Source organism: Coccomyxa subellipsoidea, assembly GCF_000258705.1.
Source record: "Coccomyxa subellipsoidea C-169, whole genome shotgun sequence".
NCBI classification, from domain to species: domain Eukaryota; kingdom Viridiplantae; phylum Chlorophyta; class Trebouxiophyceae; family Coccomyxaceae; genus Coccomyxa; species Coccomyxa subellipsoidea.
The window spans coordinates 617604-685910 of record NW_005178019.1 but is presented as its reverse complement, the minus strand read 5'-3'; the positions used below and the strand labels follow the sequence as shown (position 1 = coordinate 685910).

At 51.6% G+C, this 68307-nt stretch overlaps 11 protein-coding genes across 11 annotated transcripts in view; 6 read left to right on the top strand and 5 right to left on the bottom strand.

Moving 5' to 3' along the window:
• Positions 1-6334, top strand: part of COCSUDRAFT_68330 (hypothetical protein) — a 6557-nt gene extending 223 nt beyond the window's left edge. Inside the window, exons 2-10 of the mRNA XM_005642899.1 lie at positions 59-137; positions 336-399; positions 1046-1184; positions 1759-1916; positions 2449-2529; positions 2956-3075; positions 3689-3832; positions 4548-4761; positions 5197-6334. Coding sequence (XP_005642956.1) covers positions 59-137; positions 336-399; positions 1046-1184; positions 1759-1916; positions 2449-2529; positions 2956-3075; positions 3689-3832; positions 4548-4761; positions 5197-5738 — 1541 coding nt within the window. The 3' untranslated portion in view covers positions 5739-6334. The remainder of the gene's footprint in view (positions 1-58; positions 138-335; positions 400-1045; positions 1185-1758; positions 1917-2448; positions 2530-2955; positions 3076-3688; positions 3833-4547; positions 4762-5196) is intronic.
• A 759-nt stretch (positions 6335-7093) lies between these two features.
• On the top strand, positions 7094-7802 carry COCSUDRAFT_34563 (hypothetical protein). The gene has a single exon (XM_005642898.1). The coding sequence runs from the start codon at positions 7453-7455 to the stop codon at positions 7636-7638; it is 186 nt and encodes a 61-aa protein (XP_005642955.1). The 5' UTR covers positions 7094-7452; the 3' UTR covers positions 7639-7802.
• Positions 7803-8020: 218 nt separating this feature from the next.
• Positions 8021-9204, top strand: COCSUDRAFT_60374 (hypothetical protein; the record flags this gene model as incomplete). Its single annotated transcript, XM_005642897.1, has 4 exons — positions 8021-8058; positions 8536-8621; positions 8771-9002; positions 9138-9204. 4 exons carry the CDS (start codon positions 8021-8023, stop codon positions 9202-9204), a joined length of 423 nt encoding a protein of 140 aa, XP_005642954.1.
• Positions 9205-12691: 3487 nt separating this feature from the next.
• Positions 12692-18080, bottom strand: COCSUDRAFT_60373 (hypothetical protein; the record flags this gene model as incomplete). The annotated part of the gene is made up of 11 exons (XM_005642896.1): positions 12692-12853; positions 13275-13456; positions 13806-14249; positions 14440-14635; positions 14978-15100; positions 15449-15553; positions 16217-16396; positions 16842-16979; positions 17264-17554; positions 17863-17908; positions 17992-18080. The coding sequence occupies 11 exons, from the start codon at positions 18078-18080 to the stop codon at positions 12692-12694; spliced, it is 1956 nt and encodes a 651-aa protein (XP_005642953.1).
• Positions 18081-19202: 1122 nt separating this feature from the next.
• COCSUDRAFT_68329 (hypothetical protein) lies at positions 19203-26284 on the top strand (the record flags this gene model as incomplete). The annotated part of the gene is made up of 13 exons (XM_005642895.1): positions 19203-19223; positions 19401-19598; positions 19940-20053; positions 20442-20528; positions 21000-21158; positions 21680-21862; positions 22568-22742; positions 23451-23611; positions 23773-23904; positions 24358-24503; positions 24898-24988; positions 25489-25548; positions 25829-26284. The coding sequence occupies 13 exons, from the start codon at positions 19203-19205 to the stop codon at positions 25922-25924; spliced, it is 1623 nt and encodes a 540-aa protein (XP_005642952.1). The 3' UTR covers positions 25925-26284.
• Positions 26285-26842: 558 nt separating this feature from the next.
• On the bottom strand, positions 26843-29506 carry COCSUDRAFT_60371 (hypothetical protein; the record flags this gene model as incomplete). The annotated part of the gene is made up of 6 exons (XM_005642894.1): positions 26843-27016; positions 27367-27570; positions 27695-28153; positions 28560-28775; positions 29157-29243; positions 29435-29506. 6 exons carry the CDS (start codon positions 29504-29506, stop codon positions 26843-26845), a joined length of 1212 nt encoding a protein of 403 aa, XP_005642951.1.
• A 4108-nt stretch (positions 29507-33614) lies between these two features.
• COCSUDRAFT_60370 (hypothetical protein) lies at positions 33615-35091 on the top strand (the record flags this gene model as incomplete). The annotated part of the gene is made up of 5 exons (XM_005642893.1): positions 33615-33629; positions 33888-34020; positions 34342-34419; positions 34758-34888; positions 34999-35091. 5 exons carry the CDS (start codon positions 33615-33617, stop codon positions 35089-35091), a joined length of 450 nt encoding a protein of 149 aa, XP_005642950.1.
• Positions 35092-35540: 449 nt separating this feature from the next.
• COCSUDRAFT_34561 (hypothetical protein) lies at positions 35541-37526 on the bottom strand. Its single transcript, XM_005642892.1, has 4 exons — positions 37497-37526; positions 37079-37243; positions 36269-36423; positions 35541-35967 (listed from the first exon to the last, which is right to left on the bottom strand). Exons 1-4 carry the CDS (start codon positions 37512-37514, stop codon positions 35964-35966), a joined length of 342 nt encoding a protein of 113 aa, XP_005642949.1. The 5' UTR covers positions 37515-37526; the 3' UTR covers positions 35541-35963.
• A 3966-nt stretch (positions 37527-41492) lies between these two features.
• COCSUDRAFT_60368 (hypothetical protein) lies at positions 41493-51599 on the top strand (the record flags this gene model as incomplete). The annotated part of the gene is made up of 7 exons (XM_005642891.1): positions 41493-41529; positions 41986-42627; positions 49592-49713; positions 49824-49970; positions 50270-50314; positions 50631-50735; positions 51537-51599. The coding sequence occupies 7 exons, from the start codon at positions 41493-41495 to the stop codon at positions 51597-51599; spliced, it is 1161 nt and encodes a 386-aa protein (XP_005642948.1).
• A 1305-nt stretch (positions 51600-52904) lies between these two features.
• On the bottom strand, positions 52905-63938 carry COCSUDRAFT_20699 (beta and beta-prime subunits of DNA dependent RNA-polymerase; the record flags this gene model as incomplete). The annotated part of the gene is made up of 17 exons (XM_005642890.1): positions 52905-53036; positions 53265-53388; positions 54256-54407; positions 54893-54999; positions 55178-55262; positions 55962-56085; positions 56331-56438; positions 56948-57012; positions 57146-57198; positions 57700-57837; positions 59422-59544; positions 60263-60407; positions 62132-62240; positions 62320-62501; positions 62855-62956; positions 63292-63511; positions 63823-63938. Coding segments are annotated over 17 exons (2085 nt in total), but the record flags the coding sequence as incomplete, so codon positions are not given.
• Positions 63939-65335: 1397 nt separating this feature from the next.
• COCSUDRAFT_6632 (beta and beta-prime subunits of DNA dependent RNA-polymerase) lies at positions 65336-67973 on the bottom strand (the record flags this gene model as incomplete). Its single annotated transcript, XM_005642889.1, has 4 exons — positions 65336-65524; positions 65857-66011; positions 66707-66897; positions 67831-67973. Coding segments are annotated over 4 exons (678 nt in total), but the record flags the coding sequence as incomplete, so codon positions are not given.
• Positions 67974-68307: the final 334 nt, after the last annotated feature.

Here is a 68307-nt window from a genome sequence, read left to right as displayed (position 1 = left end):
GACCTGCCCTGCCGGCTCTTAGCCTGATCCGAATCCTGTGCCCGTGCGCCTGACTCAGGTTTGCTTGAGAGCCAGCTTACGGAGTACTTTGGACAGTTTGGCAATATTCTGGACATCTACCTGCCGCGCGATAGACAGTACGCCTTCCGACTTGCTGGGCTGCAAACTGTGCATCACCCAATTTTATCATTGATTTTCCTGTCAGAAAACTTTGCTTCTAGCGAAACTCCGGGCGTCTTGCATTGACTCATTTGTCTAACGGCCATCAAGGCATCCCCGTGCTTGCGAATGTCTATAAGGGACTCAATTGTTTCTGTGTCATGCGGTGCGTGCAGCAACGGTGCTCGGAAGAATTTTGGCTTTGCAACGTTTGAGAATGAGGAAGGACTGCAACGCACAGTATGGCTCACGCCCATTCCCGCTGCTTTGCTTGCTCTATCTTGACACCTGCAGTGATCCTCACTGGGCTTTAGAAGCAGCCTTCAGGCTCATGCTTGCCCCAAGCCTGGTCCAGAAGGCTGTCTCTGGCGTCATCCATGCATGTCTTTCGGTCCTACCTAGCTAGACTTCAGGCTAGCCTTCAGACTTTAGCCTTGGGAGCCTCTAGTTGGGCCTCCCCTTGGTGCACATTTTTGGTGATGATCCTTCCTGGAGGCGTCAGTTTTTGACGCATGCTTCGCCTGCGCTTCGACTGCAGTGTGGCTTGCGTTGAAGATGTCCTCCGATTCGCCCACCCATCTGGGTGAACCTAGGCTCTGGTCAGGCTCCGATCAGTTTGCACAACACCTCTCTGACGCGCAACTGAGGCTGGCTGGCGCAACACTCGACCGCAGCGCTCTACTACCAACTGCCACCTCAGTATGTGTCTCACTCAGCCTCCGATCAGTCTGTTTACATAGGTTCTCTATTCTAGGCTGTCTGCACACGGCTTCATGCTCCTGGGCATCAGTAGGCTGCCTTTCAAACCAAAAGGCAGCCTACGCGCTGCAGGGGAGACAAGGTAAGATTGCGCACTCAGGGGGTTGGGTGTGGGGTGTTTGCGCAGCTGGCGGCAGGCACGGAGCATATAATTGCAGGCAAGACGGTGCGAGTGAATGTTGCCGGCCCCCGCCCGGAGCTACCCCTGCTATACTTGCAGCAAGGCCGCGTGCAGCAGGCTCCCATGGGGCCGCCTTCCGCAGGTGGTGAGAGTCACCCTTTGTAATCCTTCAGTCATTCTCATGCAGTAATTCTAAGCTCTGTGCATGCTTGACGTCATAGTGTACCGCGCAGCGCTGTCCAGGATTCACGCGGCAGGACCAACAGCATGCATCCTGGATTGCCAGGGGAGCAAGTGTTGCATGCATGGTGGTGTCATCTGCAGCTCGCCCACAGCAGGATCCATCTTTAGTCCTACATGGGACATGCAGGCCTTGAATGCTTTGAGCATGTGGGAGCTCTAGAGAGGCTGCATGCAACCGCCACTTGCGTCTCATGCAGGGCTCTTGATGTACTACATTTGCATCTGCTGCCCGGACCTAGTGGCCTGACAGTTTCCACTAAGCATGAGCTCATTCAAGAGTCCCAGCAGGATCTCTCATGACAATGCCTGAGCCAGGCATGTGATTGAGTTGCACAAAGGGGTGACAGGCTGGCTAGAGCAAGTGCAGCAAAGCAAAATGAGCACGAATCTATCGTCAGCGCCAGATGGGGTCAGGCAGACATCCATGCATGCGAAAACAACGATGACAAATAAGTTGTTGCCTGTTGCTTGCGCAGGCATGGCAGGGGCAGAAGGGGGCATTGGGGGACCGGCGGTAGGGGGGGATCCCACCGCAGCCGCCAACCGGGGAAGCGGCCCTCGCATCTATGTGGGGGGCATCCCCACAGCCGTCTCAGAGACCATGGTCCGCAACCACTTCACGCAGTGGGGGCAGGTGCGCGGCAGCTGCCACATGTGTGTGCCTGCATGCATCTGCATTGTTGTGCTGGTATACAAGGCAGGGTCTTTGCTTAGCAAATGAGAGCTGCAGATGAGTAATATGCTGTAAGCGGCCATTGCGCCAGCATGCATGTCATGTGCCGATGCATAAGATGCGGGGATATCTGGCTTTCACTGTGCTGTGATGCTTTTTATGTGCTGTTGAGGGACCCGACCCCATTTACATTTGGACCGCAATTCAGCTTTCCTAGCCTATTTCCGAGATAGCAAACGTTGTGCATTTGTGCCCTTTGCATTATATGTCACCTACTTTTGGGTCATTTTTTGGGCCTGACCCTGATGCAATGTGCGCAGTGTGGTGTTCTAACCTCTGTGATAATGCTACATCTCCTCTTGCTCGAGACAGGCTTGCCTTTTGCGAGGCTTCCTGTCAGGTGCCTCGGGTCATGTTTAGCAGATCAGGCTGGCACCTGAGGGTCCTGGCAATAGAAAGACGGCCATGGTAAGAGTGGTTTGCATGCTGGCAGGTTGTTGACGTGTACTTCCCAAAGGACAAGTACCTGAACCGCCGCAAGAACTTCTGCTTTGTGACGTTCGCAACGCAGCAGGTGTGACTTTCTCCCCAATTCCTCCCCCCCATCTCAAACCCTCAATGCCTGGCTGCCTCAAGCCGCATCTTCGTGTAAGCAAGGCTTGCTATGGCTGATTGTGCTTATTCGTAGTTTCTCATGCAGCTTGCATGTATGCCTCAATGTGCCACTGGTTGAACATTTTTTGCAGCGCTGTCGGAAGGCTGTCCCGCTTGCAGACAGCTGAGAAGGCAAAATTGCTGTGTGGCTGTGGATTGTTTTTGGCAGTGATCAATGTCAAAATGTCTGTGACCCTTGAATCTGGATTCAATGTTGCAGCCAGTTGTCGACAAGATGGCAATCTACTTGTTTTTGGGTCATCAGCTGGCAGGGAACACTGTTGAACAGTTTGCTGCAGTATCAGCTTGACCTTACTTGGTTTCAAATTGAATGCAAATATCGCAGGCAGCGGAGAAGGCGGCGGCGCAGAGCGACCGGGAGATAAATGGGTACCGGATAGAATCCATCTCGATCACCCACGACCGCCAGGAGCACTACCAGCGCCAGTCCATCATGACCTCGCAGGTGCGGCCACATGCTCGCTCGTTGTGGGTGGGTGAAATGAAGCATGCACGGCCTTTTGTTAGAGGGTTTGCAAGCCTATCACAGCCTCGGGGGCACATGCGAGGGGTTTGGGGATTTCCTGGCTGGGAGGCATGGCTGGATTTAGTTGCTGGTGCTAGCCAGTCCATCATGAGGTCGCAGGAGCGCATGTGTGCAAGGTTTTAGGGGGCGTGATTAGCCTGCAGGGGCAATAAAGGGCTTGGCGGCCCATCGTGGGGGCTTGCATTCAGTTGTTGGGGAATTAGTGGGGCTTGTGGCTGGGGTTTGTAGCTGGGGCGTCACAATCAGCCTTGTCGGGGTGTTTTTTATGCATGGTTTGATCAATGCATTCCTCTTGTGTAGTTCTCTGGCCTTTAGTAACGAGATGACTCTTGGTGGGGTTACCTAACCCAGCATTTTACAATGCATGGAACCTGGTTGTGCATGGGTGCACCCAATTCCCTGTTTTGGACCGGTGGAGCACGTCAGGATCTGCTGGATAATCTCAATTGCATGGCTTAATACAGTTTCCCGTCACACTTCTTCTTGCTAGAGGTGTCCATGGTCTGCTGACACGCTGGGCTTGGCATTGCAGGTGGGTCCCTCAGGAATTGGAGGCAGGGGGCATGGGCCGGCTGAGAGGGGAGGAATGCGATGGATGGGCACTGCCAGAGGTGGATATGGCGGCGGAGGCGGCAGCCCGAACGCCGGCGGCATGGCCGCCCTCAGCGTGCCCATGGTGCGCCTTCCCTCTCTTATGTTCCTTGCATCTTCTTGGAGGCAATTTTGATCCTCTATTTGAGCCCCCCACAGGCACCTTGGTTGTGTGTGGTCAGCATGTTCACTGCAAAAGAGTTCTCAAAGACAGTCTTCTGCTCTGCCAGCATGTGGTGCTGATGGCATGGTCCTTCCGCCCCATCCATTTTCTCAAGACTTTCTGCATTAATTTTCTGCAACTGATGAGCCCTTCACAGGCACCTTGTATTCCTCTGGTCTTTAGGAGCCACACGCTGTTTTGGTGGGGCAACCTCTCACATTATGCATAGCAGGGCTGTGCATCTGACAGGCGTGGCTCGGTCAAATGAGCACCTTGATTGTGTTTGGTGAGTGTTTTAAATGTTGTACGAAGCAAGGCATTGTCAGCGTAGGCTGCTGATGGCATAGAGTGGATGTGATAGGTGCTTAACGAGCCTGACAGCATCGGCAGATCCGTTTCCGTCAGGTCACTTCATTCAGAACTCAGAGTGCCTGCATGCACTCTTGTCTCTCTTATGTGCACGTGTGCTGCAGCATTGATCTCTGCTGCATTGCACAGATCAACGTTGCCAGTCTTATATAATGTGCTGTCTTGCACCTTTGCACTGCTCAAGCCTTCTCGGACGGCTGCGTTGGATGGTTTGCGGCCATCCACATAAGGAACTCCACACGTCTAATACGTCTCTCGGCGCATGCAGGCGGCGATGAACATCGGGGGTCAGGTGGGCGGCGGCGGGAATGCGCGATGGGCTGCGGCGGCTGGCGCGGGGGGGAATCCGTATCTTTACGGGGTGATGGGCGGCGCCGTAACGGGCGGCTACGGGGAGATGCAGCAGCAGTACATGCTGCCCGGGGGCGTTGCCTATAGCTCCATGGATGCCATGTTTGGCGTCGGCGGACAGATGGCACAAGGTGAGCACACAGATTCGAATCTTGAATGATGCATGTCATCTGCACACTTGGTGCCATGTCTGTCTCGCAGGTTCCAGTGGGCTTGTGTTCTGCAGATCATACTCTGCACATGACCTAGGCAGGCTACAACTTGTTCAAAGTTAGCATCTGGGAAGCTCAGCTCACCTTGATATAAGCCTTCTTATGCGCTCATAGCTATCATATATCAGTCTGTGGAGCAGGTCTTGACTCTAGTAGGATCCTTGTGAGCACTACTGTACTCATACTGTCACTGTTAGACAATGTATCAAGATGAATGGTCAGCTCAAAAGGGAATATTGTTTCGTTGCTGCTGACGTCCACTTGCGAGGCAGCCCTTCCTTTCATCTCCTGGTGCTCGCATTGCTTCGATATCTGCAAGTCTTTCCCTTTGAACGTCATTCTGATTGGGTGCAGGTCAGCTGGGAGCCAGGGAGCACCTGGGGCTGGACACGGAGACACTGCGTTACATGGACCCCCAGGGGGCGCTAAGCTACGAGCAGCTAGGGTATTCTATGATGCACGGCAGCGGCAGCACCATCGGACAGGACGGCTCAATCCCCACTAGCCTGGTGGCGGCCGGCGGCGGCGTTCCCTATGGCGGAGCCTATCTTGGCGCCAGCCCGGCCGGCAGCAGGTGGCAGCCGCCGGCGCCGGGGCAGGAGCCGGCCCTGGCCGCGCCAACGGCGCTAACTCACCTGCCGCAGCAGCACAGCCTCAGCTCCCTCGGCAGTAGCGGCAGCGCTAGCGCGGCCGCCGCGCTGGCCGACGCGCACAGCGGCCAGCTGGATGCAGACGCCGCGGCGGCGGCCGCGGCCGCCGCGCAGATGCTGGCGGCCAGCCGGGCCGGAAGCTTCCCGCAGCCGCAGCAGCCGCAGGGGGCCCCCGGGGGGCCTGCTCAGCGGGCAGGCTTCCCGGGCAGCCGCCAGCAGCAGCCGCGCGGCGGCCAGTACCGGTGACTGCTTGATCACCGCCGCGCCCTCCACGCTGCTTCCATTTGCTTGAGCTGCAGCAGTGAGGGGCCCTCGTCTGCACATGCAGTGCAAAAGAGATGATGCGAAATCAGCTGCGGCTCAGGCATGTCACGATGAAACAGCATCTGCAGCCAGCCTGGATGACAAGAGGAGTGTCTGCCGCAGTCTGTGATACATGATCTTTGGAAGCAGTGATGCGCTCAGACCAGGAAAGTTAGAGATCAGCTATTCTGCAAGGATCAATGATTGAGAACGGAGTAAATATGCAGACGCTTTCATGCAAAGGGTGTCTGCACTATCGTCCGGGCTGTGCTCGGTCCACAGATTCGGGCTGTGACAGGTGCACTACACCCGATCTCTGATGCTGCTTTTTGTAGCGGCTTCAGAGGTCTCAGGGGTTATGAATAGGTTGCTACAGGCCTCCTGATAGCTTCTGTTGTGAGGGTGTGTCTCTGGGGGACTTCCTAGAGCTGTCTGATCGTAAGAGGATTTGCAGGATTCCTATCGGCCTGCCAGGGGATATAGAACTCAGTGCTCTTGCTAGTCATTTTCTAGAGCACCCGGAAAAGAACTACGTTGTGTGCCTGTTATCCGGAGTTGAACCCTGCCTGCAGTTTCAGGACTCCAAAAGTACCATCTGCAGATCGGAACGGGACGGGCCCAAGTGAGATTTTCCGTGCACTCCCTCAGCAATTTGCAATTGCATTCACCCTTTATTCCAGCCTGATCCTTTATCGGCAGCTATTTATGCAACAGATTGTCGTGCCTGGGTGCTACTTGTTCTTGCATGTGATGGAATTTTACCTCGAGGCTTTCTGGGCGGAGCTAAAGGCGGGCAGTTTTTTGCGCACACAGCTTGGATAGAACAAAACTTGCAATAGCTTGTCTGTGGGGCATATATAAGGCGCATCAAAGCAAAATACCACTGCTACAGCTTGTTAAAGTAAGTCCAGTAAAAGGAATATTTGAGAGACAGTGCCTATGGCGGCTCATGATGCTAGATGATGCATAAGTGTGCTTGTGGGAGGGACTCAAAGAGGTTAGCTGTCAGATCAGGCACTAGTGGCCCAGCAAGCGGGCTTATCCGCAGGTCGGGCCACTCTTTAGCATTCATGCAATCTGATTGTGATTTATTTCATGAGGAGGCCTGATCTGGCGGGCAGGAGACACAGCGGGGTGGTGACACAGATGTCAAATACACAATGCGAATGCTCAGATGGGGCAAGCGCAGTATACAGAGTTATCTGGCCCCTGCTGGGGCTGCGATTTATTTGGGGTTGGATTTGAATATATAAGCGCAGAAAAGGAGTTTGCTCCCAGCTCATGCGCAGTGGGAGCTGCGAGGCAAATATATTCTATAAAGGGCTGGGAACATTCACATGGTATGGAACCATCTCAGTGTTCTCCACTGTGATGGCGCAGAGCAACACCGAATTCGAATTCAAGTTCAAATTTTCCTGTCGGCTGGTGCAAATGATAGCCATTCCCTGAGATGGGACATGGTGAAAATGCCTCTCTGTCTGAGTGGGGCTTTCCTATAAACACCCGTGTCTGCTTTTGGCTTGCATGCTCCAGTTCAGGGTCTGTGGACGTGCCAAGAATAAATCTCAGAGCATTGTTTATGCCTGCTCATGTCTGCGATGTCAGTAGCTAGTGCCTGGTCTGTGGATCACCCTGTCAGTGGGTGAAGCTGCATGCCATGGCAGCTAGCTTAATGGGGGAACAGAGATGCAAGCTGAAGATTCAGCTGTCCGGGAAATTGGAGTTTGTCCAGATGAACTGCTCATGGAAGCAGGTCTACCATAGACCTGCTTCCTGTGACATATTCAGTGGTGTCAGACTTCCAATTGGATGGTTGGGTCTTTCTTTATATTTATTCATTTGATATGTCAGCGCTAGCCGAGTGATGAGAATTGTTCTGATCAGAGTGGTGCGCTGTCGACCTGATGGCATGCAATCAGGCGTTCCAGTTGGATGTTCCCCATTGGAATGTAATAAGGCCGGCCTTGAGGACAACTTGGCACCTCAATGCTCTGGCACTTCACATGATCATGAGCAACAGACCCCATGTGCAGTGACTGCGCAACCCCGCCAGCCGGGGCCAATACACCGTGACGTGACTTCATTACCTGCTGGAATTGTGCATGTGCCCACTTGACATGCATGCACGTCTTCCTAGTTCCAAGATCTTCCTCTCAATGTGATTGGGACAAACATTCCTCGGACCGAGGCATCTCTTCAGCGCTCATCTCGCAGCAGGAGCCACGATGCTGATGGCCTTGCCCACCAGCGGGCAGCCTGGCGGGTACACACTTCGCAACTTCGTGATCAACTTCACGGATCTTCGGTCACTCACCTATCTCCTGGACACTGGCAAAGGACACGATGACCAAACATAAATCAGACAGCATATTCATTTGGTCTGTCGCGAAGAGAGCTAGGATCGGGTATTGGGCCTTGCGTTGTCGCATCAGGAGGACTAGAATCGAAATTTATCGCGGTTGCTAGGCCCGAAGACTTGGATGCGCTGCTCTGAGCGGATGGAAAGGTTCTCGGGGTTCTTGATTCCGGAGATCGGTCTTCGGATAAGTGCAGATCCAAGCTTCTTCTGTCCACTGTCGAAGAGGTTTGTGCTCATCACCGACTCAATTCGCCCGCAGTCAAAACCCCGGACAGAAGCTTCCATGGAAGTCATGACCCGCATTGCACACAATGGAGATGTACGTGTTGATAGTTATTTGATTTGAGTCCTTACCCTTAATTGTCTTTGAACATTTCGCAGCCTTCTTCTCGCGCCTGTGGACTTGATCTTTGGGGACAACAAACTCACGGTGGACCGCGCCAGTCTCGAAACCTGGTTCAAAACAGGTGAGCACGCATATCGACCGAATTTTGCACACATTTCACCAGACAATCTATGATAGAACACTAGCTATGCCTGCTCCAGCATGAGGGGACACGGTGAATGGCAGGGTTGTTTGACTCAAGACCTTGAACTTTAGTGTGCTTCTGCGCAGTCGGCAAAGATGTGTGCCCTTTGTCTGGAGCGTTGATAAGGGATTGGATCATTGTGAAGCCCAACAATTCCCTGAAAGATCGCATCAAGGAGTGGGCTCGACGGCAGATGCTCGATTTGGATGCCATCGAAGTGGCTGCGCTGAAGCTTCGAAGACAATCGGTTCTTGGGCAGCAATGGGAGCTGGGTGGGCGAAGAGACACCTTTAAAGAGCAGCACGGCGGAGCTCGGACGTGAGTGCACATTCCTTCGCTGGGTGAAAGGCTGCTGTTTTGGAAGCTCGGTTGCTCCTCTTTACGTTGAGCACTGGTGTGCATGGAAACATGATATATGTGACATCATTGCTGATCGACATGATGCAATTGCAGGGACAGGGAAATGAGGCTCTCACAGAGCTGCGAGGTGGACTGGCTCCTGAGCGACCCCATCTCTTGAGTCCACGACTCTGGACCCCAGCATTTCTGAGAATGCTCGAGACGAGCTTTCTTCAGCTTCAAAAGGTGCCAGCATGCCAGCGCAAACCGCATCCACATGACTGCAGACCTCGCTGCTGGCCGTGCCTCTTCCTGCATTGCACCCAGCAGCCCACTGGCTGAGGCTCTACCTGACATCAGATGCAGCAGTGGTGGAGCCTCATCCATGCATGGCATCGCTGCAGACTGGAATCTGTGTGTTTGAAGAAGCAGCACTGGTCTCAGTCAGACCAGTGCATGGCAGATGTTGGCTGCACAGCGCCAGGGGCACAGAAATAAAGTTGAAGGTCTCTCTGTTCTTTTTTGCACCCCAATAAGATGTGAGCCAGTGTCACAATCGGAGAGACATCCGCTCGCAGGGCTTGCATGCCTTTGCTGAGACTTCCTAGTTGACCGTGCATATGGAATATGCTTGTGTCCCGGCAGCTGCTTACAAGACAGCCCGGCGATGTACTTTATTCCCTTTGTTATCTTCAGGTCAGACACAGTGGCAATATTGTGGGGCACTGCAAACTTGGCCACTTTGATATTCTGCGCGCGCGGTCGGTTGATTTCACGGCAGAGGAATTACTTCGGCTTTTCCCGGGTCTTTCTGAAGGAGTCACCTGTGTGACGTTTGAGTTTGAGTGGGGGCAATTATATTTGGGATGAAAAATGCAAGGACTTGAAATGCTGACATACACGTTCAGATCAGCGTATTGCCCATTAATTTGCTGGAAGGATGAATGTGAGTGTCAGTGGCTCTGGAAACTATCAGGGGAGTTATCAGGCTGTCGAACTTGAATACAGCTGTGTCATCATGATACTTATTTGCTTGGATCTGAATCCTTTTGCTGGTGTCCGCAATTGATTTGAAGGAGCTGTACCTGCTCAGCTGTTTTCATTTTTGGACATTCTGCCCGTTTTTTTGAATTTTTCCTCCATGTGCTCAGAGGCTGCTGGGGAACGAATGTATAGTAAACCCCCCTGCAGGGGTCAGGCAAAGGTCTGTGTGCTGGAAACTCTCCGTTTGATATCTTCTTATCCACGCACTGTTGTGCCAATCCTGTGACTTTTTGCTGCGAGATTGTGGAATGGATCAAGTGGTCACGGCTTGCTTGTACATCTTTTGACAGCCTGTCAGTGACATCATGATGAGCAAATACAATGAGAGCAAATTACTTTTTGATTGCCATTCTTGATTGCCAATTTTGTATCTTAAAGCCTGCCATGATGTCGGCAGACCTCTTTCTCTAATAAAGCTGGTTGAGTGACTCAACTTGAGTCTCAAGTTAGATGCCCCTTCAAACGCTGGAAAGTCAATGTAAGAGTTGCAACAGTTGCTGATCAGCTATCCATGCCTTGTGTGAGCATGGATGTTGCTTCACAGACGAAACTTCATCGGTTTGCTTTCCTATTGAGTAGCCCATGCATTGAGCAGCGGAGGCCAAAGCATGCTCAACAGCCCAAACATGCTCTAGATGTGCACAGTCCTTTTTACCATGCACTGAATCTGAGCGTGATTCCAGGTGAGGAAACCTGGCATGTGCATGTCTGGCGCACGTTAGATTTCTAGAGATCAGCTAAAATAGACCAGTCTGGTCATGTGCCATTTTTTCCGCACTTGCGAGACATTGCAACTGCACCTCAAGCCATTGTTGGAGCAGGAGTAGAAGCTTTTTGTTAACATTTCACAGCGCAAAAAAAGAAACTTGCATGCTTGCATTGCCTACCACGAGTCAGCAACTGGACTGATTACAACCGGCAGCCATCAGTGATGAAAGAACCGACAGATGTCTAGATAGACATGCAGTACAGTATTGATATGAACCACCCAGAAAGCAATGCTGAGAACCTAGAGCTCCTGTACAAGCAGATCATTTAGGGTGATTTTGTGGTGTGCAGGCTCAATGCCATATTCACACGTCACACATAGTACGGTGTTAACGGCCTCAATACCATAATCATCCAGTTCAGATGACTCTTCTGGAATCAATTATCCTTATACCTGCTTTTTAGACTGCAGCGTTGTGTTGTGTCCCAGCGTTGTGTTGTGTCCCCGGACAGCTGTCACAAAATTTGATTGCAAGCCGGGAAATCACAAGCGGTCTGGAGCCAAAAGCACACAGAATGCTATAGAAATTGCCTCTGCCGCCTTGTGCAGAGAGATAGGGCAGCACACAGAGTCTTAAAGCGTTTTGTCACTTCCTGATTGTCTCTGCACTGCATTTGTGTCTCAGTCTACAGAACGCCTTATATTTTCAAGTCTGCTGCATCCGCGCTAGGCCCATTCACGAGGTCCTTCTTCTACGGGCCACAGAATTCATGGCGCCATTCTATGGCTCCATGGCGTTATTGATACCATCAATCCCTTGTCTCTTTATAGCACTTTTTTCCTCATTTCCCAGGGCGAAATCTGCCCCCAACTGCTGCATAAAGCTTGTTATCGTAGCCGGGCTTTTCACACTGCTAAGGACCCACAGCCAAAGTTGTTATCAGGCATGCTTCAACAGCGGAGGCATTCTCTTCTGAGGCCTTCCTTCTTGCATGCACTTGAAACCCTGGTTAGGGTAGAGTGCGCGGCCCCTTGCAACCGCAGTGCCTGGGGGGCCTCACAGCGATGCCAGCTGGCAGGGACTGACTGGACCCCGCTGACTCAGCGGTCCCGTCAGCTGCCGCCAAACATGCATGCGCATCGACAGTAGAGAAATATCCTATCAGGGAGCACACAACTTTGCATCCCCTTCCATCTTTACTTGAGTGTGCAGTCTCTTTGTGCACAGTGAGTGCTCAAAGAGACACACAGTCCTTCTGTCTGTCTTGCACAACTGAGAGAGCTTGGCAATCTGTCTTGTGTTGTGCAGCAAATCGATACCGTTTCAGAACCGTCTGCTAATGGGATCACGGTCTGGACAATGTATGTCACCTATGGGCATCCTTGCAATATGGAGCCGCCAAAAATGAGCTGTGCGCGCAGCCCTTGCCATGCAAGCAGCTGCGTGCAAGCTCTCTTGGTCTTTTGAACCTCTTGCGCAACTTCCTGAGCGTAAAGTATGTGGCCAAGCAGAACTCTTGGTGCTTCTATGGTCCCTCCAGGACAGAGTGCAGTTGTTGCAAAACATAGGTGCATTCGGCAGAGTACATCTGAACTGAGGCCGCATGCGCGATCATCATACTTTGTGTCACAACGCCGTCTGACTTTTAGGTCTCTTAAAGGCTGTTAAGTCTTCAAAGGTTGCTGCTTCTGGATCTTTGTGGGTTTTTCATATCTATCGTCCTTGCAGCTGTGACGCCTCATTCATTCGTGGAACTCGCCTGCAGTCTGCATGCAGCTCCCTTTGATGGGACCACACAAGGGGGGCCTCCCTTGGTCGAGTCATCCAAGGTCCTCTCGTGGTTGAGTCATCCAAGGGTCGCTCCCGGTTGAGTCATCCAAGGGTCGCTCCCGGTTGAGTCATCCAAGGGGTGAATCATCCAAGGGAGGGCCACTCCTGGTAGGCGGCATTCCCTGCGCTGACCGAGTAGTAACTCTGGGAGAGCGCGTCGAGCGGCGTTGCCTCTGCCGCGCCTGAATTGGCGCTGTCCATGGAGGAGGGCACGCCGCCCAACACATGCTCCTGGAACGCCAGCGCCTGTAAGCGCCAGGTCACCACATTACTTTCCATCTCTGATCCTTCCTGTCATGGCTTTCATCTTAGAAGGTTTGCATTACATTAAAAATGCTCTGCCTTCATTGCCAAAATCCCCGGACCCCTTCCCAGATATTGAGTTGGACAATGCTAATACTGCTAAGGGCCCGAAACAATGCAAAATGTGTTGCTTTAAAATCAATGCCCGATGCAGCAGGTACACCGTGTACCTGCTGAGTCACCTGCAGTCACCTGAGTTGACCTGCAGAGTCACTCTGTACCTGTCCAGAGGGACTCTGGACCCTGGGGACCTTCGGGTGATGTAAGAGTAATGAGCAGTGTGCCCAGGGTGGCATTGCTTGAATGTGCCACCTTCTCTATCTTACAGCATCAATAATGAGATAAATTACTAAGGATCAGGCACCTGGACGTGCTTGGGGTTGACGGGGACGCCTGATTTGGCAGCGATGCGGCCGATCTGCGCGCGAAGCTGCGCCAGCTCATAGCTGTCCACGTCAGTTCGGCGATTTGCAAGGCCCATGAAATTCTCGCCTGCCGCTGCTGCGGAGCCGCCCAGGTCGTCCAGACCGCTGAAGGGCGCCGAACCTGCGCCGGCAGGGAACGCCCTGTGAGGACTATGCAGTGATAGTGGCATGCTGTTTAGTAACTCTTTGTTCCTGACACTCGGGAAGGCTGGTTGTACCCGACGTGGCGCCATGACAGGTCATAACCTGGCATCTGAGGTGTTGCAATGTGCCAGACTGATAGCACGAGCTGATGCGCAAGCATTCGGATTTATGACTGTCCGAGCGGCAGAGGCGAGGTAGGCTCAGCTCTGCAAGACTAGCACCAGCAGATTCACGGTCTGCCCACGAAGCCTCACCTAGAGGTCACCAGGCTTCTGAAGAACACTATTGGGGAGCACAAGGCAGGATGTCTGCCTGAAGAGCCTTACCTGAAGCTGTAGATAGTGGCGCGAGCAGCAGGGAGTCCAGCGCAGTCTGGGGCCGGGCATCCAGGCCCAGGTTGGCGTTCATGAGGTAGCTGCTCGCGTAGCTGAGCGCGGTACCAAGGCCGGCGCTGCCGGGCATGGGGTGACTCATCGGGTTAATTGCCGCCTCGGCCGCGCCGCCGGCCGGCGCCGGGAGCGCGGCAGGCGCGCCGGGGTCCTCCCGGTCTGGGACCCCCCGGAGGCCCGCCTCCGGCGCAAGGAGGTTATATGGTGGCCGGTGCGGCTGCAGCGGCAGGCGCGCGTCAGGGCGGTTAGTCATTGGCGCGCCGAAGATGTCGGCCCCCGGCAACGGCCGCTGCGGCGGGGGCGGTGGCGGCGGCGGGACCCGGCCCGGCCAGCCCGACGCCGGGGTGTTACGCATGTGCGGCGGCCGATGGCTTACCGGATCTGCAGGAACAGATGTGCATAAATGCATCACGCAATGTGCAGACTGGAAACCTCCCAAGAGCAGAGGGATTTCATGATGCACCACATGGCAGAGGCACTTCTTGTGACATCTGGCGACATATAAGCCATTGCCTTGCCTAAGATGTGGGACGAACGAAAGAGTCTAATTGGCGCAGAAAGTACGCAATACCTGGCGGGCGCTGTTGCTGGTGAGTGTAGCCGTGGCTGCCGTGGGGTCCGTAGCCTGAGCGCTGGTAGCCGGGCGGCCCGTAGTAATCCTGTACGGGGTTACGGGGCGGCCGGCGCGTGTGTGGGGCCCCCGGCCTGCCACCCAGAGCGGGGGGCCCCTGGTGCAGCGTTGTGGGGCCCCGCGGACGCGCATGCACCTATTGTATGGTACGGGAAGTTGTTACAGTCTCTGCGCGAGGACCTCAAAAGAAATTGAGCAACCTACACATTCACAGGCCGCAATGTACAATTGCTGTGTTCACCCGTGTGCTGATGCTGCAATTCTTTAGCCCACTTTGCTAAAGACAGCAAGCACCGGAGGGGCTCTGGCACTCCATATGGTGACTAAACCCATTTGAAAATTTCTGCGGGTCTTCCTTTTGCCACTGAGAGGTTCTTTTCAGACAGCAGCACAAGCCTCACTCGAAGTTTTGCGCCAAGGTGTCTTTACTAACCTTATTACGTCATTGCCCCAGGGCAGTTTGAGATGGATTCATTACCTGGGGTTCCTTGGGCTCGGGCTTGTGCTGCTTGCCGATGATGTCATGCACGCCCACAGCTTCCACCAGCTTCTCCAGCACTGCGGCCGCCGCCAGCTGGCGCGCCATCTTCTTCGCGTGCCCCTGCGCATCCATTCATCTCCCTTAAATAGCCAAAAACAGTTTCACGGAAAACAGTATGGTGGAAATGGCTGAGCCTACTCTGTGACACATAGCCAGATCATAGGACCAAGTCAGCATTACAGCACAGGCTCTGAGTCATGAAGGCATCTGCAATGTTCATCGTACACTGCATCTTGCCCAAGAGAGGCAGAATGCTTCACTGGAAGGTCCGCGCATTTCCTGCCCCTTTGTTGGACTCACCGTACGGTATGTACCAAAGCAGTCTAATGCGGGGCAGGATTCTTCGTCGTCATATTGCCCCTTGCCAGCCAGGGTCCCAATAATGGTTTTGAGACATAAGGCTCCCACCTTGCCGATGCCGGGCTCGAAGACATCTTCGTCATCGATGGACCGCACATGCGCCTCCACTGTGAAGGGCCCCGCGGTGCTCTCCGCCGCCTCCGAGAATGTCAGCTGCGCAGCGCAGCAACAAACAGCCTCAGCCCACACCACAAGCAGCATTATGTTCATGAAATGCATGTTCAGCAATCAAAAAAGTTTTGAGACGCTAGGCAGTTTTCCAGCAGCAGCAGCCTCCGAGAATGTTAAACTGCGCAGCGCAGCAACAAAATACCTCAGCTCACATTGCCTCAGCCTACACCGCAGGCAGCATCATGCTCATGAGATGCATGTTTAGCACCTCAAAAAGCCGTCATGCATCAGGCAATGTTGCAGCAGCAATTACTCAGCTCACACCGCATGCAGCCTTATGTTCAGGAAATGCATGCTGCACCCCAGAAAGCCTGGGATCATCTTGACATGCACCAGACAGATGTGCAGCCGCCTCTGCTTACAGAGGACGCAAAATGTTGTGTCAACCACGGAGCCAGGGTTGTTATCTGCAGCTCTGTTTTCATTGCGTGCTACAGGGCATTGGCCTCATCTGGAATCCAGGGTGAACAGGCAACAGCGAGCATGAACAACCAAGCCTGGAGTTCTCTTTCTGTTCATTATCTTGCATTAGGAGGGAGCAAGCCTCCGATGAGAGAGCAGACAACAGGGGAATCCTGTCTGCCTTGTCAATTTCCATGCCATTCGACGCACAAGAGACTGAGGTCAGCTGAGGTGAGCCCTCACCTCCAGGTTGAGCCGTGTGGCGTGCTCATGTAAGATTGACAGCGGTGTTTTATTGGGGATCTTAAGCGCAGTCCGGTACAGGGAGATGAGATGCTTGCAGCGCGGGAACGGATTCAGCGCCTGAGCGAGCTCCTCTCGAAGAGCGCGCGCCGCCTTTGACGCCGCATCGTCTGCCGGGTCCTGCACAGTGCGGTTCAAATCCTCAGGTGCTTGTGTTTTTTTCCTTTTACTGTTTGGCAGTCCGTTTTGGTGGTGCCGTGGGTACCCAATACAAAACACCCTGATTGCAGGTCGATAATGGCTGGCTTGATTGCGGCGTTCGCCTTAAAAGGGAGTAAAATCCAGCACAGTTGTCATGCCAAATGAGGACTCTAGCGCTGTAATAAGCTGCCTCAAGTGCTGCGCAGGATGGAGGGCAAATGCCCAACATGGCTCCTGCTGGAAATCAGGCTAAGCATAAGTATCTACAGATAGACAGCTGCAGCGCTGCAGCCTGTGATTGTCATGATGGATAAACTGACGCCGCTTACTGTGTAGACCGAAGGATGCTGCGTGATCAACGCGCATGCGTATGAGAGCATGCAGGGACTGAGAAATGAAGCCAGCAGGGGGCAGAATGACTCACCAGGTGGTCATCTGTGGCAGAGTGGGGCGCGGTGCCGGCCTTGCCATTGAGCATTCCCAGGTCTGTGAGCAGCTTGCACATGCCTGTCTCCATGCTGGACCGGCCTGCTGCTTCGGGCTCAGCAGGCTCGGCTGGAGCCTGCACATGCACAAGATTTCCCGACTGTAAGTGGTGACATCAGCGATGCTGGACAGTTTCAGTCTCAGTTTTGGCCTGAGCATGCACTTGCGGATCACACCATGGGTCTTGCTGCCACCAAGCCAACCCCATTTAAAGCAAGGTGATGTAGCAGCAAGGATGATATTGCAGCAACTGCACATACGCATGCAGGCGCAAGCTAGTGTATGTGCTACTCTTGTATCAAGCAAGAATGCATGGTCTGCTGTGAGTTTTGGAAAGCAGATGTCTGCAGGAAGGCTTACCTGTCTTCGTGGAACTGACAGCACAGCATTCAGGGCAGCTGCCACAGCGGCACGTTTGTCCTCATGATTGGTCAGAAGGTACATCAGCGCGCTCAGGCTTGCTTGGAAGCCTTCTTCCGCGCTGTCAGAGGACATCTGGCGCTCCAATTGAGGCTGCTGCTGCTGCTGCTGCTGCTGCTGCTGCTGCTTCTGCGATAGAATCTCCTGGTCTTGCAAAGGCAATGCCTGCAGCTGCTGAGGATCGTCTGCCTCCTCCTTTCTGGCTTCCATTTGCTTGTCTTCAGACGTTTCCTGCAGACCGTACGCAAGAAATCAGCAGAGAAGTGGCATTTTTCAGATGTCCTAATATATTTTCTATTCATTTGAGCGTGCAGGGGTACTCAGGATTTTTCCGAAGATACACCAGCACGAATCCTTGCTGTTCTTCTTTTGAATCATGTCAGCAAGCAGGTTGAATGTTGGTGGAGGAGCAAAGTAATACTTTTGGAGTCTCTGCACTGTTTAAAGTGAATGACAGTGGAAGAATACAGCAGGTTAAGCAAAATGCTGATTACTTCTGCTGCATTGTCCAAAACAGCTCTTCTGTGTTACTTTCGCACCTCCTCAAAATCCGCCTCCACCTTCAGCATGCAGGCCGTTGCATCCCTGTATGGCATATCTTTGATGTGAGATCCGCATCGATATTCCTGGGACAATGCTAAAAATCGGAAAAGTTGCGTTTCCCGTACTTTTCTGGGACTTCGAAGCCTGGCGGAGGAGGTCGCATGCTGATCGTCGCCTTGCACTCCACCCGCAACGGAACGCTCTCCTCGCTCATGGGTGCCAAAACCTCTTGAATAGCAGAGGTATTGAGGAGGAATCTGTTTGGTTGTTTTTGAAAGTGAATCCTGTGGACTGCGCCTAAATAGGCAACGCCAGCCCCTGCAGCGAATGCAACCTTGGATGAGATGAGACCACGCTGTTGATTTAAAAGTAAAAGTGATTTATTTTTGGTAGTGACTCGGCGGAGAAAACTTAGAGCGCGTCTTTTGGGCTTGAAGCTTGCTGCACGTGTTGACTAGGTGCAGGAGGATTGTGAAATTACTAGTGTCTTCAACCCTGAAGACATAACAGGATGTGTATCACCGTTTTCTGCTTTATACTTCAATCTTACAAGTGGTTATGTTGCCAAGAATTCAATCGTGCGTAAGGCCAGAGAAGGACTGACACGCCAGCACATTGCAACACGAGGGATATTGTGGGGTGGAGGGATCAACATCCCGACGTGTGGGACTTTCTGGATGAGGGTAAAGGCATGGAGGCAGCAACTGCCCAGCGCACTCCGCTCTGGTGTGGCTCTTGTCCGTAACACAGTGCTGGCACTGCTAGTGTGTTTCCCTCATCCTGAGACACAATGCAACAGGCCAGCGACGCAGAAGGCTGGAAAGACTGCAGCCTAGGAGTAACATATACTATGCTTGCCCATCGACGCCATGCAGTGCAGGAGTGTTGTTGGTGAGGGATGGCCTGCCATCTTCCTGTGCAGGCAACGTGTTGGTGGTCGCTGGAAAGTCAGCTTGCATGGCCGCACTGTACACTGCAGCACCGGGACCCTGGCCAGCGCTGCAGATCCTGTCCCTACTTCCTCTGTTGCCTGAGAGCCGCAGACGCAGGGTAAACTGTCACAAGCCCCTTTCCAGGATGTCCAGTATGTGTTCAGAGCGTTTATGGTGTCTCTCATGGCCTCCTTCTGTGTACTAGCATCCTTCTGGTTGGCAAATGTCCAAGCAGGACATCCCAGCCTTTTAACTCTTAGGCAGTAGAGGAAGATTTCTTCTGCCTCAATCCTTTCCCAGCTGAAACGCATGTCGGGTGCAAGTTTCGGTGCAGAGCATCACAGCTTGCCTCCTCTTGCACATACAGGTTTAAGACCTACCTTTGCACTTTGTCCTAGCTGGCGATGGCCTACAAGTATCTTGATGTATGTGCACCGTGCCAAGACATGACTGTGTCTCGCTTGAATGTTGCAACTTTGTGTATTGGCCTGTGGAGTCGCCGCAGCCTTTACCTGCAGCTCGCCTGCAGTTGCACCTTGTCTCTTTGCAAGAAATGTCTGCAGTTCAAAACTGCACAACTAACTCGGCCATGCTGTCGGCAGGTGCCTGGAGCGCTCGGGGCGGCAGGGGAGAAATATGGGGGGGTAATTCTGGGGGTCACCGTGCTCAAAACCCTGATAGCCTGGCTGGCGCCTGATCTGGCGCGCACCGTGCGCATGTGGCGCCAATTCCTGCCCATCTACCTGCGCTGCCGCTGGACCAAGTGGCGCTACCAGGAGGCCCGGGGCTATACTGCGCGGGTGAGTCACCCTTCAGTATTGAGGACTTCCTTACACACCTCTTATTGTTCTTCAGTAGCTGTAGCTGAGCCTTCTGTAGCTGAAACCAACTAAGCTTTTGAATTTGGGCCTTCAAAAGGCTCATTCAGCTGGACTTTTGACTCATATACTTGCACAAACATAGAAGGATGCTACAGGGACCAGTATGCTGCATGAGAAATCGCAGCGTTTGCCCTGTCATACTTCCAAGGGAAGGATGCCTGCAATTTCAGGGAGCATGAATGCCAGTTTAAGAACAGTTTCACTGCAGCTCGGAGCGTTGTTGCTTGAATTGCAATTCAAAGCTGCATGCATGGCTGCAGGAAGTGGAGAGGAAGTGGGCTGTTAGGCATGAGGCGGAGGGAACAGCGGTATACGAAATGCTGCTGGACCTCTCTGGCATGTATGTCAAGAGCGCGCAGATTCTGGCTTCCAAGGTGCGGGCATTCAGACCCTTTATTCTGGTCATTCTGCCATTTGGATCATTGTCGGATGCTGTCGATACGTACAGCATCATCAGCTCGTGATCTGTGAATATCTCGGCAACCAAGGTGTGGGCCTACAGACCATGCAGCATTTCACGTGGCAAATGGATATTCTCGACTTAGCTTATATTTGTCATGGGTTGCTGTGATCTCTTGGATGCTGTTCACACATATGCTCATCCTCCTTTCAAGCCACCTGATAGTTCATCTGGCAGGTGGGTATTTTCTCTCTTGCTCATATTGTCATGGACCGCGTGATTGCTTGGTTGCTGTGAGCACAGCTGATCGATGGTACTCTATTATAATCTTACATATCTTAGTAATATTACTGTTGTGCCAGGGCGACTTCATGCCGGCTCCCTGGGTGAGGAAGCTGTCTGCCATGTTCGATTCGATGCCCCCCAAGCCCTGGCACGCCGTTCAACGGGTGCGCATGCCTACTTCAGGGATTTGACCAGTTTTTTTTCTTGTCATTAAACGAGTGTTAAGATGCCTATAACATGTGCAGTAAGGGTGGATCAGCAGTGAAGCTACCGTCAGCAGCACTGAAATCTTCCATGCATACATGCAAGCAAACAAAGGAATTGGCATACAAATGACCTGTATGTCATCTGAAGCGCAAATATCATCACGTTCTCTGGCAATGACACTTGCGACAGGCTCATACTTGGGTCCAGTCAACCAGAGCTGCCTTGTGACAAAGGCCATGTGTTACTCAAGATCCTTTCGGGCAACAGACGCAATCCGCGAAGGTCAAACAATGCCGTTTGCAAGCAGAAATAGGCTGTCCCCGTGGGGAATGCAGACAATATGTTCGTGAATGGCTTTTGAAAACTGGAAAAGATGGAGGCATCTGTGTCATAACTTGTCACAAAGTAGTTCTGTGACTGTCAAACAGGCGCTGCTGAGGGATCTGCAGGAGAGCCCGGCCGGGCAGCTGAGGGCGCTCCACGGGCAGCCCGCACTGATGGAAGCTTTCCTAGAGACAGTGGAACCTGCACCCATGGCTTCTGCTTCCATCGCACAGGCGCGGAACCCCATGCAGCATACTTGGATGGTTCTCAGAATTTTGCTCACGAGAAGACTTGAGATGCTTTCCTGGACAGTGTCAAATCCCCGCCCATGGCTTCTTGCACGGGTGCTCAACCCAATGCAGCGCATGAAGGAATCTGAATGCTGTATCAATTTTGAGAATGTTTTGGGCTTTGCTCAATGAAACGCAGACCGCCCAGAAAATTGCCCCCTCTTTTGTCTGTGCATGAATGCACGCCTATTTGCTTGCGGTTTATCTCAAGATTGCGCTCAACCCACTCTTAAGTGCTGCGACCTCTGGGTAGCTGGGTTAACAACTGAAAAATTTGTAGCTGCCATCATGTGCATTGGTCAGGGAGTGCGCCTACAAAGTATGATATATATATATTTTTGAGGTTGCAAGAGTTGCTGTTGCAGGAGCATACCGCGGTGCTTACCGGACGGGGGGCCCCTTGCTGCTTTCCCCTTTGCAGCAGCATCCAAACCCCTTTCATTTCAGGCAATGAAGTATAATTTTTCTTAGCGGGAAATCCTTGTTGCCTGCAGGTGCACGGCGCGGTGCTGAGCAAGGGGTTGATATCAGAATTGAATTGGCGCTGGCGGCACGGTCCGAGCGTGGTGCTGAAAGTGCAGCACCCCGACATGAAGGGCCTGATGGACAGCGACGTGCGCAACCTCGGCCGGCTCGCCGATTTTGTGCGGGGAACCCTGCCGTTCGATATCTTCCCCGTGCGTATCTCCCTTTTCCCTCTCTAGACGGTTAGGGTTGTACAAATTGAGGAACTTGGTGGCGGGGGTGAAGTGGAGAAATGTGGCTGCTTGGCGGATTTTGGGCAGGGAACCCTGCCGTTATATATATTCCCCGTGTATCTCCCTTCTCCCTCTCTAGACGGCTTTAGGGTTTGACTGTTACACTGGAAATATATGTACAGTGACGTGCGCAACCTCGGCCGCCTCGCGGATTTAGCGCGGGGGACGCTGCCGTTCGACGTATCTCCCGTGCGTATACTCCCATGTTCCGTATCTAGACGGTGTTAGGGTTAGTCTGGACACTAAAGCCTTACAGACATCAATCACATGATGTGCGCACCTCGGCCGCCTTGCTCATTTTGAGCGGGGCACGCTGCCCTTTGATGTGTTCCCTGTGCCTCCTTGCCTTCTAAAATTTGTGTTCTCGAGTCCCTTCCTTGTCTATGCGGCGGTGGAATGTCCAGCTACTGCATGGAAAGGCCCTGGTAGTGGGGTAAGAATTTGCCAGAAACTACTGCCAAACGCTTCTCAACGGCCTGGTGTTACATTTCGCAGCATGCTGCTTATCGATGTATCTCCCGTGTGTATTTCCCTTGTTTCTCTAGATTGTCGTAGAGTATTCAGTGCACAGCTGGCGCCTTGTGGGGCTCAAACGCAGGTTATAAATCCCTCGTTCCCCCGCAGGTCCTGGGGGAGATGCGCGAAACGGTGCCCAAGGAATTTGATTTTCTGCGCGAGGCCCGGCTGATGCGAGTCATCGCTGCTCGGCTCAAGGCCGCGGGCATTGAAGGCGTCATCGTTCCAGAGCCCCTTATGGCTCTGTCTTCTCAGCAGCTGCTCGTGATGCAACGCATGCCCGGTGAGTGCACTACAAGATCATTGCATTTTTTGAGAGGTAAATAGGATGTAAAAAGAATCAATGAATTCACAATATGGGTACACACCAGTGGCAGAAGTGTGATCGATCCAGAGCCTCTGATGGTACTGTTTCTCAGCAGCTGCTCGTCATGCAACTCAAACCTGGTGCGTGCATTTAGAATCATCATTTCTTTTGATGGCAGGGCAGGGAATATAGATCAGATTTTGAAGCATACACTGGCATTGAGGGAGTGATCCTGCCAGAGCCGCTCATGGCTCTATCTTCTCAGAAGCTGCTCGTCATACAACGCATGCCAGGTGCGCAAGGGTTTAAAAGCCTGTCACTTGCGGCAAGTAGAAAGGATGAAAGAAAGGAACTAATGAAAGGCTGCCACAAGCAGATGTTTTGCTGGAGCCGCTCAAGGCCTACTGGTCAGCATGTGGTTGTGAGGCACTGAGAAAGGGCTCATGTCTGAGGTTCGGCAGCCTCTCAAAGAAAAGTAATTGCTCTACACAAAAGAATACAGGCTGATGACAACAACAACAACAACAACAACAACAACAACAACAACAACAACAACAACAACAACAACAACAACAACAACAACAACAACAACAACAACAACAACAACAACAACAACAACAACAACAACAACAACAACAACAACAACAAAAAATAAATTTGCTGAGCGTATCTGCGCATGCGCAGGCATTCCCTTTTCGCGCATCCTGGAGGCGGCCGTGCTGGCGCCAGCTGTGCGCCAGCGTGCGCAGCGTGCGGTGACTAACCTGCTGCATGCGTTCGGCTGCACCATGCTGCAGCAGGGGCTCTTCCAAGCCGACCCCCACGCCGGCAACCTGCTCCTGCAGGTAAGAGTCTATGAATAAACTGCCGTTTTTGCACTTCTTCCGTTCCTGCACTGTTCCTGCCAACAGGGCAGAGTTCAGGAATTGCACAATGCGTGTGAATCTGCAATGCAGAGGTGTTTTTTTCCCCATTCACTCCTGGACCCTAAAAATAATAAATGCAGGAGGATGGAACGCTGGTGCTGCTGGACTTTGGGCAGTGCAAGGCGCTCACGGCGCATCGGCAGCGAGCCCTCGCGCGGCTAATTATTGCCCTCGACAAGGGCTGGCCGTCAGGGGTCGTTGCAGCGTTGAAGGTGGGCTCCATTCCTTGCATAGAATGGACCACCAGCCTGAAATATGTGCACCGATTGTGACTAGCAAGAATATGCTGCTCAAATGATGCTGCCAGGCAGACTCGCAAGCAGGCATGCAAATGGCAAAGGAATGATCTGGCGTGTTCCCTGTGACATCTTTCCCTCTGTGTGCCCCTCATCTCCAGTGAGACTGCCCAGACACTGGCAAGTCCTCTGTGACCTGCAGACTTAGCTGTGCTCGTGCAATAGAAGAGCAAACAAGCATCCTCAAGACTTTTGCCAGCATTCATCTCGACAATCCCTGCATGCTGCGACACATTCTCCGCAAATCACACGCGCGGTTTCCAGACAGGAACCACTGTTCACCAGTGCTGGAATGGTGAGATCCTCTCGCGGGTGCCAGGCAGGAATACGCTTGCTCATCATTGCCTAAGAATCTTTGCATGCATGCAGGGCATGGGCATGGAGTTCAAGGGGCTGGACGGCAAAGCAGCCGACCCCCTGCTCGTGACAATCGTCGCCAACATAATCTTTGATGTCAGGCAAGTACTTTTCTTTTCCGTCTTTTGGAGCACACCAGCTCTAGGCAGCTCAAGTAGGTGCAGTAGAGTCTGGCATGCTTGCGCTATCCATCTGCTGAAAGGACATCCAAAAGCCTTGGGCACCTCGTTTGCAGTGCAAACTTTGCACATGTCTGTTTCTCTGCAGAATCTCGCAATAGACCTGCTCTTAGAAGGTCAATTAGCCTTGGAAGAGTCTCTCAGGGCAAGGAAGCCTGTGCAGCTGCCAAAGCGCCCTTGAGAAACGGCGTCCAACAGCTGTGGGCGCCTTGTATTCAAGTTGCAGAAAGAGGTATGCAGACATCACGGCAGAGGGACCGCCAGAAGACAGGAGAAAGCGCTGCCTCGCAAGTGCACGGCATGTAACACCAATGTGAAAGATGACATACAAGTTTGTTTGTTAAATCTGAATGTGAATTTTAAATTTGCGCAGGCCGATGCCGGAGGCGCTGGTGTGCCCACTGTCGGCGGAGGCGACCATAAAGAAGATTCCACTCGCGCATTTCCCCCAGGACCTATTCCAGGTTCACCCCTTTTCTTCCATAGGTCAACAACGCACTGCACGCCAACAGCTTCACTCTGCATGGCAGTGTTCTCTGGATTACAAAGTTGCTTGAAACCTTTGCACCAACTCAGATTTTGGGCCTGCACTGTTCGCTGGGAGCACGGGGACAAAGAGGCCGATACCTTGGTTCTTAGTTTAAGCAAGTGTGACTGGCAACCTTCTAGTGCAGCTTCTGTGCGTATCTTGCATACAGTCGACAACTTACTGTGCGCTTTCCAGTATGAAGTGCGCATAGGAAGCAGCGTTGGCTGGGCTGCGCATTCTTTAAGCTTCCCTTGCATCCATGCAGCAGAAAAGGGCTCTTTGCCAGTATATGGCCTACATTGGCTTGCAGGACCCCGCAGCGTTGGGCTCACACCTAGCGTTCAGGCTATCACAGCATTGTGGAATCATCCTCAGGGGTTCAGAAGCATGGTGGAATCTGAAGGGATCTGTCACACCGTTGTGTGTGGTATGCAGGTCGGCCGCTCCGTCATGATCTTGCGAGGCCTCACGCATGCTCTGGGCATGGATGTCCGGGTGCGATCCATCATTCTCAATGATTGATCAACCATTGATTACGAACATATTAGGTGGCGCTTCTATCGTGTTTATTGCATGCTGTTCCTGCCAAGAGGCAGGGTGCATTTGCGGACAAACTGCAGGTGCAGGCTTCTGCCAATCCCACCCATTGATGGACACGCCAGACCCAAGCAGCCGTTGGCACGGTGCTCAAAATTACACGCACCCCGCCAGAGGGACAGGTGGATCTTAGGGAAGGGAATTAGTGCAAGCGGGTGATGACAGCTGGCATGCGCAGGCGGCACAGATTTGGCGCAAGTATGCAGAGGCCGCACTGGCCGACCCCGAACTGGACAAGCGGGCCGAGCAGAACCTCCGCTACGATGACGGCTGAAGCGGTGATTGATGTCAGGATTTCTACTGATCACCCCTGACGGCGGCTGAAGGATAATTGATGATAGGGTTCTTTTAATCACCCCTGATGAAGGCTGAGGGGCCCGCTGCTGCCTGATTTGGCGCGCCTGGGGATCTTAGGAAAAATGGCGTTGTACACGAAACACATTCTACCATTCTTGCTCAGGGATACTGGCATAACAGCCTTGCTACAGCGAGCAACTCAAAAACAAAACGGAAGATCCCAGACGCAACAACTCGTTAGGTTTGCAGCACGTGGCACGCTCAGCTGATATACTCTTTGCAAGGGCACAAGGAATTCCACATGCAGTAATGATGCAGTAATGACACGTGTGCACACAAAAGAATGCGCAGCGATACACCAGACAGAACTACATACAACAATAGGCTCTTCAGACACCAGTGTGTGAGCATTGGAAATTTGCACCTCGCTTACAAATTCTTGCAGCACAAGTTCCTGCCATTCGGTAAAGGGATGCTGTTGCCCTCTCAGCACAACGAGTCGTAACACACTTATGCAGAAGACTTGAGCGTCTTCCATCACCTTGACATCTTGTATGCTGACAACTATCCCGCTAACCCAACTATCGATGCTGCACCCATGCTGCAGCAAGTGCCACCGTTGAAACACATTACCTGCTCCTCAAGACAAAGTCACCAACTGCAGGCAGGCAAGGCAGGCTCCACATGAGCACTGCCAGCCCCAAGAGGAGGAGTCTACCACGAACCTATCATGCTCTTCCCACGGCCCCAGTCCTGTGACACCTCGATCTTGCTCAAAGTCTTCCTAATGCCGGACATGACGCCCACCACCTCAAATTTGTCAAAATCGGCCACGCAGTGACATCAACTCACAGCATCATGACGTCATTTGACATGACATCCGACTTGCATCCGATCAGAGGGATACCAAAATGACCAAGTTTGTCAATGCTGCCACCTGGCGCAACAGCTCAGCATTTTGACGCGTCAGCTCCCGGATCTGTGCCTCTGCCACCCCGAGCAATCCGCGTAGCTGCTCGTCAGCTTCCCCAAGCCGCGCTTCAGCTGCCGCCGCGCAGGCGCTCTGCGCCTGCAGCCGCCATTGAGCCAGATCAGACCCTTGCAATCTATTGCTCGTCATGATAGTGTTACGTTATGCCTTTCAAGGAAGGCTTGGCTGTATTGACTGCTACCGCATGCCGCTTTGCTTTGTAGCCATTCAAGCCTTCACCACGCCCACGATTGAAACAAATGACGTGGTGAGCACTTCAGAGAGCCAGGGAAATGCGGTGCCTGAAAATGCTGGATCAGAACCCATCCGCGCTGGAATCTGAGTGGGAAGTCATGATTCCCTACACATCAAGAGACTTTGTACCTGAAGAAGTTGGATGTAGCGCCATAACTGTGGGCACTTTATGAATATTTCCATATCCTTCAAACCCCGGAAAACAAATGATAGCTGCAGCTGCGTGCCTTGCTGTTGGCTCTGGCGCAAGTGCGCTCCCAATGCGCGGCCGTGAGGCGGGCCTGTAATGGACACAGCTGCCGCTCCGCCTTGGGCCTCACGTCTTTGACCACAGCTAGCCTTCCGCGCGCCGCCTCGGCTCTCCGGCTCAAATGCGGTGCCGTCAAGTGTATGTCAATCTGCGAACGCACATGGCGCCATCTCAAGTGGCCTTTGCATAGAGTTCTGTATGGTGAGGGCACGGCATGCGATATAAAGAGTTCACAGTAAATCCAAGTGCAGGTGAAATTGACAGGACCGCACCCTTGGCTCATATAATTTCTCTTCCCCAGCTGTCCAGCAGCGGCCGCGCTTCAGCAAGCCGTCAGCATGCGCCGCAGTTACTTCATCTGCCTCGGCCATCTGGAAAGCACAGCTGGGTGCGCCGACCTGGGCGGCTGCGCAGGCATTTGCAGAAGAGCCGCCAGAGTCGGCGGCAACCTTGCAGCTGTCTGCAGTGCGAACCGGCTCCAACATTGCTGCGTGCCCGGGCGGCTGAATAGGCTCCATGATCGTGGCCTGCAGAGCATTCTGACCTGGCTGCGTGTCCGTCACCTGCCAGGGATCCTGATCTGGAGCGTGCTGCTGCTGCTGCGGGAGCCAAGAGGGGAAGCTGGTGAAAGCTGGACTGTTGGCGAGCGCGATGCTACCGGCTGCCGAGGCGCCACCGCATGTCAACAGTGCTGCTGCAGAATCTGCGATTGGGGGCATGCCTGTTTCCTCCTGCGGCAGCAACCCGCCGTTTCATCAGCACAAATGATGTCATTCCAGACTGGATATCCGAGGTGCAAATTTGCAGGTCCCCTCCCAGCCATGACCCTCTATTCTTTGTCCTTCTCTAAAGTAATTGCATCAGAGATGCGTGAACAGCTCTGCAGAATGGTACATCCCTGCACCCCCTAAGAGTGACAAGGTGCCTTCTTGTCTGATCCATGTTGTACAGAAGATGTGGCTTTGGGTATGGTAATCATTGCGGGGCACCAGCGGGTAGTACTTGTTTGAAATTCTGTGAGTACACGTCTCAGATCTACAGTGACTAATGCTGCCGGACCATTACCGCAAATAAGTGTACTGTATATCATCAATGTTGTCAACCTAGAAAGTAATAGAATAGGCAGTCGATGCACACCTGTCCCCCAAATTCATCCCACAGGCAGCTCATGGCCGAGCCGCTGTCTTCATGGATCTTGTGCTCGCAAAAGCCGTCGGCAAGTGCTGGTGCATGTTCAACCAGGATTGCCGCCGAACGACCTCCCCCAGCAGAGCACAATTGAACAGGCAAATTCTCTTCAAAAGCTGCACTGGCCGCCACCTCTGCGCATGCTGCCACCATGCTCGCTGTCTCCTGCATGCCGCACCAGCGCCAACTTTAGCAGTGTTCTGCGGAGCACAGATGTTACATTGATGCACTCTACTGCTTTTGTGATAGCAGAATTCTCAACTTCATTGCTCTGTACTTCTATGTGACTAGCACTTATTACTAGGTTGTACATTTCCCCGCAGAGTTCTCTATAGATGCATAGATGCACGATCTTGATACGAGAAGCGTGTTTGCACTGGCTGCCAGATGTCGATGCTGCTGCAGACGTTTTCGTCCTGCTAGGGAAGGGATCTGGCCGAACAGTCAGCACAGCATACTCCTAGGTGCTGCAGCATGATGCTTTGTGATCTCATCGGGAACTCTACTTTGGCATTTGTTGGCAGTTTTGACAAGGTGGCAGGGCACCTCTGGAAAGAGGCCGTAGCTGCTGTGCTGAGCAGCTTCATTCCCGCATGTTGCATTCCGGGTGTCGATGGAGATCAGCTCACAGCCCTGTAAAATAGCAGCCGTTCCTGTTTGCCGCTAAAACAGACGTGTACGTCCAAAGTTCCAGCTGCTGTCTGCATTTAGGCAAGCAAATTTTCGGAATATTCGGCTGTGGCCCCGCTCATCGTCGTCTTCACTCATATGCACATGGCAAATTCCCTGGACACATCTTGCTATCTGTAGATGCCCGGTTCCACCTCCTGAATGGCTTTGTCGGCGCGCCGTCTCCTTCTCTTCCTCTGAGCAGCACGCCTCTCTTGTAGGCACATCCGATGATGATTCCGTAGATCGGATGGCATGAAGATGCAATCGATTGCGTGTTCAGAGAGCACGGTTTTGTCGTTTGCTGTCATCCTCGTCCGGCAAGATTTGCACTCTGCTGCAGGATTCGTGCCTTGGGTCACTCGCTCAAATCCTTCCCATTCCTTACAGCGCAATCTCCCCATTTTCAGACACGGTGGCCAGCCTGTTACTGATACATTTTCCTTGCTGCTTTAGGTGAAAAGCGCTCACAAGCTACCTAGACTTCTAAAAGACGCCACCTTGCCTTTCATGCCTAAATTGAGTTCACGCAAAGCGGATTATCTCTGGCGAGACTCTGCCTCAATGGACAAACAGCACAGAGTTTGCGCGGCAAGAGACAAGTAGACGGCAACTGCTGGCCCGGGGCCCCAGGTTCTCACTCCCCTGACTAAGAGCAGGCAGGGTTTCATATATGCTGACGTCAAGCCGCGTGCACCGTCTATTCAATGAATTTCTAGACGCACAAGTACTCCATCAGGAAACAAATCTTCCAGGAGTATGAGCTTTCCATGCTGCAGGGGTTTTCTAGAGAGTTGTCTAGTGCCCAACGGCGAGATCAGGAGACATACGGATAGGGAGCGCTTTCGTGCCTTCTTAATCTAGGGATACCTTCACTGGATCGCACATTATGCCAATCTACCAATTTCAAGCGGTGTAAAATTGGCAGATCCATTCAAAAGCACACAAAATTGACGGTGGCGAGGCAACCAGTACCGAACTGCAGTGCCTCGCGCTTGCACCGCCGATGGCCCTGGTTCTGGCGGGTACCACCTGAGGTTGGTATTCAGGGCTTTCACCTCAAGCATTTATTACTACATGGAAGGCAAGCTGCAGACCCTTCACCTGACCTTTCCACGCAGACTGTCATCAACAAACAGTCTGCCTATAGTGCAGTGCTTGACAAGGCCCCTTTATGCTCTCATTTTCCTGACAACTCCAGCCTGTGACTTGCAATATATGCTTACACACTCACATTGGACATTATGCTCTCCTGCAGAGGTAGAGCCCACTGCATGGGATACTTTGTTAAAATTCCCAAGCAGCCTGGCAGGGCAGCAAGCCGTGCCAATTCAAAGTGTCAGATATGTGTCCAGGGTCACGATGTTCCTTGTCTCATGCATTGCTGATAGCATGCAGTGGTGTTCACCAATCATTGATGCCAGTGGCATCACGCCACCAATGGTGACACAACATGGCAAATTTTACTGCCATAGCCAGACGTAGAAGGAGGCCCCGGCCTTTTTAATATCCAAATACCAAACACACCATGCCCTTTAACCAAAAGTAATAATTGAACGTCAGGGCATTATGTCAATGATAAAATGTCCTCATCATGCTAGCCTAGTGGGCAGAACCTGAAAAACATGGCCATGTACGTGAATGTAGTACATTCAAGGTGCTCAAGTTTTTTGTTGCATAGTATACTGCATTTTAACTGTGCCTTTTTTCTGTTTTTCCCTCTCGTAGTGGGAGTGCTTGAAGTCTCAACACATGGTTGTGCATCAAATTCTTGCCACACCCAGTTGTATTTGTCACAAAAATCGTCACGCAGGCGACATTAGTGCAGGAGCCTTTGCTCAGCGAATATGTCGAGGTCTAAAGTAGCGTGTATTTCGGAGAACGCTTTCATTTCATTTAATGAACCCTCAAGTTTGAGATCTGCTAGTACCATGACAAAAGGTAAGTCACTCTCCTGCTATGCCCCATTTGCTTGGCGTCACAAACTGAACTAGGCTGAGCCTAACCAAGCTGCCAAGCAACGTCAATCGCTTCTTTACGTGCTGTAGTGCCACGCTCCTCCGGTGGTGGCCCGGGCGAGCCAAATCAGGTTGAGCAATCTTCATCAGCCGCTCCCTGAATTGGCTAATCCGCAGGCAGCGCAGAGGGGGCCATTGCAGTACTCCGGACCATATGGACAGAAGCTGCAGCGCAAAAGAAAGTTTATGAATAGATATCGTGCTTGTCCGAGTGGAGTTTTGGTCTTAACCTAAAACTTTGTTGGTATATGGAAAGGCTCTCTTGGAATCTCGGTTAAACCGAGTCGGTTTTTTGTATTGGCAGGTAACTTTCACTACCCTAAAGCATCTTATCAATTAGTAATCTTCAATTTAAGCATCATTTTGAAAGTAAGGTTGACGAACTTAGTCACCTGCAGGCAATCTCGCATGACAGGTCCCCTTGGCAATCATTGCAATCAGTGCTGCATTTGCCAGCGAGGAAAAAGGGGCAGGCCTGCCCGCAAAGGTCACAGTAGCTCCTCGGGCAGGGGATGTCTGGGTCCTTATTGTTTGAGGACAGGAAGTCATAGGCGATGGGCTCTGTGAATTCTGGGCCGGTAGCGGTATTGCTGCATGTGTCGCTGACTGTCGGGGGGCCGCAGTACTTCGTGCACAGAGGGCACAGCCTGCGCATGTAATCTCATCGTCAAGGTGTCCTGCTACGATATTGGAGGATTGTGTAATGTCCATGGTTACCCCCATAACAGGGTAACCTTACCTACCTAGGGAGCATAAGAGAATGCCGGAATGATCATTGCTGTTTCAACATCTAGATACATCAACATCCGAATACAGCAGACTCTCAAAGACCACGCATACATGCAGACATAACACCTTGCACAGAAGAAATTTGACGACTCCACAGCGCGAACAACTCCAAACACTGGCAGAGCAGGCAATTAGGAGAGGAGTTGTCATGTGAGAGAGGTGCTTACTTGCGGAGCTCGATGCAGTCCACATCATTGGAGGCGCAGCCGCACCCAGGCACAGTACAATCGCTTGTGCAGTAGTAGTTGTGTAGCGGCAAGCCTTGTTAAGGAGGTCACAGGGAACTTCGCAGGGGCATTTGCCATTCTTGTCACCATGGCACTGGCCAATGACATAGTCTGCCGTCTCCTTTTGTGCATCCTTGTATGCCAAGAAGCCTAAGTACCTGCATCACAGATGACATTTCAACTGTCGACAATTTTGATATAGCATTGCAGGGGAGAAGGCGGCTTGCATGATAGGGCAACCACATGAGACTGCAACCTTTTGACTCATGCACCTGAAACCAGACCCCTACAAACATTTGGGCGGTTTGTTGCATGCAGGGCAGAAATTCCCAGGACTTCCCATATCAAATGACCAGTTAAGAGGTCATTGTCTTGTGAGGGTTCAGGAATGACAATTTTTATCCGTGCTTCACATTATCAAAGGTATTGCAGTACCTAGGATACCTTGATCCTTGGACTCCTCCCTCAAAAGCTGATATTTCGGGGCACGAACCTCTCGAATACCTTCTTAATTGCGATTTGCCAAGAAATCTTCACCTTTGAACCAGAGTGTCAAATCAGATCACTGACGCATGAACACCTATGAGCCGTCCATGGACCGTCGAACATATTATTTTATTATATTATAATTGTATATATTATTATATTATATATATTATATATTATATTATATTGACGTACTCCAAGAAAAGATCCCGCTCAATAAGCTGCTCCAAAACAAGGTGCTAAAACTTACTTGCAAAGCTTATCGGACACAATCTTCAATAATCAGACTCTACAACCGGCACCACACTTCGCCGCGTCGTCCGTAGCGGTGCGGTTTTTGGAGTGCCCCCCTAAGTTGGCAAGTTGTCATCAAAGGCAGCTATCAAACTGAAAATTGACAGACCGAGAGAAAGTATGGTTTTCTCTTGTTTATTCAATGCCGATTTCAGTCTTTGCTAGACCAAATTGACTTCCTTAGACCCTCAAAAAGGGCGACTTTGTCGGGAATCGTGCAGACATGCATTTGTGACAGACTATGTCTTGGCAGGTTGTCGAAGCTCGCGAACAAAGTGAAAAGTGTTTTAAAGCCTGTGAAACTGACTCGGTGGATCATCAATTCAGTTTTACATGAAACATATGTGCGTCGTCCTCAGCCTGACTCAGAGGGTCCACGCCCTGATGTTTGGGACCTATTTGAGCGGAGCTCTAAGTGTTGTGTTCGCATGACAGGTGCCATGGGACCAGTTACAGTCGACCTGCGCATGAATTGGACGATTATTGCCGTCGTAGTGGTCACTGCCGCTTTTGCGTCACCTATGGTTACCGGACAGGTAGGGTGGCAGTGTCTTCTAGCACTCTCAGAGTGCTATTAAGCTGCCAGAAAGGTTTTGCCCATCATTCAATGCGAGTGCCCAGGACCCAGATACCATGTTGTGTCTTGAGTCAAGAGGTCCGCCGAGTAGACGACAATTTTTCAAATCGTAGGAGATGCCAGCTGTTGCGGACCGAGCAGCGTAACCTTCATTAAATGTCTAGATTCAGATAGCATTACCTAGCATTTCTAATTTCTTTTTTGTTTTTGCACGCAGTCCGTCACCTTGAACCTCGTTGGCAACGGCCAAACGGTGGACATCGGCGAAGCCCTGCTTAACACCGGCACCATAAATACCCAGCTCTGTGCTGGCGTCAGCTACTCGCTGCAAGGAGACTATTCCCTTAATGGTGCCTGCAGCCAGCCTCCCGCATTCACGGTTGGCTTGAGCATCGACGGGACCTCCATATACAGCCATACCGGCCTGAGCGACACCAATGTCAATGTGCCACTGCCAACCTTTACCGCAGGCGAGAACGTCCAAACACATTCTCTCATACATGACATTTGGCTTCGCCAGCTTCGTACTTTGCCATGCTTCGCGCAGGGTTGCACAGGTCTTTTGATAGGCGCTTGAGAGCTGATGGCGCAGGGCCACGTTCCGCGCTGTCCTGCAATTAAAAACCCTTGAAAGCATAAGTGAGCCCTGACATGCCAAGCTTTGCCCGCAGGTACCAAGGTATTCACGATCACATTTGCCGGCGGCACAGACATTGCCACAGGCGCCTACCCCTCATGCGCAGGCAAGAGTGTATCCCCTAACACTTGCTTTCCTTTCCACAATCCTCCAGACTCAAGGTGAAAATCGGTGTTGTGTAAGCTCCTCAGGTTGCCTTTGGCCTGTAGGCTCGCGGCAGCTGCCACCGTTGCATCCGGTGTCTTGAGCTCGTTCTGATGAGTCTGTAGACTCACAATACTGTGGTCCCTCAGACTATCAAACAACGGCATGTACTGTTGCCGGACCATTGATGTCTAGTAGAACCCGATGCTGGTCAAAACCAATACGCCCGAACCATACACAAAACTTCCAAATATGTCAACCTGAAAATGCCCATACACTACTCTAAAAGAAAATGTTGCTGCGCAGCTCTCATTCAGGGCGAGCTCATCGGCAGCCAGCCCCCAAATAACCTGAGTGTGGAGGTCATTGACTGCAGCAGTACTCCCCCTGTCACTGGTGCCCCCACTCCCCCAGCCACCCCTCCACCCGCCAAACAGGTAAGCACTCAGGGATGTTATAATTATTTGTTGAAAAGGTACTTCAACAATAAATTTGCAGCCAATATTCATTGCAAACAGCATGAAAGTAAGCCCTACCCTATCCGCAGGACCTGCTTTCTATCCTGGCTGCGGCAAAGAAGCGCATTGACAAGGCTGTGCACGATGCCATTGTCAGCCAGCTTCGAAGTGTTGTTGGCTGATCGCTTCCGCTTGCTAAATCTAAGCAGCAGGTAATGCCCCAGAGCAGCTGCTCTCGTTAGTCCCGCACATACACTTGCCCGACATGCTCGGGGTTGTCTGAATTGAAACTTTCGAGCTTCAGCCTGGAACGTGCCAAGACACAAAAAGACAAATCTAAAGTCCACTGAGCATGACCTTGCGTTGCCGGATGACACTCTTATTAATGATGACTACTCCTACCCATTGTGATTATGACTGATTCTACCCTGCTCATACGTAAACCTATTATTTGAACTTGACAAGAGCGGCTTGATGTGAGCTCATGTTTTTTCGCCATCTGACAGTATCTTTGCTTGTGTCAACTAAGATTTGCAAGTGTTAATCAATGATTTTAGTGAGTGGTGACCGGCTTTTCCTGTGCGCAAAAAGTGGGGATACAAAGCAAAATGGGATATTATGTGTTTGTCTTGTAAGCATCTGCGGTGTTACAATGTTGACAGCAGATAGCAGCACAGACTATTTCAAATTGACACCAAAATGCTGAAGTGAGTCAGTACTGAAGCATGCATCACTAATAAGTTACTAAGCCTGCCCAAGACTCTCCCTCCAACTCTTCTCCACCCAAAACTGCTCCTTGGCTCTCCACACTACAGTGTCATTGCATCACGGTCATGCAACAAGGCTACGGAGGCATTGCAAGTAATGTTGCCCGATTCCACGGCGCCTGGCGGCACTTGCATGGTTGCCAGCAAGGCAGTCCTGCCAAGGCAGAGATTCCTAAAGAGCACTCCATGGCGAGGCGCATCGCTCATCTGCACGACTCTGGTTGGTCCTGGGGGTCAAAGTAGTAATACACTAGCGCCGCTGACGCCGCCACCCTGATCAGCCCCGCCTACCTGCATGACACACCCTTGCACCCCTCACACCCAATCTCATGCAAATTGTTCATCTGCAAGACAGTTCTCCTTTCAATGTATTCACATCCACTGCCCAAACCCTCTCTCTTTTCTGTGGCGCTTTACCTGACCAACAGAGGCATAAACCTGCCTCTAAGGTGCCGATGCCACCGACTAAATCTCATGGGTGATCAGGCCAATCAGCTTTGTGCCCGCGCATGCTGTCGTTTCTCCTGTTCACCGCAGAGGTGCTCACAGGTCTGAAGGGGAAATGCAGTCTGCAGGAAGCGGGGCGCCGCACCAGGTGATGATCATCCCATTGAGGGTCGGGGGCTCCTCTTCGTGCGAGAACCAGTTGTGCAGCATGGACAAAAGGAACAGGAAGGCTGCGCGGCCCAGCATGGCGAGCGGCAGCAGCACGCTGAAGAGCCACACCGTCTCTCCAAAGAGTGTGTTCTGCGCCCCATCACACATGCATCTCAGGGCATCAATATAGGATTTGTGCCGTGAATATCTGGACTCTCGGAGATGTCTGTGCCTTGCTCCACAGCTATTGATTGGAAGGAGGCAGGAGCCCTCGGCACCTGCTCTTGCAATTATCTTTAAAAGGCCAGTCTTGTCACTTCAGGCAATTGACAGACTCACAGAGTGCTGCATGCAAGTTGAAGTTAGTATTGCAAAGGACAATCACACATAGCAGCAAGCGTGGCAACATATTGCATGCCGACACCCATGTCAGAAGCACTTGTAACGTCACAGCCCAGCAGCATCGCCACAATCAGAGAGTATCAAAAATCTGCACTGGGACTGCCCAGGTTGGACTTTTGCACAAGGCCCATGGCGTCGGCAGGCAGAAATGTCACACTCAAGGTAGCATGTGTGCTCTCCTGAAGAGCAGTGGACCTTACAGAAGAGGGGGAGTTGTTGCTGCTGCATGCAACCGCGATTCGTACAAAAATGGCCACAGGCGCCACAGGAATACAAAGAGAATGCTGGGTCCCAATTGCCTTATCTGCATCCGAGGGCGCTGGTGGAGAGCCTGCATTGTTTGCAATGCGAGGACAGAATTTGAGGACTTGAAAATGAGGTGATGAGCCGGGAGAAGAAGCACCTGTGCCGCCGGTTGTGCTGACGTCAGCGGGGAGGCAGAGGGGGATGAAACAGGGGATGCGGCGTGCGGCGCGTCCCGGTGAGCGCTCTGGAACGCCCCAGCACAGGTGCCGTTGCCCCCTCCGCCGCTCAGCATCACCCGCGCCTTCTCCACGACAGATCGTAACTGAGCAGCAAGGTAATTTCTTAGATCTTGATGTTTCTTGAATGCAGTTGACGAATGCACCGCAGAGCCTGGGGAGAAACCATACAGGGTAAGAATGCACAACGTGTAGTAGCAATAGCAAGTGTCCACATTTGCTGTGCCCTGCAGTGATCTTGAAGTCTGCCTGGCAGCTTGCATGTATGTTCTTAGAGCCGCAAATTTGCCCAGGATAACAGTTGAAAAGGAGCAAAGGGTGAGTTGCAAAGTGATTCACCTGGACGATGCCATCCATGGTCAATGCTGGCCAAGTTGCAGAGCAGCCTGGTGAGGAGCGCCAGCCGCTGGCTTTCACCTGGCAGGTCAGCCAGAACAGGCTATCAGTGTTACACACCCAAGCATGCACATCCGCTCATGAGCTGCCTCAATCCTAAATCTCAACAGCAACAAAAAATAGGGTCTGTGCTAGCACCAAGAGCACCTGGAAAAGAGTGAGAGCATGAAAGCTATATGTCGCATACATGTCCTTGCGACACGCAGTGGGGCATAGGGTCATCTATGTACTGGTGTGCAGCAAAAGTGGTTTCAATATGGTGCAGCTTGAAGTTGTGCTTATCCCCTGTCTTCCAGGACTCAAGTCACTGTGGACTCCAGAGACCATACGTGCCCGGCTTACATGTCAGCTGAGACACAAGCGCCCCAGTTGGAGGTCTCTGAGGCCTCAGGGTCCAGATGTTTTTGAGAGGGAAGGCTGATGCACCCTCGTCGGAGCAGTCATCGCAATGGCTGCCCTCGGCACCACACCGGTCGCGCTGACTGTGCGCCCCTCCGCCTGCGCTGTCATCACCGCAGCCGCCACCTGTGCCAGGACTTTGTTACTTAATTAGCCATTGCAATCAGTCCTTCTGATACATATCAATGTGGCCTGCTAGGACGCTGTGAGGAGGCCTGGAGGCTTGGAGATTAAGAATTTGCATGCTCGTGTATGACTGCTGCCTTTCTACACCCGATAAGTGAATCTCGCGTCCTATGCTTTCAGTGGGAGGCAATCCCAACAGGTGAGGAACTTGCATAAGAAGCAACAGTTTCACAAGCCTGACATTGCCTGGAGTGTTGCACGCCACAGTAGCTTCCAACTGACGAGATGGGCTCACAGATTTCATAACAAGCACGCATGACTAACCTGCTTGGCAACCTGGGCCGTGTCTGCGTACAGCGTCAGCAGCCCAAAGTCCTCCGCCACCAGCGAGTCAGCATTTGTAAGCGGCACGACTCGCCCGAGTCACCACTGCCGCCGCACCAGCCCTCAGCCCCAGCGCCTTCCTGCGCATCCCATATGAAATATCTATTTAGACAAATTTTGTGCTTTTTTATGTTTCGGCTCTAATGGCTCAAGTGAAATCAAGTACTAGCTTGAGCCCTCTAAAATAAAGAACGCATATTGCAACACTCATTTTAGATGCACGCATGCATGTGCCAGCAGCATTCTGGAAGTCAACATGATGCTAGCAACAGAGGCATTCTGATGACAACATTGAGAATTTCTCCCAAGGAAGGAAATACGGCATGAGTTGATGAGCGGGTACTTAGCGGAGCTGCAAGCCTCCGCCAGCCTGGCGGCGGCTGCTTCGCTGGCGGTCAGGTCAGCTTCTAGCGCCTTCTCGTTCAGGCCTGCCTCCTTTGCCAGCGCCACAACCTCCTCCACACTCCCCACCCCTGCCCATGCAAATCCATCCTTCAGCTTGAAAGCTTGAGATATTACACCTCACACCTTATGCTCCGACACTTCTTGCTCGCTGTGAATCTCTGGGTATCATCCAATGGCACATTCTCAGGGAAAAAAAAGAGACATGCAATTGGGGCATGAACATGCCTGATAGGGGTGTGCACATCAGGCATGTGAAATCAGCAAATGCTGAGGTATATTTGGAGGGAGATTGTGACACTCTGCATTGATGGCAGGCTCGAGAGGTATCTAAGCACCTGCGTGGGACTCCAGAAAGCTTTTCAAGAAGGGGAGAATCTTGAGCCGCCGGCTCTGCAGCTGGGAAGCAGCCATCACAGCGCGAGCGAGCACGCTGGTGTCAGCGATTTGAAGAGGCCGAAAAGGCCTGCTGCCCTAGTTCTGAGAGCACTCCACAGCACCCTTTTGCCAACATGGTGAATCTCTCCCATCATACTGCAATGCGCGGAGGAGTCACAACGTAGACCTGCTTGATCAAACTAAAATACATAATAAGCACCATCGAACACTGACACTTCTCCTCAAGGTTCCACCATCGCTCGTGACCAAAAGCCTGAGAGTTCATATAAATATATCAAGTGTTTGCATGATGCACAGCGTGCTGACCCACATCTCCACGTCTGACATGACGAAAATCAAATACTGTATCAAAAGGAGCCCGTATCAGAAGGAGTCCCATCTGGTGCAGATCCCTGTGAGAGAGACCTTTGCAATTAATATGCCACACTGACTCACTCAAATCGGATTTGCCTCGATGTATATCTAAAGCAGTGCATGTCAACGTTGACTTTAATTAGGACATCCTGGCTTGCTGGTCTGCTAGCACAAAACAACAATTTACAAGTCCAGGAAATGGCCAGGTGGTGCAGATCAAGCGGTCCTGATCATCTACGTCAACAAAAACGTGCGCCTTGGTGAATGCCAATGGAATAACATTCATTCCCGCTCGGCTTTTCCACATTGGGGCACACCGCGTCTTGACTAAATCTCTCATGTCATGTTGACCCCTTGGAGGTGTCCCGTGGGGTCAGAATTACTCAGCGGATCGAAGAAGCTCGGAAGCTCTGTAATCAGAAGGCTCCGTTCCGGCATTCAGTAATTCTTGGGCGTAGGGAACAGCTGACGTCCTGGGATGTGAACTTATTTCATGTGGCCGGGTCAGCCACCCCGCCTGGACCACACAGCCGATGAGACTTTTCACGCTAGTTGGGTGCTTGCTGATCTCAGCCCTCCACATACAGGCACGCCTTGATCTTGGGTTCCATTGATGTGACGAGAGGTTAGCAAATGGTTGAAATGTGATTAAAGTAGTTTGGTGCTCAGGTTTGGGTTCGAGGGGAGGAAGGCTCTGACGGAAGGGAACACTGGGATCGGGAGTATACCATCGGACACGTTCCGCCACACAGAAGAGCGTACATTCTCCGAGCGTTCAGGTATCACGAATCAAGCAAGTGCTTCCAATCTTTCTTGGGCTGGGATGCAATCCTGCCAATCAGTTTGCTTCGATTGCTAAGGGAGCTTAGCGTTCGTTCCATGCGCAGGGATGCCCCAGAGGACAAACTCGTCTTGTTTGCTGAAGTGCGAGAAGAAATTGCTGCACAACTGACAGAATGCGTGGTCCAAACGTTCGAGGAGAGCAGCTTCTCGGTTTCGGCAGCAGTCACTCGCCTTCCTTCCAGGTTAGTACTGCTTGCATTTTTTCCTTATTCTGCAAAGGGTCTGTTCCACTTCAGCAAGGTATCTGCAGCACTTCAGTAACACACAAACTTCACTGTGTCGTCTTTTCCACAGTGATCCACGCTGTAAAACTGTCAGAAAGTTCCTGTTAGTCATGCCGGGCATTGACTCTGAGGCACCGGGTCAGCCTTGAAACAGCTGGAAGCGAAGTAGATCTGGCCATTGCTTATTCCAAGAAACTGTTCTGACAGCTCTTTCCTGCGTGCAGCCACGGAGAGACCACGAGAAAATTTGGGGATCGCTCTTTTGCCCTGGAAGAGTATGTGCCAATCCGCGTGGAGTGTCCCCTTCAGCAGAAGCACTTCAGGTGTGCAATTTCTTTAGATCACTTTTGAAGTCACCATCCTGCTCTGATTGGTGCAGTTGACTAGGTCATGCAGCAGGTCATAACAGGACAGGACAGAGTCCAAGTGCACCTTTGTCAGTATTGTATGTCTCGCCATGGATTGGTTCTGCAGTCCTCTGATCTGCGTTCGGTGAAGAAAGAGCTTTCAGGTTGAGCACTATAGCAAAGCCTGGCTCCTTTTGTAAAGTTTGGATGCACCGAGGGCATCCAGTCAGCATGGGCAGCTGAAGATGAGTGTCCAAGGCTCTCCTCCACAATGCAAGGTTAAAACCACGCCTCAATCCTGCAGGTTCGCGGCAGCTTCCCTGAAGGCAGGCGAGGATCACCTGGTCGGGGTGAGCGAAATAATCGATGTTCCAACAGAGCGAGTTGGGACATTAGCTGCATGCGTGGGGCCTTTGGTTTCAGGGGCGCTCTCAGCACCCTGGTTGAAACACCATGAGCAGATGGGAGTTGAGAAGTTCTTCAGCTTCGTGCCTTCAGGTGAGACTTGATTCCAAGGTGTGGGTGAACACAGCTGTGCTATTTCTGAGTGCCCCGCTGTGGGGTCCATTAGGGACGCCCATCCTGCTTAGTGCCTTCTGGTGCAGACTTTGCATTGTCCTCACTAGTGCACTGTGCTTGCTACACGATGCTTGCTTGAGGCAGCCCTCTTGCCTCTCATGCTTGCTCTGCCTTGTGTCTACATCTTGTCTTCCAAACCCAGACCATGCAGCACTGCTGCAGTTCATAGTACAGTTGGGCCTTGTCAGTTCTTCACATCTTTCGCCCCGAATTGTGTTGTACAATAGCATGCTGTCAGCCCACCCAATGAGCCCTGATGGGCGTTGCCACCATAGAAGCCACTTTTTGCATGGTCGGCTTTCTTTGCTTCCATGCTCTTAGTCTCTCAATTCTCCCCAGCTGGTATCTGAACTGCTTCCTCTACTTTTTTTGCAGGCAAGGAGTACACGGATGGGAAGTACAACATAGGAGATGACATTCCCAACACCATCCTCGAGTACCTTCATTGGTCTGGCAAATTCCGTCCCGAGGCATTAACGCTAGTGCCGCACGCAAACGTGCAGTATTTGATATATGCGCCGCCGGCGACCTCGTTCTATTTTGGGCAGTTTGCAATGATGCATGCATGCTGGTATGAACAGCGGTACGCATATGACTTCATTCTAGATGCAGACACAGACGAATATGTGTGGCTCAATTCCACGCTGGCAAATCAGCCACAGCCGCTGCATGTACTGCTGGAATCAGTTCCCGCCAATGCAGCAACGGTGACTCTGCGGCGGTACACTTTCCCGCCGCAGTGTCAGCCGGGGGGAAACATCAATGAGTCACCATCAGTCACGCGGGCAGTCGTGCGAACGGCACACCCGGATTTTCAGCCCAAGATGATCCTGCGTCCAAAGGGGTTACTAGTGGCGACTAACCACATCCCCGTGGATGTGAGGGAGGGAATGGATTGGAGTTATAATCCGGGGGAGCGGGTTTACATAAAGCACATACGGCCCAAGGGGAGGCATATTTACGGGCTGGGCGACGGCTGTGGGGATTTAGTCAGAGATGGGACAGAGCTCGCTCCTTGTGAGCTCGCGGGGTGCGCAGGATTACATGACATATGAGTCATAATACATGCGAGTCATACGCTATGACTCATGTTTTGTCAGCACAGGACGCGAGACACAAAGGCATTTCTGATGGATTGCCTCGCATTGCAACTGCCAGAGTAGGAGAGTATTATGGGGTAATGACATTGTCAGACTTCAGGTGGGATTTTGACTTCATTTGTTTGCACACTGTGGATGTCAGAAGTGACTTTGTTTTTCACTAGCCAGTGACAATATCGAGTAGTCACTATAGTGACAGTATCCAGTGATCCAGAGTCAAGACAAGTTTTTTCTTCCATGGTCCTTCTGGAACTGAGCTCCAGGCAACATGCCGATCTGTGCATTGTCAGACACGCTGGACTGACAATGCAATCGTCTGCTCAGGTTGCATGCATCGGAATGTTACAGTGCAGCTGAGGCGTAGTACCAGTATAAGATCATGTCATGTGGGTGTACAGTGGGAATGTCTGGTATGTCTGCATGCAGGAACTATTATTATTGTTATTATTACACGCCTTTCCACTCCATGAGGATCAGGTGCGTCGCAGCAGCGTTTCTATGACAGCCTTTCAACCTCCTCTATCTTGGGCTTTCCTCCACCAGGTCAGAGATAAACCAAGAGAAGCCATGAATACTCTTGAGTAATAGGACTTTCTTCTAAGTTACTCCCCCTGGCTTCATTCAAATATGAACTTCCACTTCATGGACCCCTGCTGAGTCATGCTTCTCACAGACAGGCACGTCGGCAGGATGCATGCCTACAATTTTCAAGTCGAATCCGCACTGGCCAAACATGTCTGCAATTTTTCCCGCCAGAATCTTTGGAAACTTCCTCGCGAGCAGAGGGCATCCGGATGACAGCGCTGTTCCGTTGTAGCCTTCCCCAGTGCATCCAGCGTTCGAATTTGCAGCCTCCACTGAGCGGACATCCACAAACGCGTCCCGGCTTGAACTGCGCACATCGGCATGAACCCCTTTCAGTCTTGAGCATCGTGACAGAACGATGATAGCCATAAAACCTGCAGCTGTGCTTTGTCTTCCAAGCAAAGACCTGATCTGACTGCAGAGGTCGCAATCCCATAGGACAGTGCACTGCATCTGCATGAATTAGAAACGCGGGACATATTAGGCTTGACTATTATGACCTTTCTCACTAGCGCACATGGTAACAATGAGGGCAAAAGTTCAGACTTGAAATCGGACCTGATGGCTGCCTCTGGGTCGCAGGGCGTCTCCTCCCAGTATCTCAGGTAATGGAACCTGCGATTCAAACTTGAATGTTAAATTTTGCACAGTATATCTGACATAACCTTGCATCACTCATTTCCTCTGCAACAAGACCACCACAGATTTCAAAGGTTGGCAAAGCAGTACTCGCATGCAGCGCAACCGGCATCACAAGAGAGTGCCACGTGAAGGGAGCATTGCAGGCACAGATTTGTGGCATTAAGATGCAATCAATAGCAAGCCACTCAAATTAGAGGCATCAATACTGTGAAATTGGGGCTCACAGGTCGGGAGTGAGTTCCCAGTCTTCATACTCCCTCGGGTGGGCTCCATTTGCCCTCCACCAGTCCACATTAGTCAACCTGTGCAGTGGCACATGCACACAACATGCCTTCAATCTGTGGTCCGGACAGCCTGTCTATGTTGATCCATTGAGCGTTTGTGCTTCCAGGGCCGACTGGCAGATCCGTTGCGCAGTCAAGGAATGGTGACTACTGCGAATTACTGCACTGGATTGTCCTTGATAATGAATCGCAAATCCTAGTTTCTGTGCTATGATGATACAGTCAACGCAAATTTTGCTGTCTGGATTGCCAAGGATGACACATCAATTATGTTAGAGGTCACATTTGTAAAGCACATGTTGAGCTGGCAATGGATTACCTTCCTATGCAGTCTGTCTCGTCTGCCAAATCCTCAAGGGCGATCACCGTGTGCATGAAGTGCTCGTCTGGGAAGCAGTCTGTCAACCTGCAATCACATCGTACCTCGTTCATATCGATCACTTTCCAATCATGCACAACTGTAGCAAGCCAGCGAGGCAGTTTAGACATCCCTCAAAGCCCATTTGAGCGTGCCAGTCGGTTCTAAGGGGATGTCCAATCGATACATCTTTGAAGGTGGGCAGCAGACAGCCGATTGGCTTGCAAGCTGGTGCTTTACGGTCCAGGGACATAGCAGTGTTTAGGACTTCTCTGCCCTTGCAATCTCAAGGAGAAAAAGGCAAAGAAGTACTCTCCATACAGTATTTGTCAAGGAGAAACATGCAGAGGACTACTCTCCGTACAGCATTTGTGCCACCGCTGCCCTTAAACTCTCGAGGAGAAACATGCAAAGAAGTGCTCTCCATACAGTATTTGTGCCACCGCTGCCCTTAAAATCTCGAGGAGAAACATGCAAAGAAGTGCTCTCCATACAGTAAACAACTCAAAGAGTACCATACCTGTGCATGCCACTCGGCACATCGCAGGTGCAGTGTTTGTGGAACGTGTGCATCAGATTGTGGTGTTGCACCAGCTCTGCATGCTTGCGAATCAGCGCAAACCACTGGCTGCCTTTCCTCCAAGCCTTCCTCAGCTGGTGCCCCGTCCTCAACCCAGCCGTCCAGGGAAATCTCTGCATGGGCACAAGGGTGATTAACAGTCTATCTGGCAGGGAACGCCCAATCACTAGTATGTCTTTTACGCATCCCTGCTATGCATGCTGTGATAGAGTGCCCCATCTAGAGGTCATCTGATTACTAATGACCAGAAAAATGCATAGTACCTCATGGTATCCCCAATGGTGTATTCCCCTGCCTGGCAGAGGAATTGTCCAACCTGCCTGGCAGGGGAATTGTCCAACAGCAGACTGTCAGTGCCATGTCTTCATGAGACCCTTGCGGCTGCAAACTCCAGCTTTTGTGTTGAACAGCTCGAGCGTTTTTTGATCTGTTCAGTCCCCAGCTTTCACTGGGGCAGACACCTTGGCTATAGACCTTGATGCCACAGCAATTAAGGGGGCTATCATCATGTCCTCTGCACCTGAATTTGCTACACGCTTTTCTAACCAGAGCCAAGGTGCGTCTGCAGACAAGGAGCAAGTAAAAGCTGCAAATTCCATTATGGGCTCGCCAGATCCAAGCAAGACCCAATCGACCGTGGGCATGCTGCTCAGTTTTCCTAATGGGATTGTGTGATTGTTCAATTGTCTGCAGCGCTCATCTTTAATACCGGCCCCCGCCAGCCGTGGCCGCCCATAACCTCAAGACAAGCTGAGAAGTACTCACATGGCAGAGAATGCTCTTCCATGCACATTGTAACATGGCGGATGGGAGTAGGTTACCTCACGGGGACAGGATTCAAGTCTGGACTTTTGTTCGCTCATGAGCTGCATGTACAAAGTATGGGGCGGATACAGCGGCAGGCAGCTCTCTGACAAAAGAATGAAGCGCTGATTTGCAGCGTCCCTAAGGGCCTCTGTCAGCAGGTTCCTCTCAGCTAGCACTATGTCCTGCGTGCACCTTCTGGCCTGCCAAAATACAAACGAAAACAAATTCAGATTCATGCGCATGCCTCCCAGGAATTCACATGCCATACTTGATGCACCAGCTCTTTCAGGTGCCAACACACAATCATCTCAAGCCCGAGTAAGGCTTTCCAATGTGTCGACACGCAATTAGACTGATTGCAAGATATGTAGAGAGATTGATGTCGCGCTCCATTTGAGGGGCTTTTTATTCGCATTTGAGTTCAGGAGGCAGCTTCACCTTAATGCGTTCTTTGATCACCCGTCCGCGAAAGATGCTGTCTGCTGGAAAGTCATCAAACTCTGGCGCTGCATGCACATAGACGCTGAAAAAAATTTGACTCTGGAGCACCCCAGCATCTGGTTGGGCAAAGCAGTGCTCCCGTGCCGCTTGCAACCTTTGAGCATCGCACTGCTCCGTTTGATCTGTTCATGCACAATCCCACGGCATCCTCAGTCACTCCATGGTACGATGACATCAAAGCAGCCAGAAATCGCAGCACTTTTACACAGCAGCATTCTCGTGTGAAATTGGGGATGCCTTTGCACTGGCATCAAATAGCTCAAAATGAATCCTCGTGTGCTGGTGTGTGCTTGTCAAACAGCACGGGAGAGAGCGCGGTAGTAATTGTTCACCTGGGTGTGGTATTAGGGCAGAGGCAGGTACCAGGCCCGCGGCCTCTTGGAACCAGAGCTTCCAGGTGGGTTCATGGGCTATCTCGGCAACAGTCAAGAAGAGCATCGCAACCTGCGGCAGAGCGGACAGTGAGTGACACATCATCAGGAGATTTTCTGACTTATTTTGTCAGTGATACCCAAGACCGGCAGTCAAGGTGAGATCATCCGGCAGAACTCCCATTTTTTGACTGTTTGGTTACGGCGCAGAGCGTTAGGGTGTGTGCTATTTTTCAAGCTTGCATGCTAAAAACGGCCGATCACAGCTCAGTCCTTGGTCCTTCGTCAGTGCTGCAAGCCAGCGATAGATCAATTTGACATCTGCAGGTGGTAATTGAGATGATCCAAGGTCAAGGTCACCTTGGGTGTATTGAGGGCAGCACATCCGTTTTGGGATTCTCCTGAGCTACCTCTTGCCTCAGGCTGTGCTTCAAGCAGCTTGCTATGTCTTGCGGTCTGCATCAAAACACGTCCGATCAAGCCAGACCTTGATTGAATAACTGATAAACATGATTGGTTGCTCCCTCGTCGCTATGCAGGATACATTGAAATACCAGGGTGATAGGCAGCGCACCCTCTGTGCAGATGCAGGAGCTCTGAAACATGCTGAGAGAAGTAGGTAGAGTAATCCCAGGGCATGCTTTCCCGTTCGTTTCATTCTGGGCCCATTTCGTGCCATACACTAACACAGCCCTCTGACCCTCACAAAATCTCAAGGGACATAGTGGCGAAGAGTTTGGAGCATGAGCATGAAAGTTTTCCTTTCAGGCGATCTCCACGCCACGACATCGAATTACTAAACTTCACAGAATTTTCATTCTCAACGTTTTATCCCCTAGACAGCAGCAAAATAATGTTATTGTACTATATTACGTACTGTGTGTTGCAACCTGGCGAGTACAAGCCACAACGTGCTCTGCAGTACTGATGGACCCCAGAGCCAGATGGGGCGAATCACAACCGAAGCCTATGAGTCTGGCGCGGAACAGTCCAAGCCAGCCAATGTTTTAAATGCTGCAAATCAAAGTAAAATAAAGCGGTGCACAATCGCTGCGATCAGACATCTCGGAGTTCCGTGCCCGAGCCTTGAGTGACTCAAGTTGAGTCGCAGTACTTTAGGAGTATTAGTAAGTACGTGAGTAACCGCGATCACAGGCACATGCCTGGGCCCCAAGGAAACCGACCCTAAAGGGCATGCTGCAAACGATCCATTCGACCTGAATCGTGAGTTTCACGACCGATAGAATGTAGCTGGATGAGGCACATGAATTGTCGTTAATGGCGCAGCAGAGCCGATCAAAGCCGCAGATCGCTCTGGCTGCCAGGAGTCACGCAGTCCAGGATTATGCCATCAAGCTACCAACTTGAAGTTGAAGATGGGACATGCGATGTCGAGATTTGTGCGCACACCTGACCAGTGCAACAAGTACAATACATCATGCTGGACGAGAGCAAATTGCATTCTGCATGATGCCACATCAGTGCCGCATTGCGCAGTAATTTCATGACCTGCATGCATGTGTGCCCGGGCTGTTCGCCATAAAATGCATGGCTTAGCTCTGCCATTCTGCTGAGCTGACCGCATATGGTGCGCAGGAGTTTCCAAAATTGATCGTTGCATGCTTGGCACATAGAAGGATGTGTCAGGCAGCGGCGTGCACACCCTGTCTACAGGGTTGGTCATTGGTGTGGCAAATGCAAGTGGATTGTACTGTGCATATGCACAGGAATGTGGTGATCTGCAAAATGACAAAATGACAGGATGCTGTACAGTAATAGAGGAAATAGCTATGATGGTGGTGGTCAACACATTTCAAAAAATATTACACGAACCGGGTGTGATGCTCTCAGAGCAGGCTGGTAGGTGCTCTGCAGCCCAGGCAGGCTGACAAAGCTCGAAGCTGCAATGCAGCTGGGCTGAGGGCTGATCTGGTGATGTACAATGTGATAGGCAGGTATGGCTACACGTGTAGGTATAAAAAGGCGCACTTCAGCACCCACCTGCAGACTCTGCGTTCAGCAGAAGATGCACAAGTCAGGCGTGTAGTGTGGATGCAGCTGAGCTGTGATAGTGTAAGCTGTCGCTATAAGGCTGTCACACGATTTCGAGTCTGTTAGTCACAAAGCTTGAGATGCATGCTTGGCAGACGGGAGGGAACTCCGGTTCCCTCCAGACCTGATGTCAACAGACGCTCAACTTCCTCAGTATTGGAGCCAAAGTAGGTGGACTCTTCAGAAAGAGGTCCTTTTCTCCAAGGGTGATCCTCTTACGTGAACTCGAATATAACTTGACAGCCAAGATGGCTATGTCTAAAACCCAACATTGAACCAGGCGCCCTTTTCGTCTCACCTGCGACCACCGGCATCTACGTCCACCTTCAAAACACCAGCTCGACCATCGATAAGAAACATGTGAGCTTCGGAGTCCGCACAAGTTGATTTCAGATTGTTGTTGCTTAGCAATGAGGTGTACCTCACCAAACTGAAGCTCGCACATGCAACGTCACACTGCAAGAGATACACATTGAACAGGTTCTTGGCATGCCACACTGAAAATACTGCAAGACGCAGGGGGTCTCCTGCTTTTGCACCGGCGACTCCTTCCATCCTCCGCGGAGCAAGTGCGCGCTAGTCCTAAATAGCACGAGCCGCCGGCTTCAAATTGCCTGGCCGTGTGGCTCCCTGCACTGGTTTGTACTACACAAGATGCCGTTCTGAAGCAGATCGCTATATATGGTCTTAACGATGCGCAGGGAAGGAAGAGCTTGTGTACAAGCTCCTGCTGGTGAAGAAGGCATCGGGCAAGACCTTCACTCAGATCGCCAAGGAAGTCGGTCTCACCAACCTCTACACAGCCCAGCTCTTCCACAACCAGGTGAGCAAGGCCGATGCGTAATTCTTGGGCAACTCTACCCATTGCTGTGCCACTTTAATTCTTTCGTATCCCTTCAAATTTACTTACGGACATCTCGTTTCATTTGTCAGACGGAGTTGAAGCCGGACACGGCACCAGCCCTGCAATCTGCTGTCCCCGGCCTCACGGATGAGCTCATCGAGGAGATGAAAGTGTCGCCCCTGCGCCAGTTCGACCCCACCATCATCCAGGACCCCACAGTCTACCGCCTGTATGAGGTGAGCTTGCAGGAAACCCCCAGTGAAACCTCGCTGGTGCTTATTGCACGTTTCACCACGGCCAATCCAGCAGTCTGCAGATGTCTCGCCTGATCCTCTATTTTCTGAATACCGTTGAGTGTGCATCCTCCAAAAATGATGAGCTGCCGTCACAGCATTGGCCCAGTGTTGGTTCCAGTAGTGTCCAGCAACCCTCTCTTACTGCTGGCCAATGCAGCAACCTAGGGCTCAATATTCACTTTTGGAATTTGAACTCAAACTTATTGCTGTCCATCTGAGACACATTGGTGGCACTGCAGGCAATCATGCTGTACGGCGAGTCCATCAAGGCAATCGCAAATGAGGTGATTTCTTCTTGCAGATAACTTGAAACACTTGGAAATGTCATCAAGGAGATCATGGAAATGACATCAAACCTATTCTTTATCATCGTGGTCAAGGAGCAGTGGATCTCCTTTGGAGACTCTCCGATGGCCCAGCAATCTGTGAAAGTCTGCTCACCATGGATCTCAGAACCTTGTTGACCAGGGGAAGCACAGTTGCTCGGCAGTGTTTGTTGCTTGTTCACGCAATATCTCTGCATAGCAGCCAATATTTTCAGCAGCTGTCTTGCCGGGGAGTGGACAGCTGTTTGAACAGTTGAATATGGAATCTGCGCAGGAGTTTGGCGACGGCATAATGAGCGCCATTGACATGTTTGCCTCGGCTGATGACATTGTGGGGGCATTTGGCGAGAGGCGCATGGTCATCACCCTCAATGGGAAGGTGGGCACCGCTCTAATTCCATTTTAGAGTAGTACTCACACGGGGTAGGATTTTGGCTCCCCTCAATCGCAGCATGTCTGCAGATGCACTTTGAGGCTCGCCTTGGCAGGAAAAGTGTGTAATAAAACCGTAATATTTTTAAAGTATTACCGTAATAATACCGTATACTTTCACTGTCTGTTGTCAGAGACTAACAACAGGCAGTAAAAGTACTCTACTTGCTACCAGATGCTGTCATGTTTAGTAGGTCATATCTGGCACCTAGGATGCAATGGATAACAATTTCTCCTATTGGGAACGCTCTGGTTCGTAGGCTATCAGATGGCCTCTTGGTGGGGTGATCTACTGCATGAGCTGCCGAGGCCGGCCCGGCTATGTCTGCTGATGCCACTCGGACTGTTTGAACATCTCGAAAGCGCAGACAGCAGTGTTGGGATTATCTTGGCAATCCCAGGGATTTAGACCTGCCTAGTAAACGGCACCGGCTGGTGGGGGGTGGATTAAATAGCGAACACCGTGCCCGCGCTTGATTGGGTCCTGCTTGGATCTGACAATTCCAACAAGGGGTAGGATTGTGGCAGTCTTTAAGTTGTCTGCAGGATGCACCTTTCCTCTTGGCAGAAAATTGTGCAACAGTAATATTAGTAGTATTAACGACAGCAAATGCTGCTGGCCGAAGCAGACGCCTGTTCCAGAACCCAGAAGTATTAGCCCAATCCCAGAAAATTCTGCTCTCTCAGAGAGGCTTTTGGAGGCGGTGTCATGTGACCGACTGAATGACTGATGTATGGTGCTTTGCAGTTTTTGCCCCACGTGGAGCAGAAGACTGCCAACAACACAGCACTGCCGCCTAAAGCAAAGTGAGTTCATTTATGTAACCTTATGTACTCAATATGCTGAGATTGAAGATGCTCCTCCTCCTCCCTTTAATGGAAGATGCATGCAGCATGCGTACAAGGATATTTGTCAAGGAGAGGAAGATGCAGCACAATGTGTCATTGGTGCTCCGGCCTAATCTAGAACTGCCTGCATTGCATGATGAACGGGTAAGTACATTCATAATTTGTCACCGGCCTCTTTGTGGGCGGTCGCATCTGTACGTCAAAATGACATCTTTCAGGGACTTCTTGTGCAGTGTTTCTTTGCGGGTACTCGTTCTGGCAAGTTTTGCCGCCAGATCAGATTGTTCTTTGCACTTGTGCATCCGTTGTGTCAGGACTGTGATTAAACTCGCATTGCTGCGCATTCGTGTGTCTACGTTGAGTATTCTTGCAAATTTGCAAGAGCTGCATGCACAACTATCATCAGGAGTGTTGCAAGAGCACTGGAATTGCAAGTGCGTTGACGTTGGGGTATCTCTTCACTGTAGGTCCCTTTTAGAATTTCCTTCTATCCGTCTAGAACGGTTTGTCAGCACACAATTCAAGGGCAGGCAGATCTGTATTGTAATCATTTGCATGTACTGTGACCACCAACGGCAACAATACCTCTTGTAACATATATACTATCGAGTCCGTAGTATTGACGCTCTCAGCCACATGTTATACGTCATCTGAGAGACATGCACTGATTTCTCCTAGCATAGAGCATGACAGCACATCTCACCCTCACTGACAGGCTCCCACGCAACTGCAAAAATCACTTGGGAGCATCCAAGGCATTGTTTGAGCATCTTATGTTCCATCCGAGAGTTTCACAAGACTTGAGAGCCCTGAGACTGCAGCAATCAAGCAGGTACTGACAGCAGCCATGATCATGCTCTAAAATTTAATCAATGGTGTATCTACTCTAAAAAAGTGTCTGCACAGGTGACAACAGCCCATTCATCTGGCTACTAGTCACTGACTGGATGGTTTCACTTCAGGCAAATTGGCGCGTATAGCCACATGACTTGATTTAAAGAAATCGGGGCATGTGCTGCAAGGAAAACCCGGCACAGCAATTATCAGCTCAGCCAGGCGAATGACTCAGCGCTGATGTTCAGTTTCTTGCTAATATCGGCTGCGAGCTTCGTGGCAGTTCCTGGACAGCCGCAGCCGAAGACCAGTGTGACTCAGCGACAAGTCACAAGGTGAACAGGACTTGATACTAAATGGCCGCCACTTTTGCGGCTGCGCTATGGATGACTCAGCGATGACTCATCCTTGCTATTTGTGACTCAACGGTGAGTCACTGCGTGATGGAAAAAGTGCACTTGATGTTCATGGCCGCCAGTTCTGTGACCAGGTACTTGAGCACATAAGGCAGCGCCACTCGAGTCATTGCCCTCCCGGTCTCACACGCTCTGCAGACAACCTGCCCCTTCGCGCTCGGACCTGCAAATAACCACCCCCACATTCACCAAGTCCCTAAGTAGTAAACGTTATTCACGTCATTCTAGGGAGCCCAAATCCCTAAATCCCAAATCCAAGAGGCAGGGTGCGTCCGCAGACAAGCTGCAAAGTATGGAGCCTGGCAAGCTCCCCGGCAAGGGATTATGGATAGCAGAACCGGTCAAAGTTGTCACGATAAGTGGGGTACAAAAGCTACAATTTTCTTTGGCACACCTTGTGATGCCAGCAGGTGTGCGCCGACATTAGTGGTCTGTGCTGGGCGTAGCAGCGGAGTCAGGATTGATCCACAGGAGGCGCAGGCATCCATGACCGCGTAGTCACTGCAAATTGAGAAAGAATAGATCAGACACTTTTTTTTAAAGCACAGCGCAGGCAGGAAAACCGCATAGTCACTGCAGTTGCAGGATGCGCAGGCAAAAGAGCCAAGCTCGTGCTTTGACCAGGCAGCCCCTGCAGAACTGATGCTGTGCTCAATGGCCTGTAGGCCTGAGACAAAAGCCATACAGCAGCCCAAACCCCCAAAGGAAAGGCAGAGAACCAGATTATATGGATCCAGGATAGAAAAAGCAGCATGGCAGGGGGTTTGGATTTTGTGCTCTCGCCCTGTGCGCCTGCGTCTGTTCTGGTGCAGCCAGCTACTTTACATCGAACATGGCAAGATTGCATGCATGGTTTTGAGTCACAATTTTCTACCAGTTTTGTAGGGCTCAAGGGGACTTCAGGGACTTTTAGATACAAAAAAACAGGGTTTCAGGTGGCTTATACTACCCACGGTTGAATCGGTCTTGCTTGGATGTGGCGAGTCAACATGGGGTAGGATTGTGACAGCCTTCAACTGCAGCTTGTCTGCAGGACGTACCTGCCAAAAGGCAAGAAAATCGTGCAATAATAATAATGATACTTCAAAGAGCTGACCTGGAGGTGTGCAGGCGGTCACGCAGGAGGTACGCCGCGCCGTGGGCTTCAAAATTCCATCTGGATTCAGGGAATTCAGGAGGGTTTGGTAATTGTAGGTTATAATTTTAGGGTGTGAAACATGACAGAGCTGATCTGGAGGTGTGCGGGCGATCATGCAGGAGGTACGCCGCGCCGTGGGCTTCAGAATTTCCTCTGGGTTCAGGGGATTTCGGGGGGTTTTGGTGATTGTAAGATATGACTTTTAGGGTGTAAAATATAAAAGAGCTGACCTGGAGGTGTGCAGGCGGTCGTGCAGGAGGTACGCCGCGCCGTGGGCGAGCAGCGCGTCTCGCTCCATCTCCCCGAATCGGATGCCTCCGCCAAATTTCCGCCCCTTTATCGGCTGATGCGTCAGCGCGTTCACAGGCCCGGTTGACCGCACCTGAAAATCAAATTGAGAGATTTTGATGAGGGGCTGAAGAATAACATGATACAGACATGGCTCTTTTTTTCACTGACGTGCCCACTGACCCTTTTTGGAACTCACAACATCTAAGGGGCTATTCGAGGTGCCGCCTTGACATGCAAGGCGCCTGTGGGGAAAAGGGCAGATGCAACAGCAGGCAAGGCCCCGGTCTAGGTTGCAAGACTTCCCAACTTCCGTTGCCCGACAAAGCGGCTCCGTGTTTCCAGCAACACAAGGGACTTCTCACAGGTTACACTGATCTGACATGCCAACAAAACTTGCAGGGCATACCATGCAAACTGCGCCGGATACATACTCGCTCAGTGTGAAAAGCAACCCATTCTGCTCTTCCCAGCATATGGAACGACTGCTGAGCTGATCGGTGGGGGTAGGGCGAGCATCAGCCAGGCGCAAAATGGATTAAAAGCTCAGAAGCTCTCTGAGAGTGGCTGGAAACACACCTGGAACTTGTCGGAGACCATGTGCCGCAGTCGCTGATAGTAGACCGGTCCAATGTAGATGTCGGCTGCAAACTCCTCTCCAGTCACTCCGCTGATCAGCGTCTCCCCTGCGCAGGGGCGTTGCCTCTTTCTCAGCATTGCAAGGTGCAAAGTTTGTAGAGACCGAGCAAGGTCATTTATTTGTCATCTGCATTTTTGGGGTACTGGGGTGCATGCGGTGTCGACATCTGCATGTCCTCGGCTGCTTGCGCATGACTGAATCCAGTAGTCATCGGGGTGACTCACCCCCGAGGCGGCTGAAGCCGGCCCCCTCCAGAGCATCGCTGGCAGTCTTGACCAGCTCCTGAGTGCTCCCCACGCCGTCCGAATCCTGCCCACGCATCACAGCACACATCTTGAAGGGCTGCACTACAATCTATAAGAACAAAGGGCAGCCAACAAAACAGAATAGACACCTGACAGCAGGTACCTTCCTCTGACATGGCTCATGTGATCTGCCAGCACACACTGCGCAAGCCTGCCTGACATAGAGCCTCAACGCTTCTTCATTCTCACAGCAGCAACAGCAGCTGCAGCAGCAGCGGAGTGCGTACTTGCACACCGGGGACTTGTGATTTCTGGCGGCATCGCCGTCGGCTGAGTGCTCACAGCCCTCTCAAATGGGTTGTTCAGGGGTAACTGACACGGGCACATGATTGCAAAAGGACAGCAGATGGGCATTGGCATTGACAAATAGCTTGGACGTAATTGCCATTATGCATCCATCTGGATGGATTACTAACACTGACTTATTGCCTTGCTGTAAAGCAGCTCTTTTCGTGTTCTGGAAACCTGTGCAGATGCACTACTTTTCCATGTTGTCATCTTCACCCAGTGCAGCTGCACGAAAGTCTATTAGGCCTTATCTTTCAAACACAAGTTTGATTTCGAATTCGAATCCGCACATGGAAGGGGGATCCGTTGATGAATTTCCCCTGCAAAGCGCCCGGCGGATTTCTTCTACGCACCTAGTTACTAAACTTTACAGACAAATTAAGGTTTGACTTCAAATTCGAATTCAAAATCACACCTGGAAGGGAGATCCGTTGACGAATTTCCCCTGCAGCGCGCCGGCCTTGGAGACCAGGGACTCCATGAGCATTCCGATGGTCATCCGCGAAGGGAACGCGTGCGGATTGATTATCAGATCGGGCCTGCGCAGCAATCAAATTATAATTCAAACAGGGAACCTCATTTTGGATAGGAATTCAGGGAATTGTAGGGATCAGAATAGGGTTTCAAGGGGAGGCGCACCGGATGCCGGTGCCGGCAACGAAGGCACAAAAAACGTGCTTGTTCCAGCTAGGTTCCAGCTAGGTTTTGAGGGAATTGCACACAATAAATTAAGGGTTTTTAGGTGGGAATAAGAGCAATTTTTAGGGTTTCAAGGGAGGCGCACCGCATGCCGGTACCGGCCACGAAGGGCATGTTGATGTCGGGCCAGAGCTGCGACAGAACTCCCTTCTGCCCGTGCCGCGATGAAAACTTATCTCCCACCACCGGATTTCTGCATTACACACGAATATTTCAATTCTGGGGCGTTGTATCTCTTAAGCCTGCAAGAACCCTTCTTCTTTGTTAAAATACTTATAAAATATGATTTGCACAGTATCAAATTTATTTTTTTATTTAGATTTTGATAGCTCAGCTGGAGTCGCTACAACCACCCTAAGGCGCTCCTTGACATGCTGACAGGTCCTACCGTATATTCCTACTGAAGATGTATGGTTTTCATGCAGGCAAAGCTTTGACCGAGCCAGGCTTGCCGCTTCCACATACCTGCTATGCATGCTGTAATAGGTAACCCCACCTAGAGCTCATCTGGCTACTCTACACATTATGCATCCCACAATCATGCATAGCATGGCATCAAGTACCCTGTTGAGGTTCACTGGCACAGCTGCGAGCTGCAAATTTGCAGACTTCTTATACCAGTACGTCTGGTCTCACTCAAAGATCACGAGGTATCTTCAGATTTGTACAAGAGGTATAAACAGATACAGATGAGGGGATGACCTGTTGATACGCATCAGAATATTTGCGCGCTGGAGATTAGGATCTGCCGTGCCCACAATGGTGACCTGGCAATCACCAAAAAGATTCGTGATCAGTGCAAATTGCAGCGCCTCGTAGAAAAACGTACAGAAGCTCAAAACAAACTGTGCGAAGCACAGGAATTCGGGAGAACAAGGTTCTTGCAGATGAATTTGATACCTGATCGACCACCGCCACTTCTTCGCCCTTCATGTTCCCGGTCTTGGCCTTGCCTGCGCAAGAAAAGGGAATTGGTCCGGGGAATATAAGCTAGTTATTTATAGACCCCTGCTCAATTCTGTGCCTGCAGCACTTGTCAAGTATGCTGTCCGAGTGTTGAACAGGAGGGAATGTCAGGTGTCTGAAAAGGGAAGTCGATGAAGCCATTGGCCAACTAGCAAATCCCACAGAAGAATGATCGGCCTAGCCTGTACTTCAGACTCTGTAGAGATCTGCACAATGCCTCTATCAGCCTAGCATTGATGATCACCTTCACCTTTTGATCTGAAGGAACCCTGGAAAGAGTCTTGCAAGTGCCCCAAAAGGGTAAATCGTTCTCAATGCCGACCGGAAGAGGGTGGATTAGTCACCACTGGCGCGGTCTCTTTTGGAGACCCGGGCAGAAACCCTTGCTGACGCCTTATCCCGACCCCTAAGCTGTTTTCTTCAAGCACCCCAAAAAGGGAAAAATTGCTACTTCACGAGTGTTTTCAGCAGAAGGGTGGATCACTCACCGGTTGCGCGATCCACTTTGGAGTAGTAGGCCTGCCCCGGATACACCACTGTGCCAACGTGCGGCAGGCCATCAACGTCGATCCGCTCCTCGTTCTTTTGCACCCCCTGGGACCGCACCTGCGCCAGGGGAGATAACCCTAGGGTCTCAGGGTGACACAGCTAATACACCAGGGGAGATAGTCTCAGTGACCCTGCATCCCTTCCAGCCACGCCTATGCCGGGTGGAGGGAAGGAGGGGTCAGAAGATCCCAATTATCCAGGAATACAGCCCCACATGCAATATACGTCTAAACTTATTTTATGGGTGGGTAACCCTATGTGAACCCTAAACCTAAATGTAAATAAGTATAAATAGATTTCAAGAAATAAAACTGTAAGCTTGGAATGCCTGGAGGGCAGATACTGCGCTGCAGCTGCGCTCCCCATGGTGCAGATTGCAACGCCATCGCCACATGAGCACTGCCTATTTTGTGCATGACTGGCGGATGACATGCTAATTGCAACATGAGTAACCTTCTTACCGATACTAGCAGGCACAGGAAGCGCACCAAGTGCTCAGATAGATGGCATCAAATACAAGTGCTGATTGGCGCTAAAATGTTTTCAGTACCCATAGTTTAAATGGAGGTCCTCACAGAACCCCTGGACCACACATCTTCCTCGTCCATAGATTTCATGTCTTCATGTCAATTCATTTCATGTCTTTTCATTTCATCTCATTTCATGTTTCAAATGTGAGCCGTGGCACACCTTGAGGGGTCCGGTCACTGCTGAGCTGGCGGGTGGGGAGGTGATCGGGTGCGGCAGTTCCTGCCCAAATGCCCCCCTCGGCCGATCCTGCGGCCTATCCCGCTCACCCCTCCTCTCTGCTGCAAACACCTGCCACACACAGGCATCCTATGGACTCTGAAGTACTCATTATTCTGGATCTAGCTGTCAGACACTTTTTTTCTCCCACATGTCAGTGTACGGGGACACTTCAGAGCTGACACCAATGTCATGGCAGGACTAGTGTCCTCACAAGAGTGATACTTTTAAATCACGAACAAGTCATTATTACCAGTACGTTTTAGAGGCCTTTTGGGAGCCACCTGAGGCTCAGTGGCCTTGTAGGCAGTCTGTCACTGCCCATCTACAAACGAGAGCTAGTGCCTCTGGGCTTACCGGCAGCCTCTCAATGTAAATGCCCACATCTAGCAGATCAGGCACGAGGCGATATTATTATTACTACACGCTTTACCTGCCACAAGCAAGGAGCGTCTGCAGACAAGCTGCAGTAAAGGCTGCCAAAATCCTACCTCTTGATGGACTCGCCAGATCCAAGCAAGACCCAATCAACCGTGGGCACGGTGCTCAGTATTTGTACCGCCCCCGCCAGCCAGGGCATATTTTCTCTCTCAATGTGAATGCCCACATCAGACTAGGCACGAGGCAATATGCCGTGTTGATTACGTAACAAGTGAGGGTTGCAAGTCTTGCTGCCACACATCTCACGCTGCGTCTTTGGTGTGGGTCAATTTAGGGCATCTAGAACGGGCGCGCACTCTACTCGACACTCGCACTGCCGTACATGTCTTAATCTCTCCTAGCCTACTGGGTGAGATGACGTGAGATCATGTAACAATGACTCACCCTGGCTTTGCCCCCGCCTTCACGTCAAAGTGCGCATGCACATTATGGTACAACTGACACACGATATTATGAGATGAGGTGCGGGTGACTCACCATGGCCTTGCCCTTGTCATCTCTCAGGTCGAGGCCCTCTGTCTTGAACAGCGTCCCGTGCGCGAGGCCGCGATCCACCGCAGACTTGTTCAGGATCATGGCATCCTCCATGTCGTAGCCTGCCCACATGCCACATCAAATATTTGCTTCCACTGCAGCGACAGATCCTGCTGTCTGCTTATATTGGCGTGACCTGTGCCGTCCTTTGCACTCACTGTCAAAGTACCGGTCCAGGCGACAAGGACTTTCCATCGGTGAACTGTCAGATTCCATGTTTCGCTTTGCTTGTACCTGCAAAAACTCCTTGCCTGGTCTGGCAACACAGTGACACATACGCAAAAAAGGTGGCGCCAGAATGTGGCGGACCAGATCAGGCAGCGGCGACAGTCATTCCGGTTTAGGGTTTGCGCGGAACGCGACTCCAAAACAGGCGACAGTGCCAATACAGGCAAAGGCAGCTATTTTGAACTCCCAAAACCGGGAAACAGCATGCAGTAACAGCATCATAGGCAAAACAGAACAGAAGTGCCCAGTATATCTGTGGAGGCAAGCACGGCGATGATAATATCGGTGGCAGAAGGAAACTCGTCCTTGTGGTGTTCTCGGCGGAAGATTTACTTTAGCTGAACCCCTTACCTAAACCCCAAATGGTCACAGAAAGCAATGCCAAAATAGGCAACGCCGCCGGAGGCGGCGCCAAAAGAGGCCACACTGAGTAAGCCGATGCCAAGAAAGGCAGCACCACCTCGGCTAATCCCCAAATGGCAACGACCACCTCTGCCAACATTACAAAACAGTAACGCATAGAATCAGACAAAATAGAAGTCCGGCGCGGACCTGTGTAAGCGAGCACAGCGACGATCATGTTCGTGCCAGAAGGAAATTCGTCCATATGGTACTCGTCGTATCGCTGCGTCCGCGCAATGGGCGTCTGAGGCGTCTGCAGCCGGTACAGCTTCGCGTCCGTGCGGTGCCGAACGCTCTACAGCAACGCAGCAGGGTTTTGTTATAATATGTTATATATATGTTTGATCAGGATCAACCCTAATTTCTAACCCTGATCCGCAACCTCAAAAGCCAGGAACCTGAAGGACAAGGGAGCGATTTGTGTGTGCAATGCTCTCACGGCCTGCAATCCTCAAACAGCCACGCTTTCTTTGCATGCCTGAAATGCAGTCTTATGGTTCTCCTGGGCCAGGGGATCACTATAATAATGCTGCAAATGTTCACTTGGGAGGCAGCCTTTCCCCTCATTTCGGGTGCCCTCTCTGCCTTCCATATCTGCATCTCTGTTTTCAACATGTTCTGTGAGATGCAGGAGGCTGCGCCTGCAAGGCCTCACTTTGAAAGTCCGCTTTCTAGGCTGACTTATTCAGCTCATGAGATGGCTACCAAATGCAATTTACTATGCATGCACAGCAAAGGGCATCAGGGCCGTGCCTGCGAGGGCGTTCCCATGGTCTGCTTGCCCATTTGGCATTGATACATGTTCCGCGGCGACTGGTTGAAATCCGAATAGGGTGTTAGGGACGCCACCACACTGAGCATCGCCGCACAATTCACCTATGCATCAGTTCAAACTGTTAATATTATTATTACACGCCTTTCCAATCCATGAGGGTTAGGTGCATGGCGGTCTATTCACGCTTCACAATTTCAAGAGCGTAGCACAGCTCGTGCGCAACTACTAGATGTCCCTGCAAACACGCAATGGCACCTTTCTGGCAGCAGCAGTACATGTTTGCGTGCGGGCATGCAACTGGTTGCGCCTGTTTGGACCTATGCTGAGTATCAATAGGTTGTGTGCTACTACTGGATGAGAAGCTAGAAGCTGCGGGACATGTGAACAGCCTTCAGTGTGCAATTATGTGAGGTCTCTATCTCACCTCTGCGTGGCTGTAGCGCACTCCAGACGTGCTCACAGCCTCGCCCGATCCATCTGGACACCTGCACAGACATTATTAGTATTATTATTATTATTATTATAGTTATTATTATTACTACATGCACAACAGTTATGACGTTATCGTTATCGTTATCGTTATCGTTATCGTTATCGTTATCGTTATCGTTATCGTTATCGTTATCGTTATCGTTATCGTTATCGTTATCGTTATCGTTATCGTTATCGTTATCGTTATCGTTATCGTTATTGCACGCTTTTCCTGCTAAGAGGCAAGGTGCGTCCTGCAGACAAGCTGCAGTTAAAGGCTGCCACAATCCTACCCCTTGTTGGATTTGCCAGATCCAAGCAAGACCCAATCAACGGTGGGCACGGTGCTCAGTATTTGTACCGCCCCCCGCCAGCCGAGGCCACAGACATTGAACGAGGCCACAGACATTAGAGTGCCCCCAGTTTCCAGGCACCATCATAGCATATCCATATCCGTAGATCTGACTTTGAGGACATGAAATCTTTATTTGCACTCGCTGGTCCTGTCCTGCAGTGAGCACCTGCAGAGCTCTTTGAAAGGGCGAAAGGGCCCAGGAAGGTCTCGCCATGAAAATGTGAGCCTTCCAGTATATATCTGTATCCAGTGAATTTAACGTTGTTCTTCATCCGGTGAAACCAGCCAAAGGAAGAGTGTTCTTCTCTTGTACACAATCCTCATTAGATCCATCACGAGCTAGAGACAGACTTCAGGCGCCTGCAGGAAAGTAGAGCTGACCAAATAAGATTGTTAACCCAACAGGGAATTCATGTACTTGTGCGGAAGAAGAGAAGTCACCTGATGTGCAGGTGAAGCTTCTCTGAGCGTGTAAATGATCCATCACAAGCTGGAAAGAGAATTTAGGGGTGTGCATGAATTTAGAGCTCACCTAATGTGCATGGATTGTTCACCAAACAAAGAAACTTCATGACCAATGACCAATTGCAAGGCATGATTAGTCACCTGATGTGCATATTGATCTGCTCGAGGGTGCCGATGAGCTCGGGGCAGCCGCCGGGCAGCTGCAACACCGGCCGGATCATGCGCGCGGGGCCGCTAAATAGATAGAGGCCCGGGTAGGGGCCCCCCGCCTCGTAGGGGACCAGCGCCACCTCCAGGTCCGCCGGCACCAGCGTCTCCGCGCCCTGCAAAGAAAGTAAAAAATCCAAATTCAAATTCGAATTTTAAATCAACAGTCAAGCCCTGCTGTCCCTGCAGCATGGAGGCAATGGAGCGATCACATAATAATCAAAGGCTAGAGGCTAGGACGTAGGAGCTGCCTCCGAGGCACTTTAATCGAGCATTGAGCGGCCAAGCTTGGGGCAAAGCCGGCCTGCCGAAATGGCAGAAGAGCAATTGCAAGCATGGTAGTCAGCAAATAAATTCGCACCCTGAGCGGCGGTGCACCCGGCACTGACCGGCCCATCTCCGAGGCGAGCCGGCCGGCCTTGATGGCGCGCAGCCGCGCGGCCAGCCGCGCCGCCGCGCGCAACTCTACAAAGCCGATGGCTCGGCCGTCCAGGTGCACTCCCATGTACTGCGGCAGCGCCGGAGGCGCCAGCGCCGGAGCTGCCGGGACCATTCCCAAACTCGCCGCCACCTGGCGATGACAATAGGTTCAATTTGTAATTTCTGATCATTTGAAATTTCAGAAAATATATGAGCAGGGCAAGTGTACCGCCAGGTACTGCAGCACCCTTTGAAGCACCGGCGCAGGCGCGGCCGGGTGCGTATCAAATTCGGCTGCCGCCCATTAGGAACTTAGTAAGTACATTGCAAGTTATTCATGTGCGTCTGATCACACATTGAGCCGCTCTTAAGGCTGCCGAGCTGACGAGCATAGTGCTCATACCCATGCCCGATTCCCTGGATCCCTGACATGTGACACCTAAGACTAAAACACTGATCTTTGCTGTGTACGATGCAATCCCCCACCGTAATAATCGCCTGCTGGACGTCTTCGGGGTTTTCGGGGGGCGCGGCAACGACGCGACAGGTGGCGGTCAGGTGACTAAGCAGGCCGCAGGGGGCGCCATCTGGCGTGTGCACGGGACACAGGAAGCCCCAGGACTCCGGCAGAAGCTTCCTCACCGTCGTCGTTCGGAGCTGCGCGAAATAGGCTCCCCTGTGAATCGCCCTGAAGTGGGAAAGGTACCTGTGCGTGCGCAGGTCGATAGTCATTTAGAAGAGAGGATTCACGGGGATTTCAAGAGTAGAACCTGATGTACTGTGCAGTTACGCAGAAGCAGTCAAGCCTGTGAATTGCCCATGATGCCACAGGTATCTGGGCAAGAAATGGGCACAGCAGTGTTGGCTTTGACAGAGCAAAGGAATTTGATATGAAAGTGCGGCGCAAAAACAGCGTGTGACAACACTGCACAGCCATGCAAAGGCCTTCCCGCCATGTGCATGCACTTTGGCGATAGAAGGGACAGCATTTTCCTCGAGTTGTGATTTGTAAGCCACCTGAAGAAGTTGAGTTTCTCTGCCACGACGGTGAAGCCGGTGGCCTGCGAGAGGTCCAGCGTGCTGTTGCTGACCAGGTTCCCAGTGTTCAGAAGGTACTCCACCTGAGACCAGACACACCACACTCATCAGTAATTACTACAGAGTACTGAATTTGGCACGTTGCATGTTTGGCCCCGGCTGGCGGGGTGCGGTACAAATACTGAGCACCGTGCCCACGGTTGATTGGGTCTTGCTTGGATCTGGCGAGTCCAACAAGGGGTAGGAATTTGGCAGCCTTTACATGCAGCTTGTCTGCAGACGAACCTTGCCTTCGGCAGGAAAAGCATGTAATAATAATAATAATGTTTGGGGGACTGAGAAAGTTCCGTTGCCTGCTTTGTTGTCTGGCATGCATGCGAAAGCTTCGTTTTGGGGTGCCCAGTAAGCAGTCTCTAGACATGCACTGGAAGCTTCATCGCTCAAAAATGGCAGTCTACTTAGCTTGAGTTTCTCATTGGCCAGCACACAATCGATGTCTTCATTCTGCAATCCCAATCCAAGACAGACACACATGCTTTGCATGCTTGAAACTTTGGCTTTGATGATCCCCGCAGTCATACCGTGAGTCTTTGTCTGGCCTTCTTGGGATGCCAGTGAGAGAGGAGAAGGATCTGCAACAAAAGAGGGGTGCATGCGAGCGCGTACCTTCTTGCCGATGTCGGGCATGCGGTCTGCAGTCTTCTTCAGGTACTGCTCGTCGCGGAAATTCACTTTCTCCGGCTCCTTCTCGTAGTCCAACAGCACCTGTGACAACACAGCACTGAACTGCTTTACTCACAGATTCCAAGAAAACAACAATCTATCAGTGGTTCTTGTGCAGGGCCTTGACTCAATGCTCTCATGTCAGTTCTTGTAGGCATCGTGCTTCAGGCACTGCTATGTTCCACACCCAACACCAGAGTGGCAAGCCCGGGAGACTGAGAAAGTCCGTTTGAATGCCACAAAGCTGCTCATTTTAAGCGCCTAGACAGACAGGCAGAGGCGAGGGACGCTCATGCAATAAGACGGAACTCCATCCACGTTTTTGTACTTTTCTTTTTTTCACATCATGGGCCAACATCCAAGTAAGAAACTGCCGGAGTCCAGACAGAAATGGCCATAGCACCAACAAGTGCAACCCATCAAGGGTGTCAGGGTGAGGGATGCCAAACAAACGAGGTTGTTCTGCTCAATTAGACTACAAGTCTCTTGTCTGGCGCTTGAAGACAGCGCTGCTCTATAAACCTAAGCTACTGGACCCACCATGGGCTCTACCGCCAACCCAAGAAGCTCGTTTAAGAAGAGACGACTTGCCTGGCGCTTGAACAGCGCAAGGCATTCCCCGAGCTTGTCGGCCATGAATCCGATAGCAGCGCCCCGGGCAGCCCTTCATGACTAATGCATGCAAAGGGACGAACAAAAATTCCAGGGGTAAAAAAGGGTTTTTTGCCTGGCGCTTGAAGACGGCGAGGCACTCCCCAAGCTTGTCGGCCATGAATTTCGACAGCAGCGCGCCGGGGAGCAGAGCCTCGTGGCTGCTCAAAGCATCGGCGTTGTCTTCTGCGCAGAGCCCGGCGGCCAGAGAGAAGAGCTTGGCGGTCATGGCTAGGAGCGCGCCCAGTTTGTCGGCTGGGGCTGACAGGTGGATCAGCACGTGCTCCCGCAGGAGCATCTCTCCCGCCTGAAGAATTTGAAAGGCCCATTTCAGAAAAGGATACTATTTCCAGTTTTGAGTGGTGCTTACTGAGATCGGTCAGGTGACCCGGCGCTTTGATGGCGCCGCGAAACAGGGATCCCAGGTATTCGAGGAATAACGAAAACCCACAGAACCATTAGAAATCCTTCAAACTCCACGACAACAACCCACAAGACCCCTACAAACCCGCCTGCATGTCGGACATGTGGCCCAGTGCTTCGATGGCGCCCCGGAAGAGGGATCTAATGCATGAAACCCTACCAAACCTACCAACCCTCAAAAAGGCCAAAACACCCCGTGAGCTTCAGGAAATCCACCTGCATGTCTGTCAGGTGAGCGGTTGCTTCTATCGCGCCGCGGAAGAGCGATCCGAGGTATTCGAGGCACTGCGCGCGCGTGTGCAAGCCCAGCTGCGATGGCGCCCGCAGCAGCCGCTCTACGCAGTCCGACACTGCCGAATCGCCGTTGCCGCCTGTGAAAACAGATAAAAATGAAAATTGCGTAAGAAGTAAGCTTGTACTGGTGTGTGACGGTTGCAGCCTCGAGTGTCTGCAATGTGGTTGGGTAAGCGGAATACGTCGTGAAAAAATGTCAACTGCGTGCAACACCGGCATGCAAGCCCACATGTGCTCACAAAGGAAAGCAGTCTCCCTTTCTTTGCGGATTGCGTCTTCCTCTGACCGCATGAAATGCCTCATCACAACGCTAGCGGCAACTTTTTATAAGTACTCCAAAGGGTTTCCATTCACCCTCAAAAGCCTTCATGTTTAAGCCTCAAAAGAGGCGGACACTCTCCTCTTAACACTGTCCAGCATAGAGAGGAGGCGCCCGAAGCAGACCCCCCTGCAAAGCAAGGCAGTAAAGAATGGGAAAAAGAAACACCGCCGCACCTGGGTCCTGGGGAATCAGCGCTACCAGCCGCGCAAACAGTGTGCGATCAGACGCCTCCAGGACGTTTTTGGGCAGTATTTTTACGGGGACAAAGTACTCGGCGCGTGCTGAATCTTAAATTTACTCCCTGATTCTAGAGCTCTAAGGGTCACAAAACACAGTGGCCGCATCTGGGGCCTGGCCAGGAAGCAGTGTTCTCCTGGACCAGGACCCTAAACAAACACCTTTAAACGGGGAACAAGAGAAAGAATGGTTGAAAACAGAGGAAGAGCGCACCTGGGTCCTGGGGAATCAGCGCTATCAGGCGGCTGAACAGTTCGCGGTCCGAGGCTTCCAGGAAGCATTTGAGCAGCACTCCGACCGGGACGAAATATTCGGCGCGTCCAATGGTGAACGCGAAAGAGGCGGAGCCGTCCTTCAAGTAGTGGCATCGCACCGTCGCCGACGTCTCGTCCCGCCGAACGCACCTGCGCGATCAGTCACTCATGAGTCATTGATTTGTCATGGTTAGTCATGTATCAGACATTCATTTGTTGCATCCCCCTGTTAGCCACACTTGACTGGGTGTGCAACGTGGTGAATGTGCTCCTGGGCTGGAGGAGTCTTGTGTGCTGCATGCACTGGACACAAATTGCAAGGCAGTCCCTGCTTCCTGCTTGGCGCTTGCACTGCCTTGCACGAGTTCCACTCTCTCATTCTTGAGGCTGTGTGCACAGCATCTGCTGATCGAGTTGGGATAGCCAACTTTCAACTGGAGTGACCACTTCTCCAAGGGCTGCAGTGGTGAAATAGTCTTGTGGTTGCACCCATGATAAAAATATTTTACATGCCGTACTTGAGCCGCCTAGCGACTTCCGTGAGAAGCTGGCTTGTGCTTCTCACACACAGACCGGCACATGCCCATTATGTAATGGGCATTTCTCCGAACGGTCTCAGGCGCTGTGTATAGTGTAGTCGTACAGTGAAGGTGACGTCTGTGAAGCTTAGGCCCGCCAAAGAGACAAGCAGACGACAGATTTGGGGCTTTGTTGCCCTGGGTTTCACAGTCCCCACACAGTATTACAGAGACCATTATTGCACGCCTGGATGATTGGGGCTTGCCTGGATCTGGCGAGTCCAACAAGGGGAACGATCATGGCAGCATTTACCTGCAGCCTGACTGCTAGACGCACCTTCACCGATCTTGGCAGGAAGAGCGTGTAACGAAAATAGATGCATTCCCACCTGAGCAGCGTGGCAACGTCTGTGAAGGTCGGACCGCGCTTCTGGTAGGCCGAGCGCCGGAGTCCCATTACGTAATGGGCATTTCTCCGAACGGTCTCACAGATTCTCTGCACTGTTCTTTTTGGACGGAAGGCTTTTTGGAAGAAAGGCTTAGACTGCCTTGGTTGGTTTGTTACCTGAGCAGCGTGGCGACATCTGTGAAGGTGGGCCCGCGTTTCTGGTAGGCCGAGCGCCTGAGGCCCATTACGTAATGGCGGCGTTGCTGTATCAGCATGCGGATGATCCTCTCAAGCCCGTTGCAGATGAAATAGCCGCCCACCTCCATCGCCTCCTCCTTCCTCGCCACCAGCTGCGCCCTGTGAAAAGACAAAGAAACCACTCTCGATAACGGTTGTTATTTGATGATTTCCCTGACCAAGGCAAGGTGTGCAAGCAGACATGCTGCACTTAGAGGCTGTTGATATCCTACCCCCTTGTTGGACGTGCCAGATCCAAAGAAAGACCCAATCAATCGTGTGGGAACGCTGCTCATCATTACACCACCGTCGGTGAATCATTTGCGTGCTGAAAACACCACCCACAGGGGCTTGAAATCGAAACCAGGGGTTTGGCTTGCTTCCCGAACGCCAAATGGCCTCAGCCCTGCGCGTCAT

What these genes read in the sequence shown, in the direction of transcription:
- COCSUDRAFT_34563 (XM_005642898.1), top strand. Translation starts at nt 7,453, where the DNA reads ATGGCAGCTAGCTTAATGGGGGAACAGAGATGCAAGCTGAAGATTCAG.
- COCSUDRAFT_34561 (XM_005642892.1), bottom strand. An exon ending in CAGCACAACCGGCGGCACAG is followed by an intron (nt 36,424 to 37,078) that starts GTGCTTCTTCTC and finishes GATGGGGCGCAG; the next exon opens with AACACACTCTTTGGAGAGAC.